Here is a 72,089-nt window from a genome sequence, read left to right as displayed (position 1 = left end):
CCGCCGCCGACCCCCACTGCCCCCGCCGCCGCTGACCCCCACCGCCCCGACCCCCAAGGCCGCCGGGCGCCTCGGCGCCCGTCGCCGCTCCGCCTCCTGGTGAGGTTCTGCCCTTTTTTCTTGTTGTTTTAGTTGATTTAGTTGCTTTAGGTTAGTTGATTTAGTTGCTTTAGGTTAGTACATTTAGTTGCTTTAGGTTAGTTGATTTAGGTTAGTCGATTTAGTTGCTTTAGGTTAGTTGATTTAGGTTAGTTCATTTAGTTGCTTTAGGTTAGTACATTTAGTTGCTTTAGGTTAGTTGATTTAGGTTAGTTGATTTAGGTTAGTTGATTTAGTTGCTTTAGGATAGTTGATTTAGGTTAGTTAATTTAGTTGCTTTAGGTTAGTAGATTTAATTGCTTTAATTAGGTTAGTTGATTTAGGCCCCGTTTGATAGCTCAGTTTTTTCTAAATATTTGTAGAATACTGTAGTTTTTGAGATTACCATGGTTTTATTTACCGTGAGCCGTTTGTGTATCACTAAAAATTGTGTTTTTAATACTGTAGTATTGGCAAAACCATAATTTTTTCTCTGTATTTAAGAAAGAACCCTGGACCTCTTTTTTTAGAACCGAGCTAGCGAAAGAAATGCCTCATGTTATCTTCTCGTACAGTTGCAGCCTGCTAGCCGAGCGCGGTGCCAGTCATAACATCTGTTGCTCTGCCACGGTACATTGTCTTCTGGCTGCAGAGCTAACCTACTGCTCCTCTTCCTGGTGCGATATTTTCCCATTGGTGCCAGCCACAACACACGAGGGTCCATACCCAACTAATCAACCAAACCATTGATAAGTGATGATGATGATCAATAAATCAACCTGTTTATGCATGCTGGTGGTCTTTGTGCATGGCCTTTCAGTTTGCAACGGGTAGCTTGCTAGGAACACGCATGTTTCCAACTGCTATCAAATGGCTAGCTAATTTACTTTGCTCCATACAGCACTGACCAAATAGGTCTACGTATTGACAATACTTCAAAATACTTTGATATATCAAAAAATAGAGTATCTAGTACCTATAGACAAAAATATTGTAGTTTTTCAATACTTCAGTTTAAGTGATACTTTGCTATCAAACACAGCCTTAGTTGCATTTTTTAGGTTAGTATATTTTTGGTTAGTAGATTTTAGGTTAGATTTTAGGTTAGTTTTTATATTAAGAAGAAAAGAAGAAAAAGTAGAAGTGGAGAGGAAAAAGAAAAATAAGGAAGATGAAGAAGAAACAGAAGACAAGAGGAAGAAGGAAAAGAAGGAAGGAGAAGAAGAAAAAGGAGGAGGGGGAAAAGGAAAATAAAGAAGGAGAAGAAGAACAGGAGCGAGGGTCGCCGAGGGGTCGAGGGGTCGTCGAGTTTATTTTAGGTTAGGTTAGGTTAATTTAGTTTAGTTTAGGTTACATTTAGTTTAGTTTAGGTTACATTTAGTTTATAGTTTAGTTTAGGTTTTATTCTGTTTTTTAAGAATAAACAAGAAAGATCGAGGGGGAAAGGAGTCGAGGGTCTAGGGGTCGAGGATCGAGGTGTCGAGGGGTCGAGGGGAAAAGGGGTCGAGGGATCGAGGATCGAGGGAAAAAGGAGTCGAGGGTCTAGGGGTCGAGGATCGAGGGGTCGAGGGTCGCCCAACCCCCTAACCCCGACACCCCGACCCCGACACGACAACCCAATCCCGCCTCGACACCCCGACACCGCGACCCCGACACAGCACCCCGACCCCGACATGGCACCCCCGACCCCAACACACTTAAATATTTTATTATGTTCATGATGATGGTACACAGTTAAATATTTTATTATGTTTATGTTGTACTAGTTTCATCTACTCTTTGTCATTGCAGGTGTTGACAGATGGTGGGCGCGGGTCGAGAGCGCTCCGAGCCTCCTTCCTCGGGGCGTGCTGGGAGGGGTGCTATTATTCCACCCCAGCACCTTCAGAGAGCGCTGGTAGATAGCATGATGACACCGGCGAGCGCTTCTTCTTTGGCCGGGAGAGTTCGGGGGAAGCCCAAGAGGGCAGCTAGAGGTGGACGTGGCGGCGGGAGAGGTAGGAAGGCTGCTGGGCCTTCCTCGCCGCCACCCCCAGCTGATTCTCTGGACCACCGGAGTGCTCCCTCTCAGGTGGACCCGTCAGACTTGGAACCATCTCAGACTCCAGTCCACGAGCCTCAGGCCGACGAGCCTCGGGTCGCCGAGCCTTCGCCCACGAGACTCGGGCCCCAGAGTCTTCGTCCCACGAGACTCCGGTCCCAAAGTCTTTGTCCCACGTGACTCCGGAGACTAGTGGCCATGTTGATGGCGAGCAGATCTGGTCTGACGATAGTTATAGCGAGGGCGAGCTGGTTGAGGGGGGCAAGAAGGTCTACCAGCGTGGTGGTAGGAAGCTCCCGGCCGTGCCGGCGACCCGGGATCAGAGGTGGTTGATTGAGCCTAACGGGGAGAAGTAAGTGCATGTACTCTTTTTAACCTTTGTCCTTCATGTTTCTTCAAATTAATATCTGATGTGTTGGCCTTGTCATACTGCAGGGGTTGGAAATACGGCAGTGGTGTCCACAAGCCCAACCGGGTCCTTGGTGTGCTTTGCCGGCACCACTTCCCGGGGTGGGTCACGTTGCCCGGTGAGGGTCAGGTTCCACAGCTAGCAATGAGCTGGGAGCTGTACGTGGCTGCCCCGAACCCACTGGAGGAGAGGGTCGACGGTGTCTTGTGCGAAACGGTGGCCGACATTGCAAGGCGCCGGTTTTGGCTAATTTCTCCTTCACAGAATTAAAAATCAACCGTACCTAGTGATTGTACTAATCAGTGTTGTCTTGTTCGATTGCAGACCTTCTACAGGTGTACTGAGGAACACGAGGCGGAGGCAGCTAGGGTTCTTGAAGCAGAGTGCAAGCGCCTACTTCAGAACTTACGGCACGAGGCTAGGGTGCAGGCTATACGAGACTACTATGCCTCAACTAACATTAGGAGGGCCAAGAAGAAGTGCCTCGCCAAGTATTTGAGTAAGGAGAAGTACATAAAGGTAATTACCTATTCTTAAGGCCTTGTACTTAGTTTCCTTGATTTCATTCATAGGCGTAGCGCTGAAATTTCTCTTTGCTTAACTTAGGTGCCCCCGAGATGGTGTAAAGATAGGATGGACTGTTGAGAGGCGTTGGTGGATGAGTGGTGCTCTCCCCAATGGCTAGCCGACCACTACAAGCCCAGGGATAAGCGTGCCCAAATGCAAGGTGTGCCACACCATCAAGGGAGCTCCAACCGGTTTGAGTACGGGGATCACTGGGTATGTGGTTTGAGCCCTTAACGATTCATGCAATTTCATTCTTCATGCTAGCTTGAGCCTAACTAATGTGTTGTTCCTCTCTTTTAGGCGTGACACAACAAGAAGGACGTGCCACCGCTGTACGACCTCTATGTCATGGCCCATACTGCCCCGTTCAAGAAGGCCAAGGCATTCTCTGAGTCTGACCTCGATCATCCAGAGAGCTTCACCAACATCTCCTCCCACAACAAGCTTGTGAGGTACAAAGACTTTGGGAAGGTGACGAAAGGGGAGGACTTCAACCCGAGCCGGAGTGCTTTTGATCCAGAGCTCGTGATGCTCTCTGGTGACGGGAGGAAGCATGGCTCGGTAGCCATTGGGAATGGACTGATACGTTGTCCTATGACTCTCTCGGAGATCAAGAAGCGTCGGACGAGCTCTCTTCCTGAGATAGGGCCTCGACCACGGCCAATGGAGCTCACCATCGAGGCTAGGGCCCAGGAGCTTTTGGCGGAGGCAAACAGGCAGGCTCATCATAGGGAGAGGGATTTGGAGGAGAGGACGACTAGTCTATTGGAGGCGGAGAGGAACCAGAACGACGCGTCTCACCGGGCCCTATACGAGCTCCTCGTGGTAAGTTTCTCCTGCATATTAGCCAAATCATGCACACAATGTTCGTTTCATTACTAACTAATATGACTGACTCGTGAAAACAAAATGTGCAGTCTGTGTCCGACAAAAACGGTCAGACCCCTCCGTCGTTGCCCCAGATTGGTATAGCGGACATAGTGAGTTTCATTTGAATGGTCATTAGTTACTAGTATTCACATTTCAATTGCATCATGCTAATGAGACATTGCAAATGATCTTTGGTGCAGCATGCCTCCTGACAAGCATCGACCGATCCTTCTCCGTCTCGCACTAGCGCAACCCCGAACCCGACCGGTCCTTCTCCGTCTAGCACTGGCACAAACCGACAGGTCCTACACCTCCATGTTGACGGTAAGTTTTCTCTAGTGTTTTTCTTACGAAATGCATAAATACCTAGACTTAGCTTTATTTCCTCCTAAATGCTTACCATAATGACCTAGACTTAGCTTAGCTTCCTCCAAAATGACATAATTAGCTTACTTAGCTCCAAAATGATCTATACTTAGCTTTGTTTCCTCCGAAATGACCTAAGTTAGCTCTAATATGCTAAGTTATCTCTAATATGCTTAGTTACCTAGGTTTGCTCAATAATGACATACACTTAGCCTACTTATGTAAAAAATGGCATAATTAGCTTACTTAGGTTTGAAATGGCATAACAATCTTGGTAACCTCATATATGTCATATAGTTAGCTTATTTTCCTCGAAAATGACATAATAAGCCTAATTAGCTCCAAAATGATCAATTTACCTAAGTTGGCTCCAAAATGACCTAAGTTAGCTCTAAAATGCTAAATTAGTTCTAATATGCTTAGTTATGTGGGTAAGCTCAATAAAGACCTATAATTAGCTTACTTATGTCAAAAATGGCATAATATGCTTAGTTAACTCAAAAATGGCATAATTAGCTAGGTTAGCTCCAAAATGACCAAGTTTACCTAGGTTAGCTCCAATATGATCCATTTTACCTAGGTTAGCTCTAAAATGACCTATTTACCTAGCATAGCTCTAAAATGACCTACACACTTAGCATTTTTACCTAGCTTAGCTAAAAAATGGCATTTTTACCTACCTTAGTTAGAAGAAGAAGATAAGAAGAGGAGAGGAGAAAAAGAAAGAGAAGATAAATTCTTCTTCTTTTTCTTCTTCTTTTACTTCTTCTTTTTCTTCTAGCTAGTCTTCTTCTTCTTCTAACTTCCATCTTTCCTAATTTGCAGATTTGCTTTAGATGAGGAGCTTGCGATCATTGAGTCTACTATTCTCCTTGTGCTTCTTTTATGTTTTTGGAAACTTGTTGCAAACTTGTTGTTGGATATGTATGTATGGACGAAACCATTTTATGTTGGATATGTTGTTGGATAACTTGTTATATGTTCTTGGAAACTTGTTATATATATGTTGTTGGAAACTTGTTATATATATATCTGTGAAATTTTGTCAAATTGAATGAATTTAAGAAAAAAGCAGAAAAATAGGGGTTGTACAGGCTCTTTGCCATCAGCCAGCAGACGGCAAAGCTGCCACGTGGCTGCTACCTGTGCAACCTGGGGGCACTGGGCTGGCCGATATGGTTGCTTTGCCGTCTGCTCGCAGATGGCAAAGACCTTTGCATCTTTGCCGTCTGCCAGCAGACTGCATAGCGTGCCACGTGGCAGCTACCTGGGCTGGCCTATATGGGCACTTTGCCGTCTGCTGGTGGACGGCAAAGATGCAAAGGTCTTTGCCGTTTGCTGGCACGCCGTTAACCCCCTAACGGACCTAACCTGCCACGTGTGCCGTCCAGGGTCTTTGTCGTCTGTTGGTGGACGGCAAACACCATTTCATCTTTGCCGTCCACCAGCAGACGGAAAAGAGGCCTTTGCCGTAGCTTATTCAGCAGGACATGTTGTCGTCTGCTGGCTGACGGCAAAGGCCCTTGCCATCAGCCAGGCATGCCTTTGCTGTCGGCCATGGCAGATGGCAAAGTGCCTGATTCCTGTAGTGCGAACAACTCTCTGGTTCTCGGCAGCGGCCAATACACGTGATGTGTGTCTCGCGGCAATGGGGTATGGTGTCGGGCTTCTTCCGGTCCCTTTCCTTCCCCCCCACTCCTTTCGAGTAGCTTGACGACAGCTGCCGCATGGATCAAGCCAATGCAGACGGCCTTGCCGGAGCGCGCTTGCCGGGGCATCGACCAATTGATTCATACCAGCGCTTGATACGTCTCCAACGTATCTATAATTTTTTATTGTTCCATGCTATTATATATTCTGTTTTGGATGTTTAAGGGGCTTATTTATACACTTTTATATTATTTTTGGGACTAACCTATTAACCGGAGGCCCAGCCCAAATTGCTGTTTTTTTGCCTATTTTAGTGTTTCGCGGAAAAAGAATATCAAATGGAGTCCAAACGGAATGAAACCTTCGGGAGCGTGATTTTTGGAACAAACGTGATCCAGAGGACTTGGAGTGGACGTCAAGCAACCAACGAGGAGGCCACGAGGCAAGGGGCGCACCTACCCACCCTGGGCGCGCCCTCCACCCTAGTGGGCCCCTTGTGGCTCCACCGACCTACTTCTTCCTCCTATATATACCTACGTGCCCCCAAACCATCGAAGAGCACCACGAAAACATAATTCCACTGCCGCAACCTTCTGTACCCATGAGATCCCATCTTGGGGCCTTTTCCGGCACTCCGCTGGACGGGGCATTGATCACAGAGGGCTTCTACATCAACACCATAGCCTCTCCGATGATGTGTGAGTAGTTTACCTCAAACCTTCGGGTCCATAGTTAGCTAGATGGCTTCTTCTCTCTCTTTGGATCTCAATACAAAGTTCTCCTCGATTCTCTTGGAGATCTATTCGATGTAATCTTCTTTTGCGGTGTGTTTGTCGAGATCCGATGAATTGTGGGTTTATGATCAAGATTATCTATGAACAATATTTGAATCTTCTCTGAATTCTTTTATGTATGATTGGTTATCTTTGCAAGTCTCTTCGAATTATCAGTTTGGTTTGGCCTACTAGATTGATCTTTCTTGCAATGGGAGAAGTGCTTAGCTTTGGGTTCAATCTTGCGGTGCTCGATCCCAGTGACAGTAGGGGAAACGACACGTATTGTATTGTTGCCATCGAGGATAAAAAGATGGGGTTTCTATCATATTGCATGAGTTTATTCCTCTACATCATGTCATCTTACCTAATGCGTTACTCTGTTCTTATGAACTTAATACTCTAGATGCATGCTGGATAGCGGTCAATGTGTGGAGTAATAGTAGTAGATGCAGGCAGAAGTCGGTCTACTTGTCGCAGACGTGATGCCTATATACATGATCATGCCTAGATATTCTCATAATTATGCACTTTTCTATCAATTGCTCGACAGTAATTTGTTTACCCACCGTAATACTTATGCTATCTTGAGAGAAGCCACTGGTGAAACCTATGGCCCCCGGGTCTATTTTCCATCATATTAATCTCCCGTCAACAAGCTATTTCTATCTTTGTTTACTTTGCAATCTTTACTTTTAATCTTTATCATAAAAATACCAAAAATATTATCTTATCATCTCTATCAGATCTCACTTTTTCAAGTGGCCGTGAAGGGATTGACAACCCTTCTATCGCGTTGGTTGCAAGGTTCTCATATTTTTGTGTAGGTGCAAGGGACTTGAGCATGGCCTCCTACTGGATTGATACCTTGGTTCTCAAAAACTGAGGGAAATACATACGCTACTTTGTTGCATCACCCTTTCCTCTTCAAGGGAAAACCAACGCAGTGCTCAAGAGGTAGCAGTGCTCCACTCAGGATTTCCCAAAATAGGGTAAATGATGAACCGAGTACCGCACGGTAGTCATCGACATTGGTGATGCCAGGGTCAAAGCGGGTTGGTTACTGACGAAGGGGAGGGGCGGAAAAGAGGAACCTCCCACCCGCGCGCCTTGTCCCTTTTCTCCAGACGGCGTCCGAGCGGCGGTCACGCGTCACACTGCATGGGTCACTGGGAGGAGCAAATCACCGCCGGTATGATCTCCGTCGTAGTTGCGGCCACGGCGGGACGTGGTCATGGATGAGGTGGGCGTGGGGGAGGCCCCGCTTGGTCTTCGTGCCTTTGCAGGCGCCACCGACGCCCAAAAACTTCGGGTGGACTATCATAGATATGGCGCGCTGCTAACGCCTTTGGGTTAGCGCAAGTGATCCCCCTACCTGGCGCGCCAAAGATGTCGTGGGAAACCACGGCCACCTATGGACCAAAGGTCCCTTGCTGGTTCGGCAGGGGGATGTCACATTGCACAAAGAGCAGAAGAGCGCGGGGCAGCACGACAAAGATCACACAAGCAATTTTACCCAGGTTCGGGCCGCCGCGAGCCTAAAACCCTACTCCTGCTTTGGTGGATTGATGTTGGCAAAATGGTGGTGGCCGTAGCGCGTTTGCCCCACAGGGTCGCCTGAGGACGAAATGGCTATGTGCGTATGAAATATGAGGGTGTGGACTAGCCAATCCGGGGTCCAACCCTTTCTAAGGTTGCCATGGGCCTCCTTTTATAGGCTAAGGGGTCACCAGAGTGGCAAATCAGTCATTATGCACTGATAAGATAGCAAATAGTGCTATCATACCTACCTTTGCAGGCTGACAGAGCGCATTAAATGCTCCGCTCGATGTCACATCGCCGCTCGCCCGGCAAGCCTTGCCGGGCTATCTCGCCAGCTTCTCGCCTGCTCGCTCGACACGCCGCAGGACGGGTGTCATCTGTAGGTATCTTCTGTAGAAAGAGGCCGCCAAGTGGCAAATGGCTGCCACTTAGTCACTTTGCAGCTTGGCACCACACTGATTGATGACGTGCGTCGTGGTGAGGTGGTTTTTGCTCCGTGAGTCCCGGCAGGCCTTGCCGGGGCGTCTTGGGGGTTTTCTTCCGGCGGTAACCCCGTCCTCGCCAGGCTCGTCCACCCGGCAAGGGAGGCTTTACTCCCGGTGGCTCCTTGCTTCCTTGGCTTGGTTTTCCTGCTCTTGATCTGCATGTTGATCCTTTGAAGATCTTGGTCTCTTGTACTTTGGCTTATAACCTTATACATGCGCTTGTATCTCCATTATCCATGCACGAGTCAGGGGAAAATATATGCCCCTGTTTGTTTTCTCCGACAGCGAAGGACGTCATCGCGCTGAACGTGTGCAGAACTCGGAGGTGCCGTATGTTCGGTGCTTGATCGGTCAGAGCTAGAAGAAGTTCGACTACATCAACCGCATTATCAAACGCTTCCGCTTTTCGGTCTACGAGGGTACGAAGACACACTCTTCCCCTCGTTGCTATGCATCTCCTTGATAGATCTTACATGAGCATAGGAATTTTTCTGAAATTGCATGCTACATTTACCAATAGTGGTATCAGAGCTAGGTCTATGCATAGATGATATGCACAAGTACAACACAAAGAGTTGTGGGCAGTGATAGTCATACTGCTTACCACCAACGTCCTATTTTGATTTGGCAGAATACTGGGATGAAGCGGCTCGGACCAACCTTACATGTCCACGCACATGAGACCGGTTACTGACATGCAACTAGTTTTGCATAAAGGTGGCTGGCGGGTGTCTGTTTCTCCTACTTTAGTTGAATGGAATTTGACTATGGCTGGTCCTCGAAGAAGGTTAAAACAGAAAATTTGACGAAACACCATTGTGGTTTTTGCCGTAGGTAAGAACAGTTCTTGCTAGAAACCCATAGCAGCCACGTAAAACTTGCAACAACAAAGTAGAGGACGTCTAACTTGTTTTTGCAGGGTATGTTGTAATGTGATATGGTCAAGGCATGATGTGATATACATTATTTTGTGAGATGATCATGTTTTGTAAGATATCTGGCAACCAGCAGGAGCCTATAGTTGACTCTTTATTGAATGAAATGCATACGCCAAGTAATTGCTTTTACTTTATTGCTATGAGTTAGCAATAGTTGTAGAATCAATAGTTGGCGAGACGACCACGATGCTACGATGGAGATCAAGGTGTCGAGCCGGTGACGATGGAGATCATGACGATGCTTTGGAGATGGAGATCAAAAGCACAAGATGATGATGGCCTTATCATGTCATGTATTTTGATTGCATGTGATGTTTACCTTTTATGCATCTTATTTTTCTTAGTATGGAAGTGGCATTATAAGATGATCCCTTCACTAAATTTCAAGGTAAAAGTGTTCTCCCTGAGTATGCACCATTGTTACAGTTCGTCGTGTTGAGACACCACGTGCTGATCGGGTGTGATAGACTCTACGTTCACATACAACGGGTGCAAGACAGTTTTGCACATGCGGAATACTCGGGTTAAACTTGATGAGCCTGGCATGTACAGACATGGCCTCGGAACACTGGAGACCGAAAGATCGAACGTGAATCATACAGTAGATATGATCAACATAGAGATGTTCACCATTGATGACTACTCCATCTCACATGATGATCGGACATGGTTTAGTTGATTTGGATCACGTATCATTTAGATGGCTTGAGGGATGTCTATCTAAGTGGGATTTCTTAAGTAATTTGATTAATTGAACTTAATTTATCATGAACTTAGTCCTGATAGTATTTGCAAATTAAATTGTAGATCAATAGCTCGCATTGTAGCTCCCCTATGTGTTTTATATGTTCCTAGAGAAAACTAAGTTCAAAGAAGATAGTAGCAATAATGCGGACTGGGTCCGTGATCTGAGGATTATCCTCATTGCTGCAAAGAAGAATTATGTCCTTGATGCACCGCTAGGTGACAAACCTATTGCAGGAGAGGATGCAAACGTTATGAATGTTTGGCAAGCTCGGTATGATGACTACTTGATAGTTTAGTGTGCAATGTTTTACGGCTTAGAACCGGGGCTGCAAAACGTTTTGAATGCGGTGGAGCATATGAGATGTTCCAGGAGCTGAAATTAGTATTTCAGACTCATGCATGTGTCAAGAGGTATGAGACCTCTGACAAATACTTTGCCTACAAGATGGAGGAGAATAGCTCAGCTAGTGAGCATGTGCTCAGAATGTATGGGTACTACAATCGCTTGAATCAAGTGGGAGTTAATCTTCCAGATAAAATAGTGATTGACAGAGTTCTCTAGTCACTATCACCAAATTACTAGAACTTCGTGATGAACTATAATATGCAAGGGATGACGAAAATGATTCCCAAGCTCTTCACGATGCTGAAATCAGCGAAGGTAGAAATCGAGAAAGAGCATCAAGTATTGATGGTTAACAAGACCACTACTTTCAAAAAAAGGGCAAGGGAAAGAAAGGGAACTTCAAGAAGAATGGCAAGCAAGTTTCCACTCCCGTGAAGAAGCCCAAAGCTAGACCTAAGCCTGAAACTGAGTGCTTCTACTGCAAAGGGAATGGTCACTGGAAGCGGAACTGCCCCAAATACTTGGCGGATAAGAAGGATGGCAAAGTGAACAAAGGTATATTTGATATACGTGTTATTGATGTGTGCTTTACTAGTGTTCAAAGTAGCCCATGGGTATTTGATACCGGTTCAGCTGCTAAGATTAGTAATTCGAAACCGAAGTTGCAAAATGAATAGAGACTGGTTAAGGGCGAGGTAACGATGTGTGTTGGAAGTGATTCCAAGGTTGATAAGATCACCATCACATACTCCCTCTACCTTCGGGATTAGTGTTGAACCTAAATAAATGTTATTTGGTGTTTGCGTTGAGCATGAATATGATTGAATCATGTTTATTGCAATACGGTTATTCATTTAAGTCAGAGAATAATTGTTGTTCTGTTTACATGAATAAAATCTTCTATGGTCACACACCCAATGTGTAGGCGTCTTGGGAACGGGGGTACCCAGACTTCCTGCCTGTGGCCCAGGGCGTGGCTCCACCAACGGCCTGGTACGGCCCATCTTCATCAACAACCGCTCAAGACCCTCGCGAGGCGGACGATGCAAGACCTCCTCAGGGGCAGCCTCGCTAGGTCGGCTCACCAGGAGCGGAGATATCTATGCAAAGGGGACCTCGCGAGGTTCGTATGACGTGAGCCATGACGACCAAGGCCAGGCGGGCGCCAGTGGGTGCTGAGTGCCAGTTGCCTCTTTGGTGCTAAAGGGGCAAGGGCAGGCGAGGAGTCCCGAGGCATCAAGCAAAGGTTTCCATATAGGTGTAACGAGACCAAGACCAATAGGACGGCAGGACGGTGGTCACCACGGAGCCCATGACGGCGTCACCACCAGAGCCTTTGGCAGGCGAAGACCACCTTTTGTCAGGATAACTTGTACTAGTTGTTCCCCTTCAAATTGGCCATTATGGGATCCCTTCCCGTCTAATATTTGGGAAGAGGACCAAGGCCTCTATAGATAGGACTAGCCACCATCATAGGAGGCAACTGATCTGGGAACTCATCTGGAGACGGATCATTCAGATCATCCTCAACACACAAGCTCACCGAGCTCAAGAACACCTCTCCTCAGGAGGCTGTTCATCCCTTGTACTTGTTCATCCCCAGCCAACAAGGCAATCCACCACACCACACTGGAGTAGGGTATTACACCACAACGGTGGCCCGAACCAGTATAAACCCTCGTGTCTCTTGTTCTTCGGGTTCGTCGAGCTAGGCCTTGAGATTGTTGCGAGAGCGAGCTAGGGAGAGAGAGAGATCTTTGTGCGCACCCCAGTGTTCGAACCTCGAGGGTTTGCCAGAACCCAGAATCCGACATTTGGCGCGCCATGTAGGGGTGCGCTGAAGCCTTTCTTCCGTCGATCCGCGCTCCGCTGCTCCACCGGATCCATGGTTGACGGTCGCCAAGCCCATGCTGAGCGTCGTGCCGCCCTCGCCGCTCGCGTCGCTCAGACGGCGCCCGTCGACGGATCTCCCTGCCGTTCTCCATCACCCGCTGCCAATGCCGCCACCGGCAATGTAGAGAACGAGCAGCATGCTTCATCGCTGCACCCCTCCGTGCGGCAAGACGGACACACCACCACCCCATCGCTGACTCCGGCTGGCTCATCGTCCCACGCTCGTCGCGCGCCCTCGGACGCGCAGGCTGCGTTGCTCATGGCACGCGAGCTCCTGCGTTACCGTCCAGTCGACGACCTCTACGACGACTAGCTCGACCGCATCGCCGAGCTCGTCAGAGCCGCTGGGGGCTCTCCTGCACCGTCCCTTTCGCTACCTCGACCACCTCCAGCAGCGGGCGACGTCGCCCACGGAGCGCCTCCACCACCTCCGCATCAAGCCACTGCCCTCGCACCAAGACGCGCGGCCCCGCGGCATGACCCGCCATGCCTGGCGCCCGCGCGCGAAGAAGGGAGCTGCCAAGAAGTCCCTCAGCCGCAAGAAAACGCTCCTGCACTCCCAGCACCACTACGTCGAGACCGCATGCCGCCTGCCGCAGCAGCGCAAGGATATCAAGACCAGGCTCCGCCTCCGCGGCAGGCTCCGGTGACCACAGCAGGCTGCTGTGCCTTCACTCCCAAACTGCGCAGCGTCGTCTGGCCCGGCAATTTCAAGCCAGACCTGCCTCCGCGCTATGATGGCACCCCCGACCCCGCGGTGTTCCTGCAGCTCGACGAGCTGAGCATTGAGGCAGCCAATGGCGACGAGAAGGTCATGGCGAATTGGTTCCCCATGGCCGTCAAGGATGGCGCGCGCTCATGGCCCTTGAACCTGCCCATGGGATCGATCTCCTCCTGGGGCGAGATGCGCGAGCGCTTCGTCGCCAACTTCCAGCGCACTCGCGACCGCCCGCCTGCCGCGGGTGACCTGCGGCGCATCAAGCAGCAGCTAGGAGAAACTCTGCAGAAGTACATCCAGCGCTTCAACAGCGTTCGCCTCAAGATTACCAAGGTGATGGACGAGGCCATTATCTCCGCATTCTCCGATGGTGTCCATGATGTCAAGATAAAGGAAGAGCTCGCCATCCATGAGGAACTATGCACGACCCTAGAGATGTTCAACATGGCAACCAAGTGTGCAAGAGCTGAGGAAGGGCGCCTTTCCCTCCTCGAGCTACCAGCTATCGACAGGAGGACAAGAAGGCCAAGATCAAGGACGTGAAGCGCAAGGGAGTAGTCGTGCTCGCGGCTGAGCCGGATACGAAATGCGGCCGGGACCACCCCGAGTTGTCCAAGGCCAACCGCCCATTCTGCGCCTTCCACAACATTCACAGCCACAACACCAGCGACTGTCAGGAGCTCAGCACCATCTGCAATGGGCGCTTCAGTCGACGCCCCGAGCGCAACGACCGGGGCTACGGCCGAGGATGAGGACAAAGTGGGGGACGCTGGGACGACCGCGGCCCCCGCCAGGAGTGGCACGACCGGTCTCGTGAGGACCACTGGCAGGACCAGCCTCGCGAAGGCGCCTGGAGGGACCAGCCTCGTGAGGACCATCCTCGGGGCAACGCCGGCCTCCCTCCGCTGCCGCCACCACCAAGGAGGAACAACGACCATCATCAAGACGAGGGGGCTGGGGGCTTCCAAGAGCCTCATGCCATCGCCTGCATCTTGGGTGACGCTCAAGCTCCATCCTCTCAACGTATCTTCAAGCGGTTTGCTCGTGAGGTGAACGTGGCCCTTCCCAGGCTCGAGGCCACGTGCCCACTCAGGTGGTCCAATTGCGCCATCACCTTCAGCTCATCAGACCAGCTCAAATGCGCGGCAACTGCCGGCGCCCTCCCGATGCTCTGCTCACCCGTCATCAGCAACGTTCAAGTCACCAAGACCCTCATCAATGGCGGCGCAGGGCTCAATGTCCTGTCCGTCGAGACGTTTGACAGCCTCCAAGTGCCATACGATCAGCTACAGCCTACCAAGCCCTTCTCAGGGGTGACCGACGGCTCCACCACCCCAATAGGGCAGGTCCGCCTCCCTGTCTCCTTCGGCCAGTGTAACAACTACCGCACTGAGCTCATCGACTTCGACATCGCCCACATCCGCCTGCCGTACAACGCCATCCTCGGGTATCCAGCCTTGGTCAAGTTTATTGCAGTGACCCACACCGGCTACAACGTCCTCAAGATGCCAGGGAGCGGCGGCATCATCACGGTACCGTGCGAAGAAAGAGATGTGGTGTGCTCCCTCGAGCGCGCCTACCAAGCTGCAGCGGCCGAAGACCCCGACAACGAAGGCACCATGTACCCTCCTGAGGCAATCCCCAAGAAGAAGAAGTGGCTACTCCACCCAGCGCCTCGGGACAGCGGCGTCTCCAGCGGCACAACCTCAGGACCTACGCCCACAGCTGGGGCGCCTCCCTCCCTCGCATAGGAAGGTGCGCCCGGCGCCCTCCTCAGGCTGGGCTCGGGGGCTCTCTTCTGGAGGGCCTCAGACCTAGCTAATGTCACAAGGGAGGCGCTCGGGCACCACGTGGAGGCGTGCTTCGCTGCACGTTTCCCTCAAGAGGGCACCAGGCGTGGAACGCCTAGTGCTCAGGAGTTCATCACCAAGGCAATTCAGGAGCTTCAAGAGGCAAGGACCATACTCGGCGACTGCCGCCCACCGCCTGGCGCAGCCCCCCATCCTGGTGAGGACGGCGGGCTGCGCGTCTGCATCAACATTCCAGGGCTCAATAGGGCCGCATCTCAGGGACGTTTCTGGCCTTCGCGCGTTGGACGGTGCGAGGGTCCACCTCACAGCTACGTTTGCATGCCATTCGGCTTGCCGAACGCGGCTGTCACCTTCGAGCGCCATCTGCAGATCATCCCGGCGGCTCAGGAGGCCAGGCATCACGCCATCCTGGAGGAGATCGCGATGGTTCTCCAGGAGCCACCTGGGGCCCACGGAGCCTCCCGAGGCTCAGGACCCTGGCAGCTCATGAGGAACAACCCTTCGGCACGCATCTTCGGCTACTCCAACATCGCCCTAGCTATGGTATCAGGCGGCTCTTTCCAGTTCATTCAGTTGGGGTGCCCCTCGGGCAGCATTATCCCCAAGTCGCACGGGTCTGTCCCTGCGATGTGTATCCTTTTGCATCTTTAGCTTACTCTGTTGGGAGCACCCCTCGGGCTGCATCATCCCCAGGCCCCTCGGGTCCGTCACAGTGGCGTGTATCGTTCTTGCATCTATCTGAGCTAACTTGCCTCTTTGCTTGAGTCGTTCCATGATTGTCACCTACCTGCCGGTACTTCGATACCCCACCCGCGACCGCCCTCGTTACCATGGGAGCCGCGCGCCGGTTGTCTTTCTTTAGGATTCTTCGCATGAGTAGGCTAGGCACTGTGTCTGTGCTCGGGTCCGTTCGTGCAGCATCGATAAATCCAATGACTGAGCTCTGTCTGGCGGGCCGGCCCCGTTCATGTCACCTCCTGGGGTCGTTGGTGTTCGGCCTTCTCATGTGATCGCCTCAGGAGATTCATCCGGCGCAGGTTGCCTAACCATCTCGCAGGACCGCTGAAGCTATCAAGAATCAAGACCAGGCGCAACCCGCCTTGAGGTAGGGCCTCGTGAGTCCCGCGCTGGCTCACGAGTGCCCAGACACACCTCGTCTAGCCCTGCCGTGCAAGCCACATGTCAGGGCGGGGCTGTACACGCCCCGGGGGCTCCACTCAGAGGGAGCCCTCACTCATGCACCAGTGGAAGCACCATGCTCCGCGCTGGCAGTCGACATGGTCGAGGAGCGGCTATGCCCGTGCAAGTGCGGAAGCGCTACGCTCCGCGCTGGTGATAAACAACTGAGGGCGGCCCCATGGCCGTACCAACCTCAGGGAGCCTCTGGGCTCAGTGTCCAGCCTCGTCGCAACACCTCCCCTCAGGAGAGTCGCGCGAGGGGACTGGGCACGGGGGCTACGCTCAGGTCACGCCTAGCATACGCCGCCCTGCCAGGTCTCTTGATGCGGCGCAGGTCACCCGCGGCCAGCGGGCGGTTGCGGGTGCCCTGGAAGTTCGCGACGAAGCGGTCGCGCATCTCATCCCAGGAGGAGATCAAGCCATGCTGCAGGTTTAGGAGCCAGGGGCGGGCACCATCCTTGAGAGCCATAGGGAACCAGTTCGCCATGATTTTCTCGTCGCTGTTGGCCGCTTCGATGCTCAGCTCGTAGAGCTGCAGGAACTCCGCAGGATCGGCGGTGCCGTCGTAGCGAGGAGGCAGATCCGGCTTGAACTTGCCTGGACAGGCGACGCTACGCAGCTCGGGGGCGAAGGCGTGGCAGCCGGCCGTGGTTGCCGGGGCCCGCCTTGGAGGTGGAGCTTGGTCTTGATGAGGTTCGCGCGGTGCCACCGCGGGCGGCGCGCGGTCTTGGCGAGGCGGCGCGGGGAGCGCAGGTGCAGCTTCTCGCGGTCGAGGGATTTCTTGGCAGCTCCTCTCTTCGCGCGCGGGCACCGGACGTGGCGGATCATGCCGTGGGGCCGCGCGCCTTGGCACCAAGGCACAGTCTTGGGGCAAAGGTGGTGGGGGCACGCCATGAGCCACGTCGCCTGTGGCTGGGGGAGGGTGAGGAAAAGAGAGGGACGGCACCGGGGAGCCCCTGCGGCGCGGACGAGCTCGGCGACGCGGTCGAGCCACTCCTCGTAGAGGTCGTCGACTGGGCGGTAGCGCAGGAGCTCGTTTGCCGCGAGGAGCGCGGCCCGTGCCTCCATGGGAGCGCGGCGTGCGTGGGATGAGGAACCGGCCGGGGTCAGCGACGGAGTGGCGGTGCGGCCGTCATGCCGCACCGACAAATGCAGCGAGGACGCCTGCTGCGCGTTCCCCGCCGAGCCGGTGGCAGCGTTAGCGGTGGGAGACAGAGAACAACGAGGTGGCCCTCCGACGGGAGCCGTCTGAGCAACGCGGGCGATGAGGGCAGCCCGGCGCTCAGCTTGAGCGCGGCGAGTGTCCGCCATGGAGACGACAGAGCGACAGATCGATGGAAGGGAAGCTACGGCGCACCCCTACCTGGCGCGCCAAATGTCGGATGTGGGGTTCCGGCAAACCCTTAACGTTCGAACTCTGGGGTGCGCGCGAAGTCTTTTCCTCCCACTGATCCACGCCCTAGCTCGCTAAGATCTCGCGGACGAACCCGACGAACTCGCAACACAGAAAGCCACGAGATTTATACTGGTTCGGGCCACCGTTGTGGTGTAATACCCTACTCTAGTGTGGTGGTGGTGGATTGCCTCTTGGGCTGATGATGAACAATACAAGGGGAAGAACAGCCTCCTGAGGTTGAGGTGTTCTTGTGGCTAGACGAACTTGCGTGGGTGAGATGCCTCTATGTCTCAGAACTCTCTGTGGATCAAAACTCTCCGTGGATCAGAACCCTCTGTGGATCAGAATTCTCTGTGGATCAGAACCCTCCCCTACTATGGTGGTTAGCTCTACTTATATAGATCCTGGTCCTCTCCCCAAATATTGAGCGGGAAGGGAGCCAACAACGGCGGGCAAATTCGAAGGGGGACAACTAGTACAAGCTATCCTGATAAAAGTGGTCTTCGCCTGCGAAAGGCTCTGGTGGTGACGCCGTCTTGGGCTCCACGATGACCTCCGTCCTACCGTCCTTCTAGTCTTGGTCTTGTTGCACCGATATGGCAACCTTTGCCTGATGCCCCAGTACTCCTCGCCTACGCTTGCTTCCTTAGCACCAAAGAGGAAACAAGGACGCTGCGCGCGCTGGCGCCCGCCTGGTGCCGATCGTCATGGCTCACATCACGAGAGCCTCGTGAGGTTTGCCCCGCCTTGATATCTCCACTCCTCGTGAGCCTGCCTAGAGGGGCCGCTCCTGAGGAGGTCTTGCGTCGTCCGCCTCGCGAGGCTTGGCCCCTCGCGAGGGTCTTGGATGCCTTATTGATGAAGATGGGTCGTACGGCCCGCTGACTTAGCCACGCCGTGGGCCGTAGGCAGGCAAGTCTGGGGACCCCCGTTCCCAGAACGCCGACAGCCCTGCCACCAGGCGACGTTCCGCACCTTGAAGGTCACCCCGAAGCCGCGTCGGCGCGGAAAGAGCCCCCTCCAGGGTGTCGGGCGAAGCGGAAGAATCGCGAGCCAGCGGTGCGACCGGAGGAGAAGGCTGCATCGTCGCCAAGACTTGCGAGCTAATGACGGCAGGAAGAGAAGTTGGGGGCTCCTAAACCTTGGCAACATCGACGGGCAAGCTGGGGATAGGCCCCTCCGGAGCCGGTTTGGCCGAAGACCAAGCGGGAGAAGTATGGGCACCATTGCCGCCCTTCTGCGCCGGAGGGGGTGCAGCCAGGCCAGGCTACTGGGCCCTCGAGGATGCGGCTGTCTCCTCTTTCTTCTTCTTCGCCGCTGGCGCCGGCCTGACGGTGCAAGAGGAGAGCATCAGGAAGCAGCGACAGAAGAAGGAGTAAGGACAAAGTCTGGGCTAGGTGCTTACTGGTCCACGGCGGCGTAGTTCCGCGGCATCTTCAGAAGCACGGAGCCCCGGGGCCTCGCAGCATGGGGCGCCGGCGCACGAGCTCCCGGGGCAGATGAGGCAGCGGCAGCCGGCCCGACGGCAGCACCAGGCAGCGTCAGAGCAGGAGCTTCGCCTCGGGAGATCAGCGCTGATCTGCTCTTCGTCGGGACCTCAGCCGGCGACTTCTTCAAGGGGGTGACCTTGGACCTCGTGGTGACCCCAGCAGGGAGCAGGACCTCCCTCACCGGGTGGTCGCCGGCGTCGTCGTCATCAGGTAGGGCGCGGAGGAGATCGGCCTTGCGCGGAGGGGAGGTCTCCCCGGTCCCCTCCGGGGTCGCCTCCGAGTCCTGCTCCTCCTCCTCGTAAGAGTCATCGGAGGACACCATCACCGGAGCCGTCACCACCGGGGCCTCAGAAGGCGCCGGCGGAATGAGCCCGCACCTGTCAAAGGCGGACATGGCGGCAGCAACCTTCGCCCCATCGAGACGGCAGTACATGGGTACGTGGGTGTCAGGCGGATACCCCAGATCGTCCCCGACCAAGAGGCGGATAGCCACGGTCAGATCCTCCTCCGACAAGGCGTCAGGATGCAGGCGGAGGTCGTCCTCCTCATCTCCAAGCTTCCACAAGGGGCGCGAGCGCCTGGAGTGGAGCTACATGCTACACCAGGAATTCCTTGACGATCATGGCCCCCATCAACTTCGACGCCTTCGGATCGTTAGGCTTCAGGTCGGCAGTCATCTTCTCCAGCACCTGCACCGCCCGGGGGTCGGTGAGCTTCGCGCTGAACCACCCGTCGTGAGGCGCGGGCATCTCGGTCGGCAGCACCAACCGAGGGTGAGAGCACTTGGCGTCCACGAGGACCCACTTGCTCCTGAATTTCTCGGCCTTCTTCCCGGCCTTCGAGGTCGCGTTGGTCCCGTTGGCCGCGACGAAGTTGGCGCACCCCGAGCAATGGTTGCCCTTGTTCCGGAGGAAGAAGAAGTGGCGAAGCAAAGCCACAGATGGCATCACCCCCAAGAACGCCTCACAATAGAAGGCGAAGATCAGCAGGAGGAGGACAGAGTTGGGGTGGAGATGAAGGGCATGCAGCTTATAGTGGCTAAGGACGGCGTAGATGAAATCGGAGAAGGGGGGGACCAGCCCTGCGACAACACTACTCATGAAAAAGTGATAGAAGGTGCTGCCTGAGGCCTCTGGCTCGGTGGAGCCAGCCCGGAGCGCGGTCTTCCCCTTCTCATTGCTGCCCTCTGCCGCCATCAGGAGCATGGCAGCGAGGTTCTTCTCCGAAACGCTGGGCGCGCTCAGAGCCAGCTCGTACCAGGCGGGCGGAGAAGCGGCCTTTGCCTTGCTAGACGCCATCGATTGCAGGCTCGAGGGGAAGTTGGCGCAGATCCAGAGTCTTTGGGAGAAAGAAGCAAGAAAGGGGATCTGGAGCAAGACGAGGGCAGGCAATGAAGGCACCACGGTGCGCACCGGCCTTTTGTCAGTCGGGGACAGTTGCCGAGGCAGCGTGTGGAAGCGGAGATGCCCATGTCGTGTCAATCGCCACGCGTCAATCGATGCTGCAGGCTTTGGGGCCCACGGCGCTCCGCACTTGACCCTTGGCTTCGCCTCGAAGCCAAGTACGAGCACGCCTTGGGCCCGGGGGCTACTGTCGCCGTCCTGGGAAAGGGGGTACCCAGACTTGCCTGCCTGCGGCCTAGGGCGTGGCTCCACCAACGGCCTGGTACGGCCCATCTTCATCAACAACAGCTCAAGACCCTCGCGAGGGGCCAAGCCTCACGACGCGGACGACGCAAGACCTCTCAAGGGCAGCCTCGCTAGGTCGGCTCCCGAGGAGCGGATATATCTATGCAAAGGGGCACCTCGCGAGGTTTGTATGACGTGAGCCATGACGACCAAGGCCAGGCGGGCGCCAGCGGGTGCTGAGTGCCAGTTGCCTCTTTGGTGCTAAAGGAAAGCGTAGGCGAGGAGTCCCGAGGCATCAAGAAAAGGTTCCATATCGGTGCAACGAGACCAAGACCAACAGGACGGCAGGACGGAGGTCACCGCGGAGCCCACGACGGCGTCACCACCAGAGCCTTTTGTCAGGACCCCGATTCCAAGTCACATCGATCTAGCCGGTAACACCTCATATCACTTTGTGGCCTCACGCACGGTATTCCCACGGGTGTCGCCTTACCATGGCCCGGGACCGTTTGCGCCTTTTGGCTCACGTATATGATAGTGTCGCTAGCATCCATATGACGGAGAACCCGGGCCGACATGACTAGTCGTGAACCCAAAGTGGCACTAACTTACGGGGACAGGCATACATGAATCAACATCGAGCATGTCGGTCAGCAGCGTGCGTATCCGGGCTGTAGCTCTGGGCTAACAGGACTCCGGGAACTCGGGCTGTAGCAGGCTAGGCAGGACTCCGGATGTCACCGCGTGACATTTCCCCGAAGGGACACACACAGGAACGAAGTGAATCACATGCCGGCCAGTCAAGTGTTCCGGAGCAGTAGTGCTGGGCTAACAGGACTCCGGTGAACCGGGTTGTAGCGGACTACTATGGCTCACGGAAGCACAAGACTACATTTCCCCATAAGAGAGGCTACCAAGGATAAACAACTAGGTTGTCGGATCCCACACATACCAAGCATTTCAATCATACACACAATATGCTCGATATGTGCAAATACAACATGGCATCACAACAAGACTCTACGACTCAGAGTATTTATTCATTAGGCTCCGAAGAGCCAGATAAACAAACATAGGTCTCATGACCCAACATTCAGAGCATACAAGTCGAACACATGCGGAAGCTTAACATGTCTGAGTACAGACATCTACAAATGAAAAAGGCTGAGAAGCCTGACTATCTGCCAGATCCTGCCGAGGGCACAAGATCGTAGCTGAGGTAACAAGCTAAACGTCGAAGTCCACACAGCACTACTAGCGAGACTGACGTCTCTCTGCAAAACATAAAATAGGCAAACGTGAGTACAAATGTACCCAGCAAGACTTACATCAGAACTATCTACATATGCATCGGTATCAACAAAAGGGGTGGTGGAGTTTAACTGCAGCAAGCCAGCTTTGACTCAGTGGCTATCCTGAACTACGACTGCAAGCAACTCTTTTGAGGTGGCGCACACGAGTCCACATATTCACCATATCAATACACCACTATGGATCCGCTCCCGTCTCCCTACGAGAACGCCATCCATAGCACTCACGCTTATCTTGTGCATTTTAGAGTATCCACTTTCACTTGTCTATGAACTGTTATAGGCAACCCGGAAGTCCTTTACCACGGACACGGCTATTCGAATAGATCATATTAACCCTGCAGGGGTGTACTTCGTCACCCACGCTCTCGCCACTTACCACCATGTACACGTCATGTACCTCGGCAACCTTCAATTGGAAGCCTGGCGAGGGAGTCGGCCACGACCTGACTAACCACACAAGTCTCTAGTCCAGGTTTATCGCCTATTCGGGTTCCATCCGCAAGGAGATCAGGCCGGGGTGTCGCTCACGGCCCCAAACGATGTGTGCAGGGTTCCTGAGCCCACCATCCGGGTGCCACTCGGTACACCATGCCACGTGTGCCTAGTCTGTCCCAAGCCCACCTGTACCGGGTGCCACTTGGTAGACTACTAACACTACCTACAAACACCAGAAACTAGTTGCAACTCCTGGACAGAGATCAGGTTGATTAATAAGTCGAGAGAGCTTGGAGCGCCCGGAGCCCAATGTGTGGTAGTAACTGTTCATGGATCACAAACACAGAACTCAGTTCCTGAGGACGGTTTCAATGAGACAACCCACCATGTACTCCTACATGGCCTCTCACCGCTACCTTTACCAAATCGTGTTCACACACTTAGCTCTCAACAGTAAGACATGTTCACCACATTCCAATTCATCCCCGATGAATCAGACCTGACTCAACTCTAAGCAGCAGCAGGCATGACAAACAAGCATGAATGAGTAGGCACATCAGGGCTCAAACAACTCCTACTCATGCTAGTGGGTTTCATCTATTTACTGTGGCAATGACAGGTCATGCAGAGGAAAGGGGTTCAACTACCGCAGCATGTAACAGTTGAATCGTTGTTGTCCTAATGTAGTAAAAGAGAGCAGGAGCGAGAAAGTGGGATTGTATCGGAATGAACAAGGGGGTTTTGCTTGCCTGACACTTCTGAAGATAGCATTGAGTCTTCATTAGTGTCAACGATCACAACGCCGGAACATCGTCTACCGAGAGGGAACAAATACCGGCAACAGAGAAGAAACACGATCAATGCAATGCACAATATGATGCATGCTATGACATGGCAATATGAATGTGTTTTGAGCTAATGCAACTAGCAACATATTAAATGGAGTTGGTTTGAACCTTAGGTTCAAATTCAAACTTCATATGTGGAAATTCAAATGCCATTTACATGATTTGTCCTAAACAGTAGCTCTAAGTTGCTCTAACATGCATGGAAATAGTACAGATGTATAGATTGGATTTTTCTGATCATTTTTCATATATAAATTATTTCATTCTGAGTTACGATTGAATTTATATGAATTTTAGAAGTTTAGGGCATTTTCTGGAATTTCCTGTATAAGAATAATTCCAGTAATTAAATTACTGCGTCAGCGTTGCGTCATGCTGACCTCAGCAGGTCAACAGGCGCCGTCCAGGTCAAACCTGACCAGTGGGTCCCGCGTGTCAGTCTCTCAGTGCCTAATTAAGTTTAGGTTTAAACTAAACTAACTTTTAACAGGGGCTGGCCCCACATGGCAGTGGCTAGGATTAGATTAGCAAGGTCATTAGTCTAATCAACTTGTGGTTAGGCCGGAGTTTAGCCGGCGGCGACAGCACGCACGGCGGAGGCTCACCGGAATTCCTCCTCCGGCGGCCTAAAGCGCGGCGGAGGGCATCTACGCATTGCTCGTGCTCGTCCGCATCGAGCAGTGCAAGCAGCAGTGGCTAGGGCGGCCCGTAGCAATGGCAATGGCGACAAGTGCGGTGGCCGGAGCTCGGTGGTGCACGAGCGCAGGGCACGGCTCGCCCTCGAGGGAACCAGGTAGCTAGGCCGCATCTAGGGGGCCCTAGGAGCACGGTGCGCAGCACAGGTGGGCGTGGTAAGCTCAGAGGTGAGCAGGAGGTCGGCCATGGAGGACGACGGCCTCGGGAGCTCGTGGGGCGGCGGCTAGAGGAAGCTAGCGAGAGGGGAAGGTGAGGGGAAAAGCTCAGGGGCTCAGGGTGATGTCGGTAGTGTGGTCAGTGGGCTCGGGGACGCGCTCGGGGCGGCGAATCGACAACGACGATCTCCGGCGGCCGAAGCTCCAAGGCGAGGTTGAGGGCAACGATGCGGGGCTTCCGGCGTCGCGTGAGTCGGCGATGAGGAAGAGGGCGTCGCGGCGGACCTCGTGGACAGCTCGGTGAGGCGAGGAGGTGGCTGTGGCCGCGGTGGCTTTGGACGGTGGTGACGGACGCGCTCGGGTGGCTGCGGGCGCGAGCGCTGGGGGGGAGAGGGAGGAACCAGAGAGGGGGGAAGAAGCAGGCGTGTCGAGGGGAGTGCGTGGCGCCCTCGGGCGCCTCTAGCGGCGAGCAGGTAAGCAGGAGGTGGCCGGCGCGTGCCGGCGCGCGGTGGGCACACGCCCTCGCGTCCTTCTGTCAAGAGGAGGAGGACGACTGGCAGATGGCTGTGTGGGTTGGGCCTCTGCTGGGCCGCCAGGTAAGCCCAGGTGAGGTTCCTCTCTCTCTTTCATTTCTTCTGTTTTCTATTTCTTTCCTCTGTTTTGAATTAGTAACAATACCAACCCATTTTGGAAACTCCTGAAATAATTTGTGGACTCTCTTTGGATTATTCCAGTCACCCACATTTAGTTTCAGAATCATTTGAGCACTTAAATATTTATAGTATTTAAATGCCCAAAGTCAAATAAAATATGATTTAATTCAAAAATCCAAAAATGATCTAAGAATATATTCATCATTTTTGGCAAAGGTTTCCATCTTAACCAGAAATCATGAACTTTTCTTAGGGATATTTTGGGTTTATTGAAAAGATTTTAATCCATCCTAGTTGAGTTGATTTAATGCTAGGGTTTGAACATCCCCATTTCAAGTTTCTTTCAAATATTAAACATGATGCACACATGAAGCTAGCCTAGTGCATTGCCAGAAGCTAGGGATGTGACACCTTTGGCAGGTGAAGACCACCTTTTGTCAGGATAACTTGTACTAGTTGTCCCCCTTCAAACTGGCCGTTGTGGGATCCCTTCCCGCCTAATATTTGGGAAGAGGACCAGGGCCTCTATAGATAGTACTAGCCACCACCATAGGAGGCAACTGATCTGGGAACTGATCTGGAGATGGATCATTCAGATCATCCTCAACACACAAGCTCACCGAGCTCAAGAATACCTTTCCTTAGGAGGCTGTTCATCCCTTGTACTTGTTCATCCCCAGCCAACAAGGCAATCCACTACACCACACTGGAGTAGGGTATTACACCACAACGGTGGCCCGAACCAGTATAAACCCTCGTGTCTCTTGTTCTTCGGGTTCGTCGAGCTAGGCCTCGAGATCGTTGCGAGAGCGAGCTAGGGAGAGAGAGATCTTCGGGCGCACCCCTATGTTCGAACCTCAAGGGTTTGCCGGAACCCAGAATCTGACACAATGTAAATGGTTTATTGAATCTCAATTGTAGTAATACACATATTCATAATATTGATGCCAAAATATGCAAAGTTGATAATGATAGTGCAACATACTTGTGGCACTGCCGTTTTGGTCATATTGGTGTAAAGCGCATGAAGAAACTCCATGCAGATGGACTTTTGGAATCACTTGATTATGAATCATTTGATACATGTGAACCATGCATCATGGGCAAGCTAACTAAAACTCCATTCTCCGAAACAATGGAGTGAGCCTATGACTTACTAGAAATAATACATACCAATGTATGCGGTCCAATGAGTAATGAGGCATGCGGTGGGTATCATTATTTTCTGACCTTCACAGATGATTTGAGCGGATATGGGTATATCTACTTAATGAAACACAAGTCTGAAACATTTGAAAAGTTCAAAAAATTTAGAGTGAAGTGGAGAATCATCGTAACAAGAAAATAAAGTTTCTACGATCTAATCGCGGAGGCGAATATTTGAGTTACGAGTTTGGCCTTCATTTAAAAAAATGTGGAATAGTTTCACAACTCACGCCACCCGGAACACCACAGCGTATTGGTGTGTTCGAACGTCGTAACCATACTTTATTAGATATGGTACGATCTATGATGTCTCTTACCGATTTACCACTATTGTTTTGGGGTTATGCACTAGAGACAGCTGCATTCACGTTAAATAGGGCACCGTCTAAATCCGTTGAGACGACACTGTATGAACTATGGTTTGGCAGGAAACCTCAGCTGTCATTTCTTAAAATTTGGGGTTGCGACACTTATGTCAAAAGGCTTCAGCCTGATAAAGCTCGAACCCAAATCGGAGAAGTGTGTCTTCATAGGATACCCTAAGGAAACAATTGGGTACACCTTCTACCACAGATCCGAAGTCAAGATCATTGTTGCCAAGAATGGAAACTTTCTAGAGAAGGAGTTTCTCTCGAAAGAAGTGAGTGGGAGGAAAGTGGAACTTGATGAGGTAACTGTACCTTATCTCGAATTGGAAAGTAGCTCATCACAGAAAAGCTTTCCGATAATTCCTACACCAACTTCAGAAGAAGCTAATGATGATGATCATGAAACTTCAAATCAACTTACTACTGAACCTCGTAGATCAACCAAAGCACGATCCACACCAGAGTGGTACGGTAATCCTTTTCTAGAAGTCATGTTACTAGACCATGGCGAACCTACGAACTATGAAGAAGCTATCATGAGCCCAGATTCTGACAGATGGCTTGAGGCCATGAAGTCTGAGATAGGATCCATGTATGAGAACAAAGTGTGGACTTTGGTGGATTTGCCCGATGATCGGCAAGCCATAGAAAATAAATGGATCTTCAAGAAGAAGACTGACGCTGCTGGTAATGTTACCATCTACAAAGCTCGAGTTGTCGCAAAAGTTTTTTGACAAGTTCAAGGGGTTGACTACGATGAGACTTTCTCACCCGTAGCGATGATTAAGTCCGCCCGAATCATGTTAGCAACTGCTGCATTTTATGATAATAAAATCTAGCAAATGGACGTCAAAACTGCATTCCTTAATGGATTTCTTAATGAAGAGTTGTATATGATGCAAGCAGAAGATTTTGTTGATCCTAAAGGTGCTAACAAAGTGTGCAAGCTCCAGCGATCTATCTATGGACTGGTGCAAGCATCTCGGAGTTGGAATATACGCTTTGATGAGGTGATCAAAGGATATGGTTTTATACAGACTTATGGTGAAGCTTGTATTTACAAGAAAGTGAGTGCGAGCTCTGTAGCATTTCTGATATTATATGCGGGTGACATATTATTGATTGGAAATGATATGGAATTTCTAGATAGCATAAAAGGATACTTGAATAAGAATTTTTCAATGAAAGACCTTGGTGAAGCTGCTTACATTTGGGCATCAATATTTATACAGATAGATCAAGATGCTTGATAAGATTTTCAATGAGTAAATACCTTGACAAGATTTTGAAGGAGTTCAAAATGGACCAGTCAAAGAAGGAGTTCTAGCCTATATTGTAAGGTGTGAAGTTGAGTAAGACTCAAAGCCCGACCGCAGCAGAAGATAGAGAGAGAATGAAAGTCATTCCCCATGCCTCAGCCATAGGTTCTATAAAGTCTGCCATGCTATGTACCAAATCTATTGTGTACCTTGCCATGAGTTTGGCAAGGGGGTACAATAGTGATCTAGGAGTAGATCACTGACAGTGGTCAAAATTATCCTTAGAGGACTAGGGAAATATTTCTCGGCTATGGAGGTAATAAAGGGTTTGTCGTAAAGGGTTACGTCGATGCAAGCTTTAACACTAATCTAGATGACTCTGAGTCTCAATCTGGATACATATTGAAAGTGGGAGAAATTAGCTAGAGTAGCTCCGTCCAGAGCATTGTAGACATAGAAAATTGCAAAATAAATACAGATCTGAATGTGGCAGGCCCGTTGACTAAACCTCTCTCACAAGCAAAACATGATCACACCTTAGTACTCTTTGGGTGTTAATCACATGGCGATGTGAACTAGATTATTGACTCTAGTAAACTCTTTGGGTGTTAGTCACATGGCGATGTGAACTTTGGGTGTTAATCACATGACGGTGTGAACTATTGGTGTTAATCACATGGCGATGTGAACTAGATTATTGGCTCTAGTGCAAGTGGGAGACTGAAGGAAATATGCCCTAAAGGCAATAATAAAGTTGTTATTTTATATTTCCTTATATCATGGTAAATGTTTATAATTCATGCTAGAATTGTATTAACCGGAAACTTGATACATGTGTGGATACATAGAGAAAACATTGTGTCCCTAATATGCCTCTACTAGACTAGCTCGTTAATCAAAGATGGTTAAGTTTCCTAACCATAGACATGTGTTGTCATTTGATGAACGGGATCACATCATTAGGAGAATGATGTGATGGACAAAACCCATCCATTAGCTTAGCATAATGAATGTTCAGTTTTATTGCTATTGCTTTCTTGATGTCAAATACATATTCCTTTGACTATGAGATTATGCAACTCCTGGATATCGGAGGAATGCCTTGTGTGCTATCAAATGTCACAACATAACTGGGTGATTATAAAGATGCTCTACAGGTATCTTCGAAGGTGTTTGTTGTGTTGGCATAGATCGAGATTAGGATTTGTCACTCCGAGTTTCGGAGAGGTATCTCTGGGCCCTCTCGGTAATACACATCATAAGAAGCCTTGCAAGCAATGTGACTAATGAGTTAGTTGCAAGATGATGTATTATGGAACGAGTAGAGACTTGCTAGTAATGAGATTGAACTAGGTATGAAGATGTCGACGATCGAATCTCGGGCAAGTAAACATACCAATGGACAAAGGGAATTACATATGTTGTCATAATGGTTCGACCAATAAAGATCTTCGTAGAATATGTAGGAGCCAATATGAGCATCCAGGTTCCGCTATTGGTTATTGAACAGAGAGGTGTCTCGGTCATGTCTACATAGTTCTTGAACTCGTAGGGTCCGCACGCTTAACGTTCGATGACGATATTGTATTATATGAGTTATGTGATTTGGTGACCGAATGTTGTTCGGAGTCCCGGATGAGATCATGAACATGACGAGGAATATCTAAATGGTCGAGAGGAAAAGATTGATATATAGGACGATAGTATTCGGACACCAGAAGTGTTCTGGAGGGTATCGGGTACTTATTAGGTCATTGGAAGGTGTTTCGGGTACCCCCGACAATCCTATGGGCCATATGGTCCTTGTGAAGGAACACACGAGCCCGCAATGGGCTGGCGAGCCCTATAAGGCCATAGGAGGAGGTGAAATAAAGGGGGAAGGGAAAGGGAAGTGTGAATTAGAATTCCCACTTCCTTCCCTCACCCCTCCCCTCTTTCCTTCCCCTTCATGCATACATGGAAAGGGGGCAGGGCAAGGCAAGGCCCCTAGAGGGCGGCGGCCAACCCTAGGGCGCGCCCTGGCTGCCTCCTCTCCCCTCCCACCTATATATATATATGTGTGTGTGTGTGTGTGTGTGTGCGGAGGGAGTGCCTCACAAGCACACAACATCAATTGTTAGCCATTTGCGGCGCCCCCCCCCCTCCACAGTTTACACCCCCGGTCATATTCTCACAGTGCTTAGGCGAAGCCCTGTGTGGATCACTTCACCATCACCGTCACCATGCCGTCGTGTTGGCGGAACTCATCTACTTCCTTGACACCTTGCTGGATCAAGAAGGCGAGGGACGTCATCACGCTGAACGTGTGCAGAACTCGGAGGTGTCCGTTCGGTGCTTGATCGGTCGGTCCTAGAAGAATTTAGACTACATCAACCGTGTTGTCAAACACTTCCACTTTTCAGTCTACAAGGGTACGTAGACACAATGTCCCCCTCGTTGCTATGCATCTTCTAGATAGATCTTGCGTGAGCGTAGGAAATTTTTTTAAATTGCATGCTACGTTCGCCCACAAATTTATGTACAAACTATGCGCTTTTTGACCTGAAGTAAAAGTTACTGAAAATATCCACGATAATTTCTATGTAAATAACATGGTAATTTGTGCATGATGGAGATGATAACTATTTGTACAAACATCACGGTGCCTTTTGATTCAGAGGGAAAAAATTGTTGAAAACATTTCCCGATAATTTTTGTCTAATAGCATGGTAATATACACATCATAGACCTGATAACTTACGTACAAACACCACGGTAATGTTGCATGCCCACCCTCCACCCCCCACCCCACCCCCCCCCACCCCCGAAGAGAGTTGTCGAAAACATACCCCTGGTACCTTTTGTGTAATAGCATGGTAATATACGCACAACAGGGGTGATAACTCATGCACAAACATCGTGGTAACTTTTTGACCTAGGAAAAAAGTTGTGAAAAAACATACCCTCAATATCTTGTATGCAAATACTATCTAGTATTCACACTGTGTATGTGATAACTTATGTACAAACATACCCAATAACTATTGTCTAAGTGGCATGATAATTTGCACACTGCAGAGCTGATAATTCATGTATAAACACCACGATAACTTTTTCACCTTGGGAAAAAGTTGTCGAAAAAGTACCTCCGATAACCTTTGTGTAATTGCCATAGTAATATACACACAGTAGATCTGATAACTCACATACAAACACCGCGGTAACTTTTTCACCCATGATTCTTTGTGCTGAAAAACATACCCCGATAATTTCTCTATAAATAGTATGGTAATATATGCACACATAGCTGATAACTCACTTACAAACACCACAATAACTTTTTCAGCTAGGAAAAACATACCCCCGATAACTCCAATATAAATAGGTAATATACGCATAGCAGAGCTGATAACATACTTATCATAGGTATGATAACTATTGACCCAATAAAGAAGCGTTAAAATATAACAACATCGGATCTGGTTTCGAAGGTCTCGCCGCGATGATTTTTTATGTGAAAACTGGTTTTCAATCGGATCAACGGTTTGAGCTACAAAATATTTTGAAGCTTCAAAATATGAGAAATCTAGGATTACATCAGTTTTCTTGTCCTCTAGTGCATTTGCATGTGGGGAGAAGGTTAAAGGGAACATTTTTAAGCTCCGATAATTTCTGTGTAAGCGGGGTGGTAATTTATGTATCGGCGGTGTGATAATTTACTTAGCTTAGGCCTGGTAACTTTTGATTCGAAAAAAAAGTCATCGGAACATATCAACATGTGATCTAGTTTTGAAGGTCTCGTCGCGGCGGATTTTTTATGTGAAAATGGTTTTGCAATCTGACCAACGGTTTGAGCTACAAAACATTGTGAGGTTTGAAAAAAGTAAGAATCTAGGATGACATCAGCTTTTCGTCCTCTAATGCATATATGCATGTAATTAGAGGGAGAAGTGCACGTGAAATGAAAATTAGTCATTTTAATGCATATATGTACGTAATTAGAGTGAAGGAAGGATCATTCGTATCTATTGCTTAAAAATATACCGTTTGGATCAGAGTCCATTAATTTAACATCACTGGAAACTACTTCCACCTATATATAATTTATCGGTATTACCCGGTAAACCCTGAAACCCTTCCGGTGACCTCGAAACATTTCCGGTTCCTCTTGAAACTATTTTGAATATTAATGAAAATATTTCATAAATATTTTCTTATTACCCCTATCCTACTAATACTCAGCATATTGTGATTACCTTAAGCTTGTGACCCTATAGGTTTGGTAAACAGAGACATGCAAAACCCCTTTTCTTCAATGACTGATAGTGGAACCGTGGGCGTCCATATCGCATTCGAGTGAACCTTTTGTTATCATGTGTTATTCCCTTTGCTTTGCGATACTTTACAAAACCTGAGGTGATATATGCCAGTATCCTCTTAAGTCATACACATGCTCAGTATACCGATCTACTCGTTACCGGTTTTGTTCTTCTTTCTCATTGACTTCTTCCGACATCCCCGTCACATAGTCACTTGTGTCTAGCCAGACGATGACATATACTATCACACCAAGAGGGCCCTAAGAATATCTCTCCGTCATCGGGGGAGCAAATTCCACTCTTGAGCTATTTAGTCCCTTGTCAAACTTTCGGATGAACCTATAAGTTGTCGTTAGGATCATCGTGTTACAGATGATGTTTGAGCAACCCCAAAGTTCAACTTACGGTAAGAAGTGACAACGATACTCTCATGGTCTAAGCAATTAAATGAAACATTAACACTCTGTGTTATAACAATTGACTTTTGATGATATTATCTCAAAGTATAACAAACAAGTTTGGGTCGATTCAATATGATCGTTCTTCTAACATCATATTCTTAAAGTTGTTTTAGGACTATCGTTACACTTAATGATATCCTAAGATTCGGAAAACATGATCACCAACAACACTTGATCTCATCTTAGAGGCGAGACTAGGAATCATATTTTACCGTTCATCATTCCACACGTGCATGAGTTTTTCACTGAATCGCATATTCCAGGATCATAGCAGTTATAAGTGGAATATAAACTCTTAATTATAAACATGGAAATATAATAATACAATATTATTGCCTCTTGTGCATATTTCTAGCAGACTCCCCTGCACTAGTGTCAATAATCTAGTTAGCATATTTTACTTTTACACCATTGGCAATCCGGTGTTAGTCCATGCTACGCTTGTGGTATAGCCTTCATCTTGTCAAATCGGACAAGTTAAGATTTGAGTGTATCTTTGCATTCCTTGCAGCTTTCATGCTTCCAGAAAATTCATAAGTTGCGTGGAACTAGCTTTGTATGTCTTGAATCACTGGTAGCACTACAGAAAAAACACTCCCGTGATGATACGTGTTTGTCACACACTGGTACAACGAGGTGTTATACACACGGTTTTTAACCCCTTTACACGATGGCATTTTGAACCGTCGCCAAGTGAGTGACTGCGATAGGAGGGTCCTTCCCACACGACCTAGAAACTGTCGGGGATATGCAGCCATGATGCAGAGGCCTTGCTGAGGGAGTCCTCGATTAGGGGGTCCTCGGGTGTCCGGGCTATCTGATATGGGCCGGACTGATGGGCCATGAAGATACAAGGTAGAAGACCTTTCCCCGTGTCCGGATAGGACTCTCCTATCTGTGCATGGCAAGATTGGCGTCCGGATATGTAATTTCCTTCTTCTGCAAGCCGACTCTGTACAACCCTAGGCCCCTCTGGTGTCTATATAAACCGGAGGGTTTAGTCCGTAGAGGCTATCCGAATTCATATAGGCTAGACTTCTAGGGTTTAGCCATTACGATCTTGAGGTAGATCAACTCTTGTAAACTCTATACTCATCAAAGACAATCAAGCAGGAAGTAGGGTTTTACCTCCATTAAGAGGGTCCGAACCTGGGTAAACATCGTGTTCCCTGTGTCCCTTGTTACCTTCGATCCTCAGACACACAGTTCGGGACCCCCTACCCAAGATCGGCCGGTTTTGACACCGACATTGGTGCTTTCATCGAGAGTTCCACTGTGTCGTCGCCAGAAGGTTCGATGGCTCGTTTGATCATCGACAACAATGTTGTTTCCGGGGAAATCTTCCTCCCCGGTCAACTTTTCGTGTTTGGCGGCTTCGCTCTGCGTGCCAATTCAATTGGCCACCTTGAGCAAATAGATAGCTATGCCCCTGATCATCAGATCAGGTTCGAAAATCTAAACTACGTCGCTGATATCCAAGGAGACTTGATCTTTGAAGGGTTCACGGCATCGACCGCTATTCCTCATCCTCAAGAAGGAAACCCGTCGGATCCACTATCTGGCCTCATGCGAGAGTCAGCAATCATCCCTGCCCTGGCCTTAGATCCAGAGCAAACCACCTGTCTGAAGATGGGAGTTTGAAACCCACCGGACTCTCTTCTACTACGGAGCTCTTTGCCAGAGACCCAGAGGCGACTATATCTTCGGCAAGCCTGGAATCAAGCAGGACTCTCCCTATCATTGGAGAGCCGAACTCACCCCTGGAAGCTAGCTACGAATTATCAAGGTCTACGCCCATTGAGCACGGCCAGGTGTCATGTGCCATACTCAGCTCTGAAGGACCTCGGTTCCCCGCCCGGCCTTCGCTCCTAAGCGAGGCCCTGGACTTAATGCGATCTCTCGCCATTATGGAAGTATCACCTCTGAACCAAGCCCAGCCCGGATTAGGGGCTGAGAGCGGGGAATTTTACGTCCCACCCACCACCCACTTAATAGCCACTGTCGAGGACTTGACCGACATGCTAGATTACGCCTCCGAAGACATTGATGGTATGGACGATGATGCCAGAGACGAACCAGGCCGGAATCCTCCCATCACCGGGCGTTGGACGGCCACCTCCACATATGGCGTGTATATGGTGGAAACACCGAAAAAGGATGAGAACGACGGCAGCAAGGATCCGATCGAGGACAAGCCCGTTGAGGCACCATCGAAACGTCGATGTCAGGGGCGTCGCTCAAAATCGATGTCGGATGTGGGGTTCCGGCAAACCCTTAAGGTTCGAACACGGGGGTGCGCGCGAAGTCTTTCCCTCCTACCGATCTATGCCCTAGCTCGCTAAGATCTCGCGGACGGACTCGATGAACTCGCAACACAGAAAGACACGAGATTTATACTGGTTCGGGCCACCGTTGTGGTGTAATACCCTACTCCAGTGTGGCGGTGGTGGATTGCCTCTTGGCCTGATGATGAACAGTACAGAGGGAAGAACAGCCTCCTGAGGTTGAGGTGTTCTTGTGCTTGGTGACTTAGCGGGTGAGAGCTGGATGGACTGCTCGATACCCCCTACTGTGGTGGCTAGCTCTACTTATATAGGCCCTGGTCCTCTTCCCAAATATTGAGCGGGAAGGGAGCCAACAACGGCGGGCAAATTTGAAGGGGGACAGCCAGTACAAGCAATCCTGACAAAAGCGGTCTTCGCCTGCGAAAAGCTCTGGTGGTGACGCCGTCTTGGGCTCCACGATGACCTCCGTCTTGCCGTCCTCCTGGTCTTGGTCTCGTTGCACCGATATGGCAACCTTTGCCTGACGCCTCGGTACTCCTCGCATGCACCTGCTTCCTTAGCACCAAAGAGGAAACAAGGACGCTGCGCGCGCTGGCGCCCGCCTGGCGCCCGCCTGGTGTCGATCGTCATGGCTCACGTCACGAGAGCCTCGTGAGGTTTTCCCCACCTTGATTCTCCGCTCCTCGTGAGCCTGCCTGACAAGGCCACTCCTGAGGAGGTCTTGCGTCGTCCGCCTCGCGAGGCTTGGCCCCTCGCGTGGGTCTTGAATGCCTTGTTGATGAAGATGGGCCGTATGGCCTGCTGGCCTAGCCACGCCGTGGGCCGCAGGCAGGCAAGTCTGGGGACCCCCGTTCCCAGAAGGCCGACAGTAGCCCCCGGGCCCAAGGTGCCCTCGGGCTTGGCTTCGCGGCGAAGCCAAGGGTCAAGTATGAAGGACCGCGGACCCCAAAAGCCTGCGGCCTCGGTTGATGCGTGGCGGTTGATTGGACGTGGGCGTCTCCGCTTCCCCATGCTGCCTCCGCAATTGCACAACTTGACAAGTCCCTGCGACATGCAAGGAAAACCATCATTACCTGCGATCGTGGGAGGCGCCCGTTGGCCTTCTTCCGTTAAAAATGGGGAGGGGGCAGAGCCCCCGTCGCCCATCTCTTCCTCGCTTGCTTGCTTCTTCCTCCTCACTCCATTGCTTGCAGTGCCACCAATGGCGCCACGAAGGAAGTTCTCCGCCGCCGAGAAGGGAAAGGCCCCTCGCGAGGGACTCGCCTCCCCGGCGCCCAAGCACGGACGCGGCAGTCCGCGCAAGGAGGGGAGGCATGCTATGGTGGTGTGGCCCCCACATCCGCGCTTCCACACGGCGGAGGTTCCGGCGGAGTTTGTCTTCTGGTCGGAGAACCCGGTCGGCAACTGGCTCCAACTTCCGCGCTTCTTTGCCGGCGAACTGCCGGCCGCTGGTCCAGGCGGACTCTGGTTGCAGGCGGATGGTTGCTGCAGCAAGGCCTCTTGGGTCACGATCGAGACTTCTGCCGCGGGCAAAATAGCCTTGGCCCGCGGCTGGCAGATGTTCGCCCGCGCGCGCGGCCTGGGCAGGCAGTGCACCCTCCACTTCAAGTACGATGGTGGATCGACCCTCTATGTGAGGGTGTTTGGGGAAGATGTTCGCCGCACCGGGTGCTGCCCCGAGACGAACAACAATGAGGAGGTGCTCGGCCTTGGGGACGGTCGTGACGAGGATGAGGGCGAGCCCGCCCCTGGCGGCGACCGTGCCTCATCCAGCTACGACGGCTCTTCCTCCGGCAACAGCTCCAGCAGTGGTGGCTACGACTAGCCGCCGCACTGCCGCGCCCGCTTCGAAGGCGGCAGCGGGTCGTCTCATCGCCACGCCTCCATGAAGCGCGAGGAGGGGTCTGGCTAGGCTCGGGATGTCGCTAGGCCCCTGCCTCCGTGGATCGCCGTAACACCGCTTTTGTTTTGCTCCTTTTCCTGCATCAAGAACGAAACCAGTATGGGCCCAAGGGGGCGTGTACCAAACTATGGTTCCTTGGTTATTGCATTACGCGTGTCGCTCCCGTGTCGTGTCATTATTTTGCGCAAAGTTAACTTAACCTGATATATTCAGGATGCCCTCTTCCTCACGAGGTGTTTGTTTCCTCGTGTCCATCTTGCCTTGGTGGCCTGCATTCGCTTAGGAACTGCAAAAATTCGTTAGGAAGTGCGTTAAAAGATTTGCCGTCCACCCAAGCCTTGACCTGACGCTTTGTATCGCGGTACCCGAGGGGCACGGACCAGGAGGGATGGTCCAGCTTTTGGGCTCGAACGAGGGTGGCTCGCGAGAAGGCAGAGAGGAGAAAAACGCTCACGAGGGCACCTGCCAAGTCCCCTCGCGAGGTATGCGAGAGAGAGAATACGAGCAAACCAGAGCCGGAAAATGCGGTAAGAGGCGAGGGAATCAAATCAGCAAGGAACCGCCGAAAGCAAACTTTGATTTAAGGAAAAGCGAGCCAACTACGGAAAGCAAATGAAAAGCCACGTCCGGCACCTAATCTAGTCTTCAAGTCTTCTCACCAGCGCGGAGCTAAGTGCTGCCACTAGGCGTGGGCGGGAGCCCTAGGGCTTGAGGCCGGCGCTCCTGAGACTCCGGGGCATGTACAACCCCAACTCATTATTACGTGAGAGTGTCACGGGTGGCGATTCTTCACATGCACCGGGCCTTCTTCACAGGCTCTGGGCCTTTCTTCACAGGCTCTGGGCCTTGCTTCATGGGTAGAACTTCCGGAGGTGCTGGATGGTCCAGGCGTTTTGGATAGGTATCCCGTCCTGTGTCTCCAGGCGCACGGCGCCAGGCCTGGAGATGTGGACAACCTTGAACGGGCCCTCCCACATGGGTGAAAGCTTATGCAGCCCTTCCCTGGAGAGGACCCGCCTCAGTACTAGGTCACCCGTCTCGAGCGTCCTGGAGCGAATGTTGCGGCAGTGGTATCGCCGCAGTGCTTGCTGGTACCTTGCCGCCCTCAGTGCAGCTTCGCGACGATGTTCCTCCCCCGGCACAAGATCCATCCCCCGCGTGGCGTCCTGCTGCGTTTCGTCGAACGCCAGGACCCGTGCGGAGCGATGCTTGACCTCGTGAGGAAGGACTGCTTCAGCTCCGTAGACGAGGAAGAATGGAGTCTCGCCCGTTGGCTTGGTAGCGGTGGTGCAGATGGACCACAACACGGACTGGAGCTCGTCGTGCCAGCCCCTGCCGCAGGCCTCCAGCTTCTTCTTGAAGGTCCTGGTCTTGAGGCCCGTCAGGACCTCCGTGTTGGCGCGTTCAGCCTGACCATTGCTCCTGGGGTGGGCCACCGAAGCATAGCAGATCTGCGTTCCAAGGTTAGCACAGTAGGTTTTGAAGAGGTTACTAGTAAATTATGAACCGTTATCTGTGATGATGCAGTTGGGGACCCCAAAGCGGCTCACGAGGCCCCAGATGAACTTGACAGTAGAGCCGGCCGGGATGGTACGGACGGCTTCCACTTCCGCCCACTTGGTGAACTTGTCGATGGCGACGTAGAGATAGCGGTAGCCCCCTGGCGCCCGAGGGAACGGGCCTAAGATGTCCAGCCCCCAGACCGCGAACGACCATGTGAGCGGGATGGTTTGGAGGCCCTGAGCTGGCTGATGGATTTGCTTGGCGTGGAATTGGCAAGCTTCGCAGGACTTCACCAGTTCGGCTGCGTCGTTGAGTGTTGTTGGCCGGTAGAATCCACTACGAAACACCTTGCCGACAAGGGTTCGTGACGACGAGTGGTGTCCGCAGTCCCTGCCGTGTATGTCAATCAGCAACTCCCTTCCTTGATCACTGGAGATGCAGCGCAGCGTGACATCGTTCGGTCGTTTCCTGTACAACTCACCGTCTTGGATACAGTATGTCGTGGCTTCCCGGGCCAGGCGCTCCGCATCCTCTTCCTTCTCCGGCAGCATCCTGTGCGTCAGGTACTCCTTGAATTCCTTGGTCCAGCATTCCTCTTGGGGCTCGAGCACCAAGAGCAGTCGAGCTCCTGAGGTCAGGCCACAGGCCGGGGCTCCCGTGGCAAGAGGCTGTGGGAGCTCCTCTCGAGGCTGAGTCATGCTTGAAAGGGGTGGTGTAGCTGATGGCTTGAAGAGCCGCTCCTCAAAGACACCGGGCTCTTGTGGTTGCCGCTTGGACGCTCTCCTGGCGATGTCGTCGGCTTCCTTGTTGGTGCCCCGGGGCACGTGCTGCAACTCCAGGCCCGAGAACTGTTTTTCCATCTTGCGCACCTCCGCGAGGTAGGCCTCCATATGCTCATCCTTCGGCTCGTACACCTTGTTGGAGAAGTTGACGAGGAGTTGCGAGTCGCCTCTGACGGTAAGGCGCTTCACACCTAGGGCCGTCGCAGCCTTCAGGCCAGCTATGAGGCCTTCGTATTCTGCGATATTGTTGGAGACCTTCTCGCCGTGCTGAAAGCAGAGTTGCACGGCGTAGTAGAGCTTGTCCTGGGTGGGCGAGATGAGCACTGCTCCAGCCCCCGCGCCCTGGTGCGCGAAGGCACCATCGAAATACATGACCCAGCCGTCTGGAGCCTTGCTCCCTGGGGAGGTGGACCGGTCTTCGCCTTCCTCAAGTGTCGGGGCATCCGTCCATTCTGCCACAAAGTCAGCGAGTGTGGCCCCCTTGATGACCCTGGTAGTGCTGAACTCTAACTGGAATGCTTGCAGCTTGATGTTCCACTCAGCGACCCTTCCAGCTGAGTTAGGGCTCCTGAGCACCCTCTCCAATGGGTAGGCTGAGATGACCTTGATGGGGTGCCCCTGGCGGTAATGTTGCAGCTTGCGTGAGGCCACCAAGAGTGCGAGCAGGAGCTTCTGAGGCATGGGGTAGCGTGCCCTCGCGTCTCGCAACACGGTGCTGACGAAGTACACCGGTTGTTCGACAAGGGCTAGCACACTGTCGGGGCTCGGGTCCTGCGGAGATTGGGGCATCTCCTGAGGTGGAGGGGTTCCGGAGACTTGACTGTCCTCAGGAGCTTCTACGACGTTGTCCTGCTGAGCTTGGTCTTCAACCGTTGATGTCTTTGCTGCGCCTTCCTGACTCTGCGCCACTTCAGCTCCGGCTTGGCGCAGTGCGCCCTTGGCTTGGCGCTCCTCTCGAACCGCCACCAGCGCCGCGCTGGTGGAGTACGGGGTGGCGGCAAGGTAGAGTACCAGGGGCTCGAGAGGCCGTGGTGCCACCATCACCAGAGGGCTGGTAAGGTATTTCTTGAGGTCTTGGAAGGCCTGGTCGGCCTCCGGGGTCCATTTGAACGGGCCCTTCTTCTTCATGAGCTTGAAGAAGGGCAAGGCACGCTCTCCCAGTTTGGAGATGAAACGCCCTAATGCGGTCACCCGCCCTGCTAGCTTCTGCATCTCTTTGAGGGTCTGTGGTGGGCTCATGTCCTCGATGGCCTTGATCTTCTCCAGGTTCGCCTCGATCCCTCTGTGGGATATGAGGAATCCTAGCAGCTTGCCGGAGGGGACGCCAAACACGCACTTCTCCGGGTTAAGCCTCAAGTTCACTTGGCGCAGGCTCTCGAAGGTCTCCTCCAAGTCTTGGATCAATGTCCTTGCCTCGCGAGACTTTACCACTATGTCGTCGATGCAGGCCTCTGTGTTTCTCCCGAGCTGCCGCCCCAGGGCGATGTGCATCAGTCGCTGAAAAGTCGCGCCCGCGTTGCGCAGCCCAAAGGGCATGCAGGTGTAGCAGTACACCCCACATGGTGTCAGGAAGGCTGTCTTCTCCACGTCTTCTATCGCCATTTTGATCTGATGACACCCCGAGAATGCGTCCAGGAAGCTCAGCAGGTCGCACTCGGCGGTGGAGTCGACTATCTGGTCGATGTCCGGGAGCGGGAACGGATCTTGGGGGCAGGCTTTGTTAAGGTTGGTGAAGTCGACGCACATCCGTTCCTTCCCGCCTTTCTTTGGCACTACGACGGGGTTCGCCAGCCATTCGGGATATCGAACTTCGTGAATGGCACCTGCCGCCTCCAGCTTGCGCGTCTCCTGGACGATGAAGGCATGCTTCTCAATGGACTGCCGTCTCGCCCGCTACTTCATGGGGCGTATGTTGGGGCATACCCTCAGATGATGCTGAATCACCTCTCTCGGGACCCCTACCAGCTGATTGGGCTCCCACACGAATATCTCCTTGTTCGCGCGCAAGAACCTCACCAAGGCCTCTTCTTGACCCGGGTCGAGACCGGCGCCTATGGTAAAGGTGGCTCCCGAAGGCTTGTCCTCATTGACCGGCACCTGCTTGGTTTCTGCCTTGTCTTGGGTGAACAGCTGTTTCTTCTTGGTAGGTGTGGCCTCCTCGGCCTCGGGGGTACTCGCGCCGGCGGGTTGTGCTGCTGCCGCGGTCTTGAAGGTGAGCCTGAGTGCCGTCACGGCCTCCTTAGTGTCCCCCTTGATGGTGAGAACGCCCTTGCTCCCTGGCATCTTCATGAGGATGTAGGCCGGGTGAGTCGCCGCCATGAACTGAGCGAGAGCTGGGTATCCGAGGATGGTATTGTACGGGAGACCGATGCGGGCGATGTCGAAGTCCACCAGCTCGGTGCGGTAGTTGTCGCGCGTGCCAAAGGTGACAGGGAGTCGGATCTGCCCCAGAGAGTGGGCAGCTCCACCACCCACTCCCGAGAAGGGCTTGCTGAGGCTGAGCCGCTCGAGCGGCCCGTGAAGAAGGCTGAAGGCTTCTACGGAGAGCAAGTTGAGGCCAGCACCGCCGTCGATGAGGGTCTTGGTAACGGCCACGTTGCAGATGGTGGGCGTGCAGAGCATTGGGAGCATGCCGGAGCTGGTGGTGGAGTCGGGGTGGTCTTTTGAGCCGAAGGTGAGGTCGGCCTCCGGCGTGGCCCAACCCAGCGGAGCCCCCGGGCGCTTGGAGGTGGCCCCGATCTGACGGAGGAACGGCTTGACGTGGCGGTCCGAAGGCGGTGCTTGAGAGCCGCCCAGCAGGGTCGCGACTGCGTGGTGCGCCGGCACCGCGTAGCGAGCGGTGAAAAGGTCGCGGAGTTCCCCCTAGGAGGCCACCATGGATCCCGGGAGGTTGAGCAGCCAAGCGCGTGGCTCGCTGGCGAGGGCCATGGGGAACCAGTTGGCCATGATCTTGTCGTTGCCTCCGGCTTCGAGGACAGCCTCCTCGTACGCCAGCAGGAACGGCGACGGGTCTGTCGCGCCTTCGTAACGTGGCGGCATCTCTGGCTTGAACTTGGTTGGCCACCGCACTCACCTAGGGCGGGGGCCAGGGCTCGGTACCCAGACGCCCCGCTGTCGATGTCGGCCGCAGAGGCGGATGGCGGGGCACCTGCCATGGAGGCGAAGCACGGCGGCGCGGGCCGCAGGTTGGTGGAGAGGAGCTCCGGCGCACCCCTACCTGGCGCGCCAAATTTCGGATGTGGGGTTCCGGCAAACCCTTAAGGTTCGAACACTGGGGTGCGCGTGAAGTCTTTCCCTCCTACCGATCTACGCCCTAGCTCGCTAAGATCTCGCGGACGGACTCGGCGAACTCGCAACACAGAAAGACACGAGATTTATACTAGTTCGGGCCACCGTTGTGGTGTAATACCCTACTCCAGTGTGGCGGTGGTGGATTGCCTCTTGGGATGATGATGAACAGTACAGAGGGAAGAGTAGCCTCTTGAGGTTGAGGTGTTCTTGTGCTTGGTGACATAGCGGGTGAGAACTGGATGGACTGCTCGATGCCCCCTACTGTGGTGGCTAGCTCTACTTATATAGGCCATGGTCCTCTTCCCAAATATTGAGCGGGAAGGGAGCCAACAACGGCGGGAAAATTTGAAGGGGGACACCCTGTACAAGCTATCCTGACAAAAGCAGTCTTCGCCTGCGAAAAGCTCTGGTGGTGACGCCGTCTTGGGCTCCATGACGACCTCCGTCTTGCCGTCCTCCTGGTCTTGGTCTCGTTGCACCGATATGGCAACCTTTGCCTGATGCCTTGGTACTCCTCGCCTGCGCCTGCTTCCTTAGCACCAAAGAGGAAACAAGGACGCTGCGCGCGCTGGCGCCCGCCTGGTGTTGATCGTCATGGCTCACGTCACGAGAGCCTCGTGAGGTTTGCCCCGCCTTGATATCTCCGCTCCTTGTGAGCCTGCCTGACTAGGCCACTCCTGAGGAGGTCTTGCGGCGTCCGCCTCGCGAGGCTTGGCCCCTCGCGTGGGTCTTGAATGCCTTGTTGATGAAGATGGGCCGTACGGCCTGCTGGCTTAGCCATGCCGTGGGCCGCAGGCAGGCAAGTCTGGGGACCCCCTTCCCAGAACGCCGACAATCACGCCGCGAAAGGAAAGCAATACCGGCACCGGAGACAACAACACTCTAGACGATGCCGAAGATCTCGAAGACCCCGCCGAGCCTGCGTCCGAGCAGGATGAATGGGAGGAGGGACAAGTCAACCCCGACGAGCCAGTCGGGAATGAGGATTCGGAAGATAGTAACAATATATCGATCTCCGAGGAGGATGTCAGCCTCGGCAACAAAGACTTCATCGTGCCAGGGGAACCCGTCGAGCAAGAGCGCTTTAAGCGACAGCTCATCGCAACTGCGAGGAGCCTAAAAAAGAAACAGCAACAGCTTCAAGCCAAACAGGATACGCTCAACGACAGATGAACCCAGGTCCTAGCTGCTAAGGAATATGGCCTCGAGCGCCCAATGAAGAGTTATCCGAAGCGTCAGCTGCTGCCACAATACGATGACGAGGCCCTTGAGCCAATACCGTCAAGATATAATCATGCTGATGAACTAGGCCGACCACCACGTGGGCGAGACAAAGCGACTACTTATGCCGAACACCAGCCCGCACCACCTCGTCGTCGAGGCAAAGAGGTAGCGGCTCCGGGCTACACCTACGACTTACGCCAGGACCTGGACAATAGATCCGATCAGGCCAGATCAATCTACGGTTCAAGGGGGTGTGCTCCAACGCGAGATGACAGCCATCAAGCCTAGCGCGATAAGCATAACCTCACCCTGGCTTAAAATCGAACACGGATGTGATCCGAACTCCGTCGTCACGTTGCCCGATACAGAGGCGCTGCACACCCCTTATGCTTTACCGATGAGGTAATGCAGCACCAGTTCCCAGAACGGTTTAAACCCATAAACATTGAAGCATACGACGGAACGACAAATCCCGCGGTATGGATTGAAGACTTTCTTCTCCATATTCACATGGCTCGCGGTGACGATCTCCACGCCATTAAATACCTCCCACTAAAACTAAAGGGACCAGCACGACACTGGCTAAACAGCCTCCCAGAGAACTCTATTGGCAACTGGGCAGATTTGGAGGATGCATTTCGAGACAACTTCCAAGGTACTTATGTCCGGCCACTAGACGCCGATGACCTTAGTCACATAGTCCAGCAACCCAGAGAGTCAGCCCGCAAACTCTGGACTTGGTTCTTAATTCAAAAGAACCAAATCATCGACTGTCCGGACGCTGAAGCCCTAGCGGCCTTTAAACATAACGTCCGCGATGAATGGTGTGCCCGACACCTCGGCCAAGAAAAGCCGAAGTCTATGGTAGCTCTTACCACACTCATGACCCGCTTGTGCGTGGGAGAAGACAACTGGTTAGCTCGTAGAAGCAACAGTACCAGCGACCCCGGCACCTCCAAAGCTAGAGACGGCAACAGACAGCCGCGACGTAACAAGCACAAGCGTCGGAACAACAATGAAGAAACTGAAGATACAGCGGTCAATGCCGGATTCAGCGGCTCTAAACCCGATCAGCGGAAGAAGCCATTCAAAGGAAACAGGGACGGCCCATCCAATTGAGACAAAATACTCGATCAGCCTTGCCAGATTCATGGTACCCCCGACAAGCCTGCAAATCATTCCAACAGAAACTGTTGGGTCTTCAAACAGGCCGGTAAGTTAAATATCGAACATAAGGGGAAAGGGCCGCCAAGCAAGGACGACGATGAGCCCCGCCCACTGAACACAGGGGGGCAGAAGAAATTCCCCCTGAGGTAAAAACAGTGAACATGATATACGTCACTCATATCCCCAAGAGGGAGCACAAGCGCACACTAAGGGACGTCTACGCCATCGAGCCGGTCGCCCCAAAATTCAACCCTTGGTTGGCTTGTCCGATCACCTTCGATCGTAGAGACCACCCGACCAGAATCCGTCACGGAGGTTCTACAGCCCTGGTCCTCGATCCAATCATCGATGGATTCCATCTCACTCGAGTCCTTATGGACGGCGGCAGCAGTCTTAACTTGATTTATCAAGACACTGTTCGTAAAATGGGTATTGACCCGTCAAGAATCAAGCCTAATAACACCACCTTTAAAGGAGTGATACCCGGCGTCGAGGCCCGCTGCACAGGTTCATTAACATTGGAAGTAGTCTCCGGTTCACCGGATAACTTTCGAAGCGAAGACTTGATCTTCGACATTGTCCCCTTTCGCAGTGGTTATCACGCACTGCTTGGACGAACCGCCTTCGCCCGCTTCAATGCAGTCCCGCACTATGCTTACTTAAAGTTCAAGATGCCCGGACCATGTGGCGTTATAACAGTTAATGGAAATATGGAGCGCTCCCTCCATACTGAGGATCATACCACGGCCCTCGCAGCCGAGGTACAGAGCGGCCTTATCAAACCGAACATTTCATCGGCATCAAGCCCCCGGACACTGTTAAACGAGTCCGGCCTACTCTGCAGAATGACAGCTTGGTAAATCCAAAGCTGGACTAGCATTTCCGCCTCCGTCAATCGCCCCATCTAACCGCGGCATATGTACCGCGCGTGCATAATTACGCACTTAAAATACCTTGGGCAACGACAGAGGCACATTGCGGACGAGGTTCATAGTGCGGCCCGAACCTATTTGGACCTTAACATTTTTCCTTCCTTCCTTTTTTTCTCATATTACAGGTTCGATAAAACCTAATCACTTCACGGTTGTACAAGGGCTCCTTCACAGGCCCCCCTCTATACACGCGATCGTCGATTTCTCGTCTTAAAGGATTCGGCACCAAGGCGATAGCGGCGCAGACGTGCGGCAGGAAGTCAAGGGAATCTTCAAGAATACCTTTCCTTATTTCGGCCCTGTATACAGCTTCCCCTTGTGTACAAATTCTCGGCATGTAAAATAGCCTTGATCTTTATGGCATTATGTGTAATAGCATGTTTTGACGTATCAATCAGATGATAATGGAAACAGTTTTTCACCAACCCCTGTTCGGTATTGGTTTATTTCATAAATCTGTATTCCTTCTTCGCGTCAGATTGCCATATATACTTTGGTACGACTTAAATGCTAGGGGCTCTATTCGGCCACACATATTCTAAAAAGACAAAAGTCCGAATACTTCTAGAGTATACGGCGTCCCAAATATTGCATTATATGCATCAGCTCCGAATCATGTCTTTGATCAATAGTTGGGTTGCCCGGCTCCCGTGATTACTACCTTACGTACCGCTTGTTCAGCTAGGGTAGTAAAGGGAGAACTACTACGATTGTGCTTCTGGTTCGTCCGGTCAAACACCTCAGTAGAGAAAGCTGAAAATTGACTGTCATGATACAGCGAGAGCTGGTTGGCGATTCAGCGACTTGCTATAAATCTCTTGCGATTTCGTTCATATTATACGAAGGACTGGCCTTCATCTGGTCACGCATCTAAGGCATCCCAGTTCGGATAGCCGCATACGCACCAGGGGCTAGTACCTAGTCCCACCGTCAAACTCCTATGGCTAAGTGAAGGTGATAAAGCCGCATAGTCTGATTGCCTGGTTCGCTGCGTAGACACCTCCTTTACGGACCAAGACGTTGGGTCAAGTGTGATCGTGCGCTATTCCAAACACCCCCGTAGCATCTACGTGCGGGCTGAAGCCGACGACTGGCAAACTATTAGAATTAAAAACGGTCGCACAGGAGGAAAGCAGTTTCAATTAAAAGCAAACATATATTACAGACCCTGGTTCATAACACAAAGTCTGGATAATATATCACATTCACACAAACATTATATCCTTTGAGCATTGGCCCTCTACTATTCGGGCACCCTCCAGGACGTCATCAAAATACCGCTCCGTTTTGCGGTGGTCCTTGCCTCCGGGTGGGCCTAATACGTCCATTTTGCATCATGCTTTTATATCGATATTTATTGCATTATGGGTTGTTATTACACATTATGTCACAATACTTATGTCTATTCTCTCTTATTTTACAAGGTTTACATAAAGAGGGAGAATGTCGGCAGCTGGAATTCTGGGCTGGAAAAGGAGCAAATATTGGAGACCTATTCTGCACAACTCCAAAAGTCCTGAAACTCCACGGAAGTTATTTGTGGAAATAATAAAAAATACTGAGCGAAGAAAATACCAGAGGGGGCCCACACCCTGGCCACGAGGGTGGGGGGCGCGCCCCCTGCCTCGTGGGCCCCCCGGTGGCCCTCCGGTGCCCATCTTCTGCTATATGAAGTCTTTCGTCCGAGAAAAAATCATAAGCAAGCTTTCGGGACGAGACTCCGCCGCCACGAGGCGGAACCTTGGCGGAACCAATCTAGGGCTCCGGCAGAGCTGTTCTGCCGGGGACACTTCCCTCTGGGAGGGGGAAATCATCGCCATCGTCATCACCAACGCTCCTCTCATCGAGAGGGGGCCAATCTCCATCAACATCTTCACCAGCACCGTCTCCTCTCAAACCCTAGTTTATCTCTTGTATCCAATCTTTGTCTCATAGCCTGGGATTGGTACCTGTAGGTTGCTAGTAGTGTTGATTACTCCTTGTAGTTGATGCTAGTTGGTTTATTTGGTGGAAGATCATATGTTCAGATCCTATATGCATATTAATACCCCTCTGATTATCAACATGAATATGCTTTGTGAGTAGTTACGTTTGTTCCTGAGGACATGGGAGAAGTCTTGCTATTAGTAGTCATGTGAATTTGGTATTCGTTCGATATTTTGATGAGATGTATGTTATCTCTCCTCTAGTGGTGTCATGTGAACGTCGACTACATGACACTTCACCATTGTTTGGGCCTAGAGGAAGGCATTGGGAAGTAATAAGTAGATGATGGGTTGCTAGAGTGACAGAAGCTTAAACCCTAGTTTATGCGTTGCTTCGTAAGGGGTTGATTTGGATCCATATGTTTCATGCTATGGTTAGGTTTACCTTAATACTTCTTTTGTCGTTGCGGATGCTTGCTATAGGAGTTAATCATAAGTGGGATGCTTGTCCAAGTAAGGACAGCACCCAGGCACCGGTCCACCCACATATCAAATTATCAAAGTACCGAACGCGAATCATATGAACGTGATGAAAACTAGCTCGACGATAATTCCCATGTGTCCTCAGGAGCGCTTTTCTCTATATAAGAAATTGTCCAGGCTTGTCCTTTGGTACAAAAAGGATTGGTCCATCTTGCTGCACTTTATTTACACTTGTTACTTGTTACCCTTTACAATTTATCTTATCACAAAACTATCTGTTACCTATAATTTCAGTGCTTGCAGAGAATACCTTGCTGAAAACCATTTATCATTTCCTTCTGCTCCTTGTTGGGTTCGACACTCTTACTTATCGAAAGGACTACGATAGATCCCCTACACTTGTGGGTCATCAAGACTCTTTTCTGGCGCCGTTGCCGGGGAGTGAAGCGCCTTTGGTAGGTGGAATTTGGTAAGGAAAAATTTATATAGTGTGCTGAAATTTACTGTCACTTGTTACTATGGAAAGTAATCCTTTGAGGGGCTTGTTCGGGGTATCTTCACTCCGACCAGTAGAGCAAATAGTTGCTCCTCAACCTACTGAACCTATTGAAAATGTTTACTTTGAAATTCCTTTGGGTATGATAGAGAAACTGCTAGCTAATCCTTTTGCAGGAGATGGAACATTGCATCCCGATTTACACTTAATCTATGTGGATGAAGTTTATGGATTATTTAAGCTTGCAAGTATGCCCGATGATGTTATCAAGAAGAAGGTCTTCCCTTTATCTTTGAAGGGAGATGCATTGACATGGTATAGGCTATGTGATGATATGGGATCATGGGACTACAAACGGTTGAAATTGGAATTCCATCAGAAGTTTTATCCTACGCATCTTGTTCATCGTGATCGTAATTATATATATAATTTTTGGCCTCGCGAAGGAGAAAGCATCGCTCAATCTTGGGGGAGGCTTAAGTCAATGTTATATTTGTGCCCCAATCATGAGCTCTCAAGAGAAATGATTATTCCAAATTTTTATGCTCGGCTTTCTGACAACAATCGCTCCATGCTCGATACTTCTTGTACTGGTTCTTTTATGATGAAGACTATTGAATTCACATGGGATTTATTGGAAAGGATTAAACGCAACTCTGAAGATTGGGATCTCGACAAAGGTAAGGAGTCAGGTATAACACCTAAGTTTGATTGTGTTAAATCTTTTATGGATACCGATGTTTTCCGTAAATTTAGCACTAAATATGGACTTGACTCTGAGATAGTAGCTTCTTTTTGTGAATCTTTTGCTACTCATGTTGATATCCCTAAGGAGAAGTGGTTTAAATATCATCTTCCTATAGAAGTAAAAGTAGTTGAGCCTATTAAAGTTGAAGAAAAGACTATCACTTATAATGATCCTATTGTTCCTACTGCATATGTTGAGAAACCACCTTTCCCTGTTAGGATAAAGGATCATGTTAAAGCTTCAACTGTGGTTCGTAAAAGCAATATTAGAACTCATACACCTCCTGAGCAAGTTAAAGTTGAACCTAATATTGCTATTGTTAAAGATCTCTTGGCTGATAATACTGATGGGCATGTTATTTACTTCTGTGATGAGACTGCTAGAATTGCTAAACCTAGTGCTAAAGATAAACATAGACCTGTGGTAGGCATGCCTGTTATTTCTGTTAAAATATGAGATCATTGTTATCATGGCTTGTGTGATATGGGTGCTAGTGCTAGTGCAATACCTATTTCCTTATACAAATAAATTATGCATGATATTGCACCTGCTGAGTTAGAAGAAATTGATGTCACCATTAAGCTTGCCAATAGAGATACTATTTCACCGTTTGGGATTGTTAGAGATGTTGAAGTCTTGTGTGGGAAGGTTAAATATCCTGCTGATTTTCTTGTTCTTGGTTCCCCACAAGATAGCTTTTGTCCCATTATATTTGGTAGACCCTTCTTAAACACTGTTAATGCTAAGATAGACTGCGAAAAGGATGTTGTTACTATTGGCTTGGATGATATGTCTCATGAGTTTAATTTCTCTAAATTTCGTAGACAACCTCGTGATGAGGAATTGCCTAGTAAAGATGAAATTATTGGTCTTGCTTCTATTGTCGTACCTCCTAGTGATCCTTTAGAACAATATTTGCTAGACCATGAAAATGATATGTTTATGAATGAAAGAAGGGAAATAGATGAAGTATTCTTTAAACAGGGACCCATTCTGAAACACAATTTGCCTGTTGAAATCCTAGGGGATCCTCCTCCACCCAAGGGTGGTCCCATGTTTGAACTTAAACCATTACCCGATACTCTTAAATATGCTTATCTAGATGAAAACAAGATATATCCTGTTATTATTAGTGCTAACCTTTCAGAGAAGGAAGAAGAAAATTTATTGAAAACTCTGAAGAAGCACCGTGCTGCTATTGGATATACTCTTGATGATCTTAAGGGCATTAGTCCCACTCTATGTCAACACAAAATAAATTTAGAGAAAGATGCCAAACCAGTTATTGATCATCAACGACGGTTGAATCCTAAGATGAAAGAAGTGGTAAGAAAGGAAATACTAAAGCTCCTTGAGGCAGGTATAATTTATCCCGTTGCTGATAGTCAGTGGGTAAGTCATGTCCATTGTGTCCCTAAGAAGGGAGGTATTACTGTCGTTCCTAATGATAAAGATGAATTGATTCTGCAAAGAATTATTAGAGGTTATAGGATGGTAATTGATTTTCGCAAATTAAATAAGGCTACTAAAAAAGATCATTACCCCTTACCCTTTATTGATCAAATGCTAGAAAGATTGTCCAAACATACACATTTTTGCTTTCTAGATGGTTACTCTGGTTTCTCTCAAATACATGTGTCAGCTGATGATCAAGCAAAGACCACTTTTACTTGCCCTTTCGGTACTTTTGCTTATAGATGTATGCCTTTTGGTTTATGTAATGCACCTACTACCTTTCAAAGATGCATGATGGCTATATTTTCTGACTTTTGTGAAAAGATATGTGAGGTTTTCATGGACGATTTCTCCGTTTATGGATCCTCTTTTGATGATTGCTTGAGCAACCTTGATCAAGTTTTGCAGAGATGTGAAGAAACTAATATTGTCTTGAATTGGGAGAAGTGCCACTTTATGGTTAATGAAGGTATTGTTTTGGGGCGTAAAATTTCTGAAAGAGGTATTGAAGTTGATAAAGCTAAAGTTGATGCTATTGAAAAGATGATGTGTCCTAAGGACATCAAAGGTATAAGAAGTTTCCTTGGTCATGCCGGTTTTTATAGGAGGTTCATTAAGGACTTCTCAAAAATTTCTCGGTCTCTGACTAATCTCTTACAAAAATATATACCTTTCGTTTTTGATGATGATTGTGTAGAAGCATTTGAAATACTTAAGAAAGCGTTGATCTCTGCACCTATCGTTCAGCCACCCGATTGGAATTTACCTTTTGAAATTATGTGTGATGCTAGCGATTATGCTGTAGGTGTTGTTCTAGGGCAAAGAGTTGATAAGAAATTAAATGTTATTCAATATGCTAGTAAAACTCTAGACAATGCCCAGAGAAATTATGCCACTACTGAAAAAGAATTCTTAGCAGTTGTATTTGCTTGTGATAAGTTCAGACCTTATATTGTCGATTCTAAAGTAACTATTCACACTGATCATGCTGCTATTAAATATCTTATGGAAAAGAAAGATGCTAAACCTAGACTTGTTAGATGGGTTCTCTTGCTACAAGAATTTGATTTGCATGTTATTGATAGAAAGGGAGCTGAGAACCCCGTTGCAGACAACTTGTCTAGGTGTAACGCCCCGAGACCGACGCTTCAGAAGACTTCCATATTCTTGTGATCACTGTGTGTTTCATTTGTGCTTGCTCTTTTATTTTTGCATTGCATCATGTCATCATGCCATCATGTCATTTAATTTTTAAAACTCAACTAAATAAATTGCATAGATTTTTGATCTATTTAAATCGAGGGAATTCACATGGTGATTTCTCTTTATAACATATCCTCCCATTATTAGGGAGCTATGATAAATATTCCATCCTTTAGGAATAAACCATAAAACACTTACAGTTTAAGTTCCATGCATTTTCTACCTCAATTCCTTGCCTCAAACTTTGCCAACAATTCTTATCTCATTTATCGAGGCTCTTCCAAAACTCTCTACATTTTTGGATCTACCAAATACCCACTTCCTTCCTACACTCATTTGAAAATAATTCAAATGAGTTTGAAGTCTACTTCACGCCCATGCTCACTTTCTATTTTTCTTGGAACAAGCACATTTTTATGAGTCCGGGAAAATTATCCCCTTGCCCAAACTCTCCTCCTAGCTTTTCTTTTCTTCTCCTTTTTTTGCTTTGCTAAGAGATTAGAGAGAGAGAGAGAGATGCAGCCAGCCCACCAGTCCGCAGCTCGGCCTAGCCCGCAGCACCGGCCCACCTAAGCCCAACCGCATCGATAACCCTAGCCTGATCCCACCTTGCTCCCATCGATCTCCATCTCCTCTCGTTCTCCCACACCGCCGCCACTCACACACACACACGCATCGAGCTAGGGGAGGAGCCCCTCGATCCGCCCCTCCGGCCCCAACCCCGGATCCTGCAGCCCCGCGTTGTCCATCTCGTGAACCGCGCCGCCCCATCGACCCGCCTCGTCCTCGCGTCTCCCTTCCTCGTCCAGCACCCGAGCTCCTGGAGCCCGAGCCGTCCCCAGGCGCCTCCTCCTTGCCGCTTCGTCTGTCGCCGAGCAGGAGGTCCACCGCCTCGACTCCTGGTCCGGCCACCATCGGCCGCTCCCTCCCCGACCTCCGGCCTTGTCCAGGCCATCCCTGTCGTCGCCTCTCCAGCCGCGTCAACCCGCTGTCAGGCCCGTGCTCGACCCCAGCCTCCTCTGCTTCGCCTTCTCGCCGGAGATCGCGTCCCTGCCATCTTCTTCACCTCCTGCCCGAGACCCACGTTCGGCCTCGCCATGGTTTGCCTGCACCATCTCCGTCCGACAAGGACGTCGCCCCGCTGCCTTCTTTTGTCGCGACCAGGATCCCCCTCCTCGCGCCTCTGGTCACCTCGCCACCCCTTCACCCGTCTTGTGCCCGTGCCCGCACAACACCATCTCTGCCGCCTCTACGCACCTCCAGTGACCTCCCGAGGCAGGGCCTTGACAAGTCCCTCGATGCCCCTCCAGATGTGTCAATGCCTCTGTTTGACCCATGTACAACTACACGGTGATGCACCAAGTACCCCCTCGGATCGTCAAGTTCGACTACACGGAACCGCCAAGTACCACTACGATTGCCGTGTACATCTACGGACGCCAAGACCGGAACAACAAGTACCCCGACAACGTGTGTAACTCTATCGTCGACCCCGTGGACGTCAAGTTCCTCGTCGTGACCCCGATCCTCTACGGAGTGTGTACGACTACGAAACGTGAACCACTACTTCCACTACCGTCGTCGTGTGCCACTACTTCCACGACGACCATCCCGAGAACGTCTACTTCCTCTACATCGCACCGACTCGATCAGCCCCGAAAACGCACGCTTCGAAGGTATAACCCCGAGGCGACGCTCGTGAACGAATGCATGTGTGTTGTATGAGATGCTCGTGTTTGCACCGTGTCCGAGAGAGGTCTTTGCACGTTCCTCGTTTGCCATGCCGCCGTCCCGTGGGAACCCGGAATACGGGAGCACCCCCCCATCCTTGCATGACACGCTCACGCCCACTTCTTTTGCACCGGTATCTCCATGAGCTACCGGAACCGATATGTTGTCGTGGCATCATTTTTGGATTCGTTGCCATGGCACCCCTTTTCTTCCACCACGGTGACAAATGCTTCATAACATGCTTATGTCAACATTTTCATAAATTGCATAAAAACTTGTAAATGTCATCTGCATCATGATAACAACATTTAAAATGTTTATATTTGTTGTTTCCATTAAATTGCTAAATATGCATATGGGGATTTTCCGAAATTGTTGTTTGTTGTTCCGGCCTCAATTAAACTTGCCTAAATAGTTAGTTTACTTATGCTTCACCTCTTGCCATGTTTAATAACATTTAATATTGTTGGGTACATAAACGAGAGAGAACTAAATAATTGATGTGGTGTTTCTTCAATATGCAACTCGTTGCATATTGAGCTCCACTTAACTCGTAGTATTGTTTGTGCACTTTGCCATGCCATGCCTCTTTAAACCGGACATGCATCATACTTGATTGTGCATCATGCCATGTGTATGTGGTGGTTGTTTACTATGTTGTTTGTTTCTTTCCGGGTTGCTTCTCTCGCTAGCTTCGGTTTCGTTCCGGAGTTGTGAGGATTCGTTCGACTACATCCGTTTGTCTTCTTCGTGGACTCGTTCTTCTTCCTAGCGGGATTTCAGGCAAGATGACCATACCCTCGAAATCACTTCTATCTTTGCTTGCTAGTTGTTCGCTCTATTGCTATGCCGCGTTAACTACCACTTGCTTATCAAGCCTCCCAAATTGCCATGAACCTCTAACCTTTTTTTACCCTTCCTAGCAAACCGTTGTTTGGCTATGTTACCGCTTTTGCTCAGCCCCTCTTATAGCGTGTTAGTTGCAGGTGAAGTTGAAGATTGCTCCATGTTGGAACATGTTTATGTTGGGATATCACAATATATCTTATTTTAATTAATGCATCTATATACTTGGTAAAGGGTGGAAGGCTCGGCCTTATGCCTGGTGTTTTGTTCCACTCTTGCCGCCCTAGTTTCCGTCATACCGGTGTTATGTTCCTTGATTTTGCATTCCTTACGCGGTTGGGTGATTTATGGGACCCCCTTGACAGTTCGCTTCGAATAAAACTCCTCCAGCAAGGCCCAACCTTGGTTTTACCATTTGCTACCACCAATCCCCTTTTCCCTTGGGTTCTGTAGACTCAAGGGTCATCTTTATTTTAGACCCCCCCGGGCTAGTGCTCCTTCGAGTGTTGGTCCGAACCGAGCAGCCCGCGGGGCCACCTCGGGGAAACTCGAGGCCTGGTTTTACTCGTAGCTTGACTTATCCGGTGTGCCCTGAGAACGAGATATGTGCAGCTCCTATCGGGATTTGTCGGCACATCGGGCGGCTTTGCTGGTCTTGTTTTACCATTGTCGAAATGTCTTGTAAACCCGGATTCTGAGACTGATCGGGTCTTCCCGGGAGAAGGTTTATCCTTCGTTGACCGTGAGAGCTTATAATGGGCTAAGTTGGGACACCCCTGCAGGGTATTATCTTTCGAAAAGCCGTGCCCGCGGTTATGTGGCAGATGGGAATTTGTTAATGTCCGGTTGTGGAGAACTTGACACTTGACTTAATTAAAATACATCAACCGTGTGTGTAACCGTGATGGTCTCTTTCGGCGGAGTCCGGGAAGTGAACACAGTTTTTGGGTTATATTTGACGTAAGTAGGAGTTCAGGATCACTTCTTGATCATTGCTAGCTTCACGACCATTCCATTGCTTCTCTTCTCGCTCTTATTTGCGTATGTTAGCCACCAAATTGTGACGCCCGGATAATCAAGCTACAGTAATCCCACGTTAATGTTGCCACGTCACCTCGATTTCTGTTGCAAATCTCGCGTTAGTTCGAAACCGGTTTTGAATTCGAATTCAAAATCAAGCAAACGATAAAATATTTTCAAATATTAAAACTAAAATGTTGGGGTGTTGCCGAATAATTCATGAGTAATAATGGTGGAGAAACCAACATTTCTTATAATATTTAAATTCACTAAAATAACCAAAGCATAGGGCAAAACAATTAATTTAATGTCTTTTATAAAGTTATAATAATATAACTAAATTAGTAGTGTGCCAAAATAATTATGGCAGTGGCCTAATTAGTAATACTAGTTTAGGTGCTAACTTGGTATTTTATAAAACTAAAATAATAGAAACTATAAATGAAAACAGTAAAGAAATAAAAGAAAAATATAAAAGGAAAAGCAAATCAAGAAAGAACAAAAAAAAGGGCCAAAGCCCCCCCCCTCTCCTTGGGCCGAGTGGCCCAACTGGCCACCCAGGCCACCAGGAGGCCCACCCCGCACTACCCATATCTCCCACCCCCCGAAACCCTAGCCCAACCACCCACTCTCCCCTCGCTCTCTTCCCCCACCCGAGGACCCGATCTGGATCGGGGCGCTCGCCTCCCCCGATCCCGGTGACCCCGTCGCCCCCAAAGCCCCTCGACCTCGTCGTCATCCATCGCCGCCACCCCCCTCGTGGAGCCGGCCCCTCCCGTCGCCCCACCAGCGCCCTGCCGCCCGTCCCCGACCACGCAGTCACGGGACCCCGCCCGGTCACCGCCTCCTCCTCACCTCCCTCCTCGCTGCCCCCCCCCCCCGACCCCGGCGCGCCGACGCCGCTCGTCGTCTCTGGCATCGCTAGTGCCGCCCCGCCCGTCGCTCGCCGTCATCCGCCTCCTCCTCACGCCCACTGCCATCCCCCTGCATCGGACGGTGATGCTCCGGCCTCCCTCTCTCTCTCCCCTTGTTCTCTGTCGCCGGCGCCATCCCTCACGCGCCGACCACGCTCGGCCCTGTGCCTCGCCGTGGTCCTCCCTCGCTGCACGCCTCTGGCCACCACCCCGCCGTGGCCGCGCTCGGCCCCGCACGCCCACGCCCTCCTCGTCCGCCCACGACTCCGCTCACGGCCACGCGCGCTGCCGCCCGCGCACCCCCCCCCCTCTGCGGCCCCCTTCGGGCCCCGGCGCGTCCTGTGGCTCGTGCCCGTCCGGGCGAGCGGCCCGCTCCCGTGGCCCCGATAGCCGCTCCAGTGGCCAGATGGGCCACTGCCAGCGTGGCCCCACACCCCTAAAACAAAAATAAAAAAAGAAATAAAAATGTAATTAATAAAATTATTAATTAGTAAATTAATTAAGTTAATTAATCCTAATTAAATTAATCTAATTAATTAGTTAATTTAATTAAACAGTAATTAATTAGCTAAACCCTAATTAAGCTAAGAAGTGTATGACATGCGGGACCCACCTGTAGTTGACCCAGTCAAATGCACAGTTGACTGCTGACGTCAGCATGATGTCATGCTGACGTCATATTTTACTATTCTGGATAATGTTGAATAAATTAATTAAATAAATCCTAAAAATGATTTAAATCTTTAGAAATTAATATAAAATAATCCGTAGCTCGAATGGAAAAACTTTGTATATGAAAGTTGCTCAGAACGACGAGACGAATCCGGATACGCAGCCCGTTCGCCCGCCACACATCCCTAGCATAGCAAACACACAACTTTCCCCCTCCGGTTCATCTGTCCGAAAACGCGAAACACCGGGAATTCTTTCCCGAATGTTTCCCCCGTTCGCCGGTACCACCTACTGCCGCGTTAGGGCACACCTAGCACCGCTCATTGTCATGACGCGCATCATCATGCTTATGTTTGCATTGTAATTACTGTTTCTTCCCCCTCTTCTCTCCGGTAGACTACGAGACCGACGCTGCAACTGCCCAGTTCGACTACGGAGTTGACGACCCCTCCTACTTGCCAGAGCAACCAGGCAAGCCCCCCCCCCTTGATCACCAGATATCGCCTACTCTACTCTCTACTGCTTGCATTAGAGTAGTGTAGCATGTTACTGCTTTTGGTTAATCCTATTCTGTTGCATAGTCTGTCATTGTTGCTACAGTTGTTTCCCTTACCTACTATCCTACTACTTAGTATAGGATGCTAGTTTTCCATCAGTGGCCCTACCTTCTTGTCCGTCTGCTGTGCTATACTATCGGGCCGTGATCACCTGGGCGGTGATCACGGGTATATACTTATATATTCTATACATGACACATGTGGTGACTAAAGTCGGGTCGGCTCCTTGAGTACCCGCAAGTGATTCTGATGAGGGGGCTGAAAGGACAGGTGGCTCCACCCCGGTAGAGGTGGGCCTGGGTTCCTGACGGCCCCCGACTGTTACTTATGGCGGAGCGACAGGGCAGGTTGAGACCACCTAGGATAGAGGTGGGCCTGGCCCTGGTCGGCGTCCGCGGTTACTTCGACATAACACGCTTAACGAGTTCTGGGTATTTGATCTGAGTCTGGCCATTTGGTCTATACGCACTAACCATCTACGCGGGAGTAGTTATGGGTATCCCGGCGTCGTGGTATCAGCCGAAGCCTTCGTGACGTCAGCAACTGAGTGGCGCTTGCCGGATTGGACTGGAACGCCACCAGGCTAGGTCTGCTTCCGGCCGCGTTCGCAACGTGCAGGTGTGCATAGGGCGATGGGCCCAGACCCCTGCGCGCATAGGGTTAGACCGGCGTGCTGACCTCTCTGTTGTGCTTAGGTGGGGCTGCGACGTGTTGATCTTCCGAGGCCGGGCATGACCCAGAAAAGTGTGTCCGGCCAAATGGGATCGAGCGTGTTGGGTTATGTGGTGCACCCCTGCAGGGAAGTTTATCTATTCGAATAGTCGTGTCCCTCGGTAAAAGGACGACCCGGAGTTGTACCTTGACCTTATGACAACTAGAACCGGATACTGAATAAAATACACCCTTCCAAGTGCCAGATACAACCCGGTGATCGCTCTCTAATAGGGCGACGAGGAGGGGATCGCCGGGTAGGATTATGCTATGCGACGCTACTTGGAGGGCTTCAATCTATTCTCTTCTACATGCTGCAAGATGGAGGCTGCCAGAAGCGTAGTCTTCGACAGGATTAGCTATCCCCCTCTTATTCTGGCATTCTGCAGTTCAGCCCACTGATATGCCCCTTTACACATATACCCATGCATATGTAGTGTAGCTCCTTGCTTGCGAGTACTTTGGATGAGTACTCACGGTTGCTTTTCTCCCTCTTTTCCCTTTTCTATACCTGATTGTCGCAACCAGATACTGGAGTACAGGAGCTAGAGATCCCGAGGATGATTCTACGTGGAGTTCGGCTTCGAGGAGTAGTTAGGAGGTCCCAGGCAGGAGGCCTTGCCTTTTCGATCGTTGCTACTTTTGTGCTAGCCTTCTTAAGGCAAACTTGTTTAACTTATGTTTGTACTCAGATATTGTTGCTTCCGCTGACTTGTCTATGATCGAGCAATTGTATTCGAGCCCTCGAGGCCCCTAGCTTGTATTATGATGCTTGTATGACTTATTTATGTTGTAGAGTTGTGTTGTGATATCTTCCCGTGAGTCCCTGATCTTGATCGTACACATTTGCGTGCATGATTAGTGTACGGTCAAATCGGGGGCGTCACAAGTTGGTATCAGAGCCGACTACCTGTAGGAATCCCCCTTTCCACACTCCTTGGCCGAAGTCGAGTCTAGACATTGCAAAAACTTTTACTAACATGGTTGTGTGTCTTACCGGCCCACTCGCCATTGGGTGGTATTAGGATCTTTTACTCCTTGTCTATACTCCGGGACTCTGATCTCTCTTCTATTCGGGTTAAATAAATTTTGCTAAATCTAACCTTAGGATCTCGTTATCACTTTCACCCGAAGAGCCCCTTATTGCTGATGATCGTCTGCTGCACATGAAGACCCTGAAGATACTCTCCGCTGATAACCCGAGAACTTGTGTCCATCGCTTTTGCAATTCCCTTTCATCGATAAACTCCTATGGATAACCGCGTATACTCGCCATTCATACAATGTTTCCCAGTTGATCTTGTTATTACAAGATACCCCAAAATTATCTCTGTTGTTCCGAGAATCCTTGAGCTTACTGCCTTGCTGTTCTTTGTCACCTGAGTACCCCTACGGATAATTTCTCGCCCTTATCGAGTATCCGCTCATCCCCAGTTGATTCAAGTATTTCACAAAAGTGTTCAAAATACCATTCGATCTACCAAAAATCCTGAGCAGCCTATTGCTCTTGAAATTCTTGCTTGCTTGCATTATGGTTAATCCCATAAGTCTCGTAATCTTATAGTCATTCCTTGTCATTATCATTTTGAGTCTGTTGATTCAAAATATTGCGAATGCTCACAATCCTCAATCAGATCCTAGAATTCTTCCTTCTGGCTCAAACGTCATTTTTAACATGAGCTGGATCTCGACCAATCAAATCGTCATCGATTGTACCCCTAAGCCTACTCAACTTATCCATCCTTGATCAGAGCGTTGCTTCTGATCCCTTGAATTTGAAATTATAATTCCTTTGCATTGAGCTTTGAGTTAGTCAGTTGCTTCTATAATCCAATGCCTTTGCATTGTTACTTCCTCTGGTTGTGTCCCGATGCTCACATCAGCTCTGTTATGGACCGACATATCCTTTAATGGATTTTATCCGACAATGTCCTTCATATAAAATAAGCTTGTGAGATTTTCCTCGGATACATGATGCCTTTGGTAAATTGTATCCTCTGCTTTGTGAACCATGCTCTACTTTCGAGCTTGTATTATTTACTCCGAAGTTTGTGGTATAAGTTCCTAAGATGCCCTGATGGGTTGAACCTATACCTTCCCTAAAAACCGTATGAACCCGAAGGTTTTCACAAGCCATACCCTTCTGGTATTTTACCAGATAATTTTCTACCATACAACTTCATCGAACGCGAGAAGTAAATGAAAGATTATGCATTGGAGAAGTGGGAGTCGACCTTGAACTTTGCGTTCATGCCCATGGACACGATGTAGATCTTATCATTAAAGCTTTTCTTAAATTAATTATTCCCTTGGTATAAGTTCATCTTATATCTGGGATCTGGCCTTTTGCAATCGTGGTTCCGACCATGTTCTCCTTTAAATACCATTTCTCGTGCAAGTTTAAGCACTTGTCTTCTGTAGAGCAATACCCTAGTCCAACCTCTACTTTGATCTGTCGTCGAGCATTACCCCCCTGGTATCTCGAGATTATCACGGAACTGCATAACTTCTTATGAGTTCTCCATCAAGTATTACATTCTCATTGATTCCAATTTTTCACGGGCTCCGAGTTGTTAGAACCCCTCAAGGACACCGATAAGTGAATCAATTCCACACTCCGATTCAATAACTCTAAGTAATTTTCATTGCTTATGAGTTTAATAATCATTTAAGTCATTCCTAGCCTGATAGGCTATATCCTTAGCGTGCTAAATTTTAACTGTGCTACCTGGTCCTTAACCGTGGAGCACAACTTTCGATGATGAGCTAAGCTTATGTCGATCTTCCTCATCTTATCGTTTCACCTCCAACAACAAGCTTGGTTTGGAGTTTGTGTCGTACCCTTGGTTCCAATAACTTTTCGCTTCACCATTCCTTTGACTTGATGTCATCGCCGATAGATTACATCTTCATGAAATCTCTCGACAAATGTGTCGTGATCAGCACCAACATTTTGAGCTCTTCCAGGATATCAGTGGAAATTCAGGATGAGAAATACCATCCTTGCCCCTCGATGAATTGTGTTATCATCGACAACATTCTTGCCTCCCCCCCCCCAACACAAACTTGTTCATATTTTGTGTTGTATCTTGATTTCCCTGCTATCCAACTTATGTTATGTTCTACCGTGGAGTATTACCATCTTTGATGTCAAGAATGTCGTGAGCATTACTCCACCTCTTAAGAATTCTTGGTACAGTGATACTTCTCGCCATCACCATTCTTTCTTGGTCCCCGTGTTGTTTCTAAACGAAATACCGACAAATGGTCTGTGATGTGTAAATTCTAAACTTCTAGCAACCCTATTGCTTTGAAGTTATTGGTCTATAGTTTCATTCTACGTCTATGGCTTGATGAATCATCATTCGAACATCGATCGTGCTACCTAGCCCATATTTCGGGTGCACATTTCAACCAATGTATAACTGTGTATGTTTTTCCTCGAGCATACATCATTATATCATTTGATCTGGCTAATGTTATCTCCTTGTTCACATAGTTGTGGAAATCCATCTTTTGGAAATCTCAATGGATTGTCGCTGAGTCAATCAGTCACCTCCTCACCTCTCCTGGATTTAACGATGAACCCTTGTTCGGAGCTCGCTTCCATAGTTCATCTCCCGAGAATCTTTGATGTCGTTTCGACAATTTGTGTTGCACCTTTCTTCTCAGGCATCCTGAGTCTGAGTTATCCTGACACCAATCAGATCTGAATCTCGGTCAGATATGATGGTTGGAACATATTTCCAAGAGTTATAACATTGGTCTATTTATGACCCGGTAAGGTGATGTCATGCCTAGCACACCTGGCCGGATGGCCCTATTGTTATAGATTCCTTTTCGGCAAGGTTATCCATTCTTCCATGAGGAAATTGTAAGACTTATTCTACAAGTTATTCCTGATGGATCCTGTGTGTTTTCAAAGTCTGATCTTCACCTGATGACCATATCAATGCTATCTCGAAGCATGTCTAAGGTACTCCGATCTTCAATAAAAACATTTGAAGCACAATGCTAAATTTTCGTTATCAATTATTCAAACACCGTTGTTTGGGTAATGTCATGAACTTCCTCTTCCCTAACCTAAATGGTTCTCTTCTAACCATTGTCCTTGGGAAGGATATACCCCTGAAATATGTGTTTAAACACATTTTCCTTTCCATTGTTCTGTTTAATCTGATAATCATATTTTCCTTTCCATTGGTTGGTTTAACATTTCTGGTGATCATTATGATCTAAGCAGTATTAATTCCTTGCTTGTACAAACACCTCGGTGTACAACTTTGTCAGTAAGACCCTGTTACTATTGTTGGTGACATTCCGGTAGCCACCGATGGACGAGAACTTTGCCTTATGGTCCGCCTCGTTTCAACGAGCAGGAAAATGGTTCTCTTCGTCCCTCGCCCTTGGTAACAACGTGTTGCCAACATAACTGACAGGGTACTCTCTGACATGCCTTGCTATCATGACCGTGCAACATGTCACTGCTCCTATAAAAAAACCCACATGGTGGGCCCATAACCCACAGTTCCACAGGATCGAAAACTGACTCTCCTGTACAACGTGTTGTCAGAGTTATTCCTCGCTCTTGACTTTGTATGTAATTCACGGGCCACCTGCCTAGTGATCTATACTCGTATTAGATGCAATGCTTATTCACATTGCTCTAAACCCCTTCCACACTTTGTTTCAGGCAACGAACGATTGCCTATGCGCTTGAAACTTCTATTTCTGTACCTTCTTACTTTGCTCTCGATAATTTCTTAAGTTGCAATTCGAGAGTTACTTTCCGCCACCTTCCCCGATGTTATCGACCAGATAGTCAACCTTACGGAGGTCCGTTCTCCCGGAATACCCACCCTGCATTCCTTCGTAAGTGCGATGGAGTTCCCGAAGAAAGGATGCCGACTTTATCATGATGACCTGAAGCAGAGTAATGAAGACATCCACGTAATGGATTGACCGCTTCGAGAAGAGCAACCAAGTCCGAGGAGTTTCGTTAGAATTTCATAACCAGATCTTCCCCCCTTACACGCCCCTTAAATCTCGGGACGAGATTTCTTGTAGTGGAGGAGAATTGTGACGCCCGGATAATCAAGCTACAGTAATCCCACGTTAATGTTGCCACGTCACCTCGATTTCTGTTGCTAATCTCGCGTTAGTTCGAAACCGGTTTCGAATTCGAATTCAAAATCAAGCAAACGATAAAATATTTTCAAATATGAAAACTAAAATGTTGGGGTGTTGCCGAATAATTCATGAGTAATAATGGTGGAGAAACCAACATTTCTTATAATATTTAAATTCACTAAAATAACCAAAGCATAGGGCAAAACAATTAATTTAATGCCTTTTATAAAGTTATAATAATATAACTAAATTAGTAGTGTGCCAAAATAATTATGGAGTGGCCTAATTAGTAATACTAATTTAGGTGCTAACTTGGTATTTTATAAAACTAAAATAATAGAAACTATAAATGAAAACAGTAAAGAAATAAAAGAAAAATATAAAAGGAAAGCAAATCAAGAAAGAACAAACAAAAAAAAGGGCAAAGCCCCCCACCCCCTCTCCTTGGGCCGAGTGGCCCAACTGGCCACCCAGGCCACCAGGAGGCCCACCCCGCACTCCCCATATCCCCCACCCCCCTAAACCCTAGCCCAACCACCCACTCTCCCCTCGCTCTCTTCCCCCACCCGAGGACCCGATCTGGATCGGGGCGCTCGCCTCCCCCGATCCCGGTGACCCCGTCGCCCCCGAAGCCCCTCGACCTCGTCGTCATCCATCGCCGCCACCCCCCCCCCCCCTCGTGGAGCCGGCCCCTCCCGTCGCCCCACCGGCGCCTTGCCGCCCGTCCCCGACCACGCAGTCACGGGACCCTGCCCGGTCACCGCCTCCTCCTCACCTCCCTCCTCGCTGCCCACCCCCCGACCTCGGCGCGCTGACGCCGCTCGTCGTCTCCGACATCGCCAGTGCCGCCCCGCCCGTCGCTCGCCGTCATCCGCCTCCTCCTCACGCCCACTGCCATCCCCCTGCATCGGACGGTGAGGCTCCGGCCTCCCTCTCTCTCACTCCCCTTGTTCTCTGTCGCCGGCGCCATCCCTCACGCGCCGACCACGCTCGGCCATGTGCCTCGCCGTGGTCCTCCCTCGCTGCACGCCTCTGGCCACCACCCCGCCGTGGCCGCGCTCGGCCCCGCATGCCCACGCCCTCCTCGTCCGCCCACGACTCCGCTCACAGCCACGCGCGTTGCCGCCCGCGCACCCCCCTCTGCGGCCCCCTTCGGGCGCCCGCCGCTGGCGCTGCGCCGGCGCGTCCTGTGGCTCGTGCCCGTCCGGGCGAGCGGCCCGCTCCCGTGGCCCCGATAGCTGCTCCAGTGGCCAGATGGGCCACTGCCAACGTGGCCCCAAACCCCTAAAACGAAAATAAAAAAAGAAATAAAAATGTAATTAATAAAATTGTTAATTAGTTAATTAATTAATTAGTAAATTAATTAAGTTAATTAATCCTAATTAAATTAATCTAATTAATTAGTTAATTTAATTAAACAGTAATTAATTAGCTAAACCCTAATTAAGCTAAGAAGTGTATGACATGCGGGACCCACCCGTAGTTGACCCAGTCAAATGCACAGTTGACTGCTGACGTCAGCATGATGTCATGCTGACGTCATATTTTACTATTCTGGATAATGTTGAATAAATTAATTAAATAAATCCTAAAAATGATTTAAATCTTTAAAAATTAATATAAAATAATCCGTAGCTCGAATGGAAAAACTTTGTATATGAAAGTTGCTCAGAACGACGAGACGAATCCGGATACGCAGCCCGTTCGCCCGCCACACATCCCTAGCATAGCAAACACACAACTTTCCCCCTCCGGTTCATCTGTCCGAAAACGCGAAACACCGGGAATTCTTTCCCGAATGTTTCCCCCGTTCGCCGGTACCACCTACTGCCGCGTTAGGGCACACCTAGCACCGCTCATTGTCATGACGCGCATCATCATGCTTATGTTTGCATTGTAATTACTGTTTCTTCCCCCTCTTCTCTCCGGTAGACTACGAGACCGACGCTGCAACTGCCCAGTTCGACTACGGAGTTGACGACCCCTCCTACTTGCCAGAGCAACCAGGCAAGCCCCCCCCCCTTGATCACCAGATATCGCCTACTCTACTCTCTACTGCTTGCATTAGAGTAGTGTAGCATGTTACTGCTTTTGGTTAATCCTATTCTGTTGCATAGTCTGTCATTGTTGCTACAGTTGTTTCCCTTACCTACTATCCTACTACTTAGTATAGGATGCTAGTTTTCCATCAGTGGCCCTACCTTCTTGTCCGTCTGCTGTGCTATACTATCGGGCCGTGATCACCTGGGCGGTGATCACGGGTATATACTTATATATTCTATACATGACACATGTGGTGACTAAAGTCGGGTCGGCTCCTTGAGTACCCGCAAGTGATTCTGATGAGGGGGCTGAAAGGACAGGTGGCTCCACCCCGGTAGAGGTGGGCCTGGGTTCCTGACGGCCCCCGACTGTTACTTATGGCGGAGCGACAGGGCAGGTTGAGACCACCTAGGATAGAGGTGGGCCTGGCCCTGGTCGGCGTCCGCGGTTACTTCGACATAACACGCTTAACGAGTTCTGGGTATTTGATCTGAGTCTGGCCATTTGGTCTATACGCACTAACCATCTACGCGGGAGTAGTTATGGGTATCCCGGCGTCGTGGTATCAGCCGAAGCCTTCGTGACGTCAGCGACTGAGTGGCGCGTGCCGGATTGGACTGGAACGCCACTAGGCTAGGTCTGCTTCCGGCCGCGTTCGCAACGTGCAGGTGTGCATAGGGCGATGGGCCCAGACCCCTGCGCGCATAGGGTTAGACCGGTGTGCTGACCTCTCTGTTGTGCTTAGGTGGGGCTGCGACGTGTTGATCTTCCGAGGCCGGGCATGACCCAGAAAAGTGTGTCCGGCCAAATGGGATCGAGCGTGTTGGGTTATGTGGTGCACCCCTGCAGGGAAGTTTATCTATTCGAATAGCCGTGTCCCTCTGTAAAAGGACGACCCGGAGTTGTACCTTGACCTTATGACAACTAGAACCGGATACTGAATAAAATATACCCTTCCAAGTGCCAGATACAACCCGGTGATCGCTCTCTAACAGGGCGACGAGGAGGGGATCGCCGGGTAGGATTATGCTATGCGACGCTACTTGGAGGGCTTCAATCTACTCTCTTCTACATGCTGCAAGATGGAGGCTGCCAGAAGCGTAGTCTTCGACAGGATTAGCTATCCCCCTCTTATTCTGGCATTCTGCAGTTCAGCCCACTGATATGCCCCTTTACACATATACCCATGCATATGTAGTGTAGCTCCTTGCTTGCGAGTACTTTGGATGAGTACTCACGGTTGCTTTTCTCCCTCTTTTCCCTTTTCTATACCTGATTGTCGCAACCAGATACTGGAGTACAGGAGCTAGAGATCCCGAGGATGATTCTACGTGGAGTTCGGCTTCCAGGAGTAGTTAGGAGGTCCCAGGCAGGAGGCCTTGCCTTTTCGATCGTTGCTACTTTTGTGCTAGCCTTCTTAAGGCAAACTTGTTTAACTTATGTTTGTACTCAGATATTGTTGCTTCCGCTGACTTGTCTATGATCGAGCAATTGTATTCGAGCCCTCGAGGCCCCTAGCTTGTATTATGATGCTTGTATGACTTATTTATGTTGTAGAGTTGTGTTGTGATATCTTCCCGTGAGTCCCTGATCTTGATCGTACACATTTGCGTGCATGATTAGTGTACGGTCAAATCGGGGGCGTCACAAGTTGGTATCAGAGCCGACTGCCTGTAGGAATCCCCCTTTCCACACTCCTTGGCCGAAGTCGAGTCTAGACATTGCAAAAACTTTTACTAACATGGCTGTGTGTCTTACCGGCCCACGTCGCCATTGGGTGGTATTAGGATCTTTTACTCCTTGTCTATACTCCGGGACTCTGATCTCTCTTCTATTCGGGTTAAATAAATTTTGCTAAATCTAACCTTAGGATCTCGTTATCACTTTCACCCGAAGAGCCCCTTATTGCTGATGATCGTCTGCTGCACGTGAAGACCCTGAAGATACTCTCCGCTGATAACCCGAGAACTTGTGTCCATCGCTTTTGCAATTCCCTTTCATCGATAAACTCCTATGGATAACCGCGTATACTCGCCATTCATACAATGTTTCCCAGTTGATCTTGTTATTACAAGATACCCCAAAATTATCTCTGTTGTTCCGAGAATCCTTGAGCTTACTGCCTTGCTGTTCTTTGTCACCTGAGTACCCCTACGGATAATTTCTCGCCCTTATCGAGTATCCGCTCATCCCCAGTTGATTCAAGTATTTCACAAAAGTGTTCAAAATACCATTCGATCTACCGAAAATCCTGAGCAGCCTACTGCTCTTGAAATTCTTGCTTGCTTGCATTATGGTTAATCCCATAAGTCTCGTAATCTTATAGTCATTCCTTGTCATTATCATTTTGAGTCTGTTGATTCAAAATATTGCGAATGCTCACAATCCTCAATCAGATCCTAGAATTCTTCCTTCTGGCTCAAACGTCATTTTTAACATGAGCTGGATCTCGACCAATCAAATCGTCATCGATTGTACCCCTAAGCCTACTCAACTTATCCATCCTTGATCAGAGCGTTGCTTCTGATCCCTTGAATTTGAAATTATAATTCCTTTGCATTGAGCTTTGAGTTAGTCAGTTGCTTCTATAATCCAATGCCTTTGCATTGTTACTTCCTCTGGTTGTGTCCCGATGCTCACATCAGCTCTGTTATGGACCGACATATCCTTTGATGGATTTTATCCGACAATGTCCTTCATATAAAATAAGCTTGTGAGATTTTCCTCGGATACATGATGCCTTTGGTAAATTGTATCCTCTGCTTTGTGAACCATGCTCTACTTTCGAGCTTGTATTATTTACTCCGAAGTTTGTGGTATAAGTTCCTAAGATGCCCTGATGGGTTGAACCTATACCTTCCCTAAAAACCGTATGAACCCGAAGGTTTTCACAAGCCATACCCTTCTGGTATTTTACCAGATAATTTTCTGCCATACAACTTCATCGAACGCGAGAAGTAAATGAAAGATTATGCATTGGAGAAGTGGGAGTCGACCTTGAACTTTGCGTTCATGCCCATGGACACGATGTAGATCTTATCATTAAAGCTTTTCTTAAATTAATTATTCCCTTGGTATAAGTTCATCTTATATCTGGGATCTGGCCTTTTGCAATCGTGGTTCCGACCATGTTCTCCTTTAAATACCATTTCTCGTGCAAGTTTAAGCACTTGTCTTCTGTAGAGCAATACCCTAGTCCAACCTCTACTTTGATCTGTCGTCGAGCATTACCCCCCTGGTATCTCGAGATTATCACAGAACTGCATAACTTCTTATGAGTTCTCCATCAAGTATTACATTCTCATTGATTCCAATTTTTCACGGGCTCCGAGTTGTTAGAACCCCTCAAGGACACCGATAAGTGAATCAATTCCACACTCCGATTCAATAACTCTAAGTAATTTTCATTGCTTATGAGTTTAATAATCATTTAAGTCATTCCTAGCCTGATAGGCTATATCCTTAGCGTGCTAAATTTTAACTGTGCTACCTGGTCCTTAACCGTGGAGCACAACTTTCGATGATGAGCTAAGCTTATGTCGATCTTCCTCATCTTATCGTTTCACCTCCAACAACAAGCTTGGTTTGGAGTTTGTGTCGTACCCTTGGTTCCAATAACTTTTCGCTTCACCATTCCTTTGACTTGATGTCATCGCCGATAGATTACATCTTCATGAAATCTCTCGACAAATGTGTCGTGATCAGCACCAACATTTTGAGCTCTTCCAGGATATCAGTGGAAATTCAGGATGAGAAATACCATCCTTGCCCCTCGATGAATTGTGTTATCATCGACAACATTCTTGCCTCCGCCCCCCCCCCCCAACACAAACTTGTTCATATTTTGTGTTGTATCTTGATTTCCCTGCTATCCAACTTATGTTATGTTCTACCGTGGAGTATTACCATCTTTGATGTCAAGAATGTCGTGAGCATTACTCCACCTCTTAAGAATTCTTGGTACAGTGATACTTCTCGCCATCACCATTCTTTCTTGGTCCCCGTGTTGTTTCTAAACGAAATACCGACAAATGGTCTGTGATGTGTAAATTCTAAACTTCTAGCAACCCTATTGCTTTGAAGTTATTGGTCTATAGTTTCATTCTACGTCTATGGCTTGATGAATCATCATTCGAACATCGATCGTGCTACCTAGCCCATATTTCGGGTGCACATTTCAACCAATGTATAACTGTGTATGTTTTTCCTCGAGCATACATCATTATATCATTTGATCTGGCTAATGTTATCTCCTTGTTCACATAGTTGTGGAAATCCATCTTTTGGAAATCTCAATGGATTGTCGCTGAGTCAATCAGTCACCTCCTCACCTCTCCTGGATTTAACGATGAACCCTTGTTCGGAGCTCGCTTCCATAGTTCATCTCCCGAGAATCTTTGATGTCGTTTCGACAATTTGTGTTGCACCTTTCTTCTCAGGCATCCTGAGTCTGAGTTATCCTGACACCAATCAGATCTGAATCTCGGTCAGATATGATGGTTGGAACATATTTCCAAGAGTTATAACATTGGTCTATTTATGACCCGGTAAGGTGATGTCATGCCTAGCACACCTGGCCGGATGGCCCTATTGTTATAGATTCCTTTTCGGCAAGGTTATCCATTCTTCCATGAGGAAATTGTAAGACTTATTCTACAAGTTATTCCTGATGGATCCTGTGTGTTTTCAAAGTCTGATCTTCACCTGATGACCATATCAATGCTATCTCGAAGCATGTCTAAGGTACTCCGATCTTCAATAAAAACATTTGAAGCACAATGCTAAATTTTCGTTATCAATTATTCAAACACCGTTGTTTGGGTAATGTCATGAACTTCCTCTTCCCTAACCTAAATGGTTCTCTTCTAACCATTGTCCTTGGGAAGGATATACCCCTGAAATATGTGTTTAAACACATTTTCCTTTCCATTGTTCTGTTTAATCTGATAATCATATTTTCCTTTCCATTGGTTGGTTTAACATTTCTGGTGATCATTATGATCTAAGCAGTATTAATTCCTTGCTTGTACAAACACCTCGGTGTACAACTTTGTCAGTAAGACCCTGTTACTATTGTTGGTGACATTCCGGTAGCCACCGATGGACGAGAACTTTGCCTTATGGTCCGCCTCGTTTCAACGAGCAGGAAAATGGTTCTCTTCGTCCCTCGCCCTTGGTAACAACGTGTTGCCAACATAACTGACAGGGTACTCTCTGACATGCCTTGCTATCATGACCGTGCAACATGTCACTGCTCCTATAAAAAAACCCACATGGTGGGCCCATAACCCACAGTTCCACAGGATCGAAAACTGACTCTCCTGTACAACGTGTTGTCAGAGTTATTCCTCGCTCTTGACTTTGTATGTAATTCACGGGCCACCTGCCTAGTGATCTATACTCGTATTAGATGCAATGCTTATTCACATTGCTCTAAACCCCTTCCACACTTTGTTTCAGGCAACGAACGATTGCCTATGCGCTTGAAACTTCTATTTCTGTACCTTCTTACTTTGCTCTCGATAATTTCTTAAGTTGCAATTCGAGAGTTACTTTCCGCCACCTTCCCCGATGTTATCGACCAGATAGTCAACCTTACGGAGGTCCGTTCTCCCTGAATACCCACCCTGCATTCCTTCGTAAGTGCGATGGAGTTCCCGAAGAAAGGATGCCGACTTTATCATGATGACCTGAAGCAGAGTAATGAAGACATCCACGTAATGGATTGACCGCTTCGAGAAGAGCAACCAAGTCCGAGGAGTTTCGTTAGAATTTCATAACCAGATCTTCCCCCCTTACACGCCCCTTAAATCTCGGGACGAGATTTCTTGTAGTGGAGGAGAATTGTGACGCCCGGATAATCAAGCTACAGTAATCCCACGTTAATGTTGCCACGTCACCTCGATTTCTGTTGCTAATCTCGCGTTAGTTCGAAACCGGTTTCGAATTCGAATTCAAAATCAAGCAAACGATAAAATATTTTCAAATATGAAAACTAAAATGTTGGGGTGTTGCCGAATAATTCATGAGTAATGATGGTGGAGAAACCAACATTTCTTATAATATTTAAATTCACTAAAATAACCAAAGCATAGGGCAAAACAATTAATTTAATGCCTTTTATAAAGTTATAATAATATAACTAAATTAGTAGTGTGCCAAAATAATTATGGAGTGGCCTAATTAGTAATACTAATTTAGGTGCTAACTTGGTATTTTATAAAACTAAAATAATAGAAACTATAAATGAAAACAGTAAAGAAATAAAAGAAAAATATAAAAGGAAAGCAAATCAAGAAAGAACAAACAAAAAAAAGGCAAAGCCCCCCACCCCCTCTCCTTGGGCCGAGTGGCCCAACTGGCCACCCAGGCCACCAGGAGGCCCACCCCGCACTCCCCATATCCCCCACCCCCCTAAACCCTAGCCCAACCACCCACTCTCCCCTCGC

This window comes from Aegilops tauschii, chromosome 6 (genome assembly GCF_002575655.3).
Source record: "Aegilops tauschii subsp. strangulata cultivar AL8/78 chromosome 6, Aet v6.0, whole genome shotgun sequence".
Taxonomy (NCBI): domain Eukaryota; kingdom Viridiplantae; phylum Streptophyta; class Magnoliopsida; order Poales; family Poaceae; genus Aegilops; species Aegilops tauschii.
The sequence above is the reverse complement of the archived record's forward strand: the minus strand, read 5'-3'. Positions refer to the sequence as shown.